The following is a 72,089-nucleotide window of genomic DNA, read 5'->3' as shown; positions in this document are numbered from 1 at the left end:
GAGAACATGGCGAAGATGAAGAAGATTAGGCTTCTTAAGAAAGAGATGAGCCCTGGTCGAATTTAACAGGGAAGAAGTCGGCTGAGATCATCTGGCAGACAAAGCAATAGAAAGCAGCCCACCGGGGTGATCCTTTGGCACAGAGGCTGCACACTCTTAATCCTGGTACAACAATTGCTACATTGTCGTAATGTTAGTCAAGGTGCTTTGACAGCACCAATGCTAGTACTACACAAAATGCAAGCATGTTTGTCTTCAGTCTACCCACTGGCCATGGCGCAAGTCAGTGGCCACAGGGCCTTCTCCTTCTCTTTCTCCCTACTCCATTGCATTTTCTTTACCCATTTATGGCTCAGTGGACACCAAGTCCATCTTAACAACTTGTATGATGGGGCTTTGCTGGTGGGACTGACCATTGTCAACTTGATGGCCGTGGGAAAATAATGAAGACAGAGATCAGCGACCCTGGGAATCCCACCTTAAACAGATTCTTTACGCTTGATAGCCATGACAACAGCTGATGTGGTGGAAGATGTTCTTGAGCAGAAAAAAACACATTATTTTGAAATACTCCACTCCTTGAGCGCAAACAATGGCAGCACTTGTTGAAGTAAAGGTTGTTTGGGCAATTCTCAACACAACTGCCTTCATCATTGGCATCGGACCTGTCCATAAACTGTCTGGCTAGGGTAAGCCTTGGGAGCACAGAGAGAAAGGCACAATAGGGCATCGGAGAAATTAAACTGAGACAGACAGGGCTACTTATAGCAGACACAGTAGACAAAAAAACTGGAAAAGACAGGTACAAGAGTCAAGAACTCTAGGCTGACTTTGACAGATGAGGCCTTGATGAGGTCCTCTAATTGGTGATAGGCCAAAAATTTCTTAGCACTACACACTGATCACTGGATAGAAAAAATGAGAGTGGGAATTGAGCTGTGTCGTGACAGGTCCTGTTGGCAGTCACGTGGTGTTTTCCCTTTGACAGGCACAAGTCACTTGTTGGTTGGTTACCGCAATTCAAGCACCAGGGCTGCATGCCACTTGCAGTAATTCACAGTTTACGTCTTTCAGTTTAAGCTAAGAACAGATACAATTTCACTCAAGTTTACATTATCGATTCATATCAATTATTAACAACATCAGGACTTCAACTGCGCCTTCAACTGGTGACTTGCGATATGTGTTTACAAATTCTTCACATAGTGGCATAGGTATTATAATAAGGAACACTGCAGTAAATACAGGGAGGGAGGGCCAGGTTTTTTTCAAATAGCGGGCCTTCAAAAGTGTTTGCAAAATAAAGTCAATCTCCACTTCTCATGAGCCTCCCCCATATGTCATAATCCACACCTTGCAATCATTAACGATTTTAATTCAAAACGTGACCTTCTTTGCATCAAAATTAATCAATCGAAGATATTTACAAATGATTTGTAGATCGTAGAACAAATGTTCCTGAGTGCTGGTTTCAAGGTCACAGGCCCTATAAATTTGAGAAGAATATTTTGAAAGTAATATTTTTCATCATTTTTAATGACCTTTGACCTGCTCTACAGGTCTGCAGCTAAGCTATGGCTCTATCTTATCCAGCATAAAACTCCGAGAAGGCTAGTGTTTGATGAAGACTGACTTGAATTGCACACCAAATTTTGGGGTTGCTCCTGACCCTTTGACCCTAATATATTAATGTACCTAATTAATTGTGAGCATATCTAATTCTCAGCTTGCCGATAGAGCTAGAAGTGTTATTTTCTGTGGAGAGAGGTAGAAGTAAATTTTGAAGGGTCACTTTTTACACACAATGTCATTTTGAAAAAACGGTCCTTCCAGCATATTATTTCTATTCAGTACCCTGCTGCAGTAACCTTGGTCCTCATAGCATAGATTTCGTAAACACGGATGTTGTGGGTCACCACCTTATACGTATAGAAGGCATCATTGGAGCTCTAATGATGATTTATCAGTGAACATGAATCGATATAGAAAAAGTAGAGTGGAAATGCACTTGTTTCTTGCTTACACTGCAGAACATGTACCATGGCTTGTGGCATTCGGCAAGCAGAGATGTGGTGCTTGAATTAGGCCTACCTCTTGCCGGTGGCTGGCTTGTTAGAATTTCTGGACCACAGGTCCGAAACCCTCTAGTAATTGTTCTGTTTATTATTATTATTATTATTATTATTATTATATTATTATTATTATTATTATTATTATTATTATTAATATTATTGTTAGGATTTCGAGACAATGGGTCCAAAACCCACTAGTAATAGTTCTGTTTTTTTTTTTCTTCTTCTTCTTCTTCTTCTTCTTTCTTCCGCCATATTGGATAGACGTACAGAAGAAGGGCTCCTACTTGTTTTGTTTTTCTACCTGTGAGAAGTGCCATCCTTCGTCAATTGTCATCAGTTTATGTTGTGAGTAGTGTTAAGTTCTTTTGGGTCTTGTCTCCGGTCCGGTTTCATCTTCGATTAGGTGGATTTCCTTCGATTTTATTTTTTGTCATTTGTTAACCCGTGGTCGGCAATATGGCCGCCGGGAGGACAAGCCATTTCGGAATCTGACACGCAAGCATGCTGTCAGGTGTACTAATATTGAAGGTGTCCCTGTTCAAAGCTATGTTGAAGAGATTGCAAAGAAAGTCGGAAGTGAAAATGTTATTGCTGCATCTAGAATGAATAAGTCCGTGGTTGTGTTCTTAGCAACACTCGGTAATGTTGAAAGTATTGTTGAGTCAAGTTTGCTTTGTTTGATAAATTAGTCGATGTGGAACACATGGTGAAACTGGCCTCAAAATTAATTCTGTCAAATGTTCCTCCGTTCATTCCTGATGAAGTTTTGGAGGAACATTTATGGAAACTTGGTAGAGTTGTTGGTCACCTAAGAGCAATCCCTCTTGGTTGTAAAAATGCTTCGCTGAAGCATGTGAAGTCGTTTAGACGACAAGTTCATGTTTTGTTACACAATGAGAACATCAGTGGTGTAATTCAAATCAAATATGATGATCGTTTTTATTCCGTTTACGTTTCTATTGATGAACTGCGTTGTTTTCATTGTGGACTAAAAGGTCATATCCGTAAACGTTGTCCAAACTATAGATCTTCAGAAAACAACGATAATGACACTGAAAATGTTCAAAAAGACAATAATGGTGTGGATGAAAACTCAGGTTTAATGGATGTTGTCGAAAGTGAAGCAAATGCAAATGAAGGTTTCAATCAGCATATCAATATTACAGAAATTAACACCTCAACTTCAAGTAACGCCTTAACGTCAACTCGCTTTGTCGAAAACAATGAGGCACAATCAGAGTCCGCTCACAAAGTCACATCTGTTGATGAAAATTCTGTTGATCAAAGACCTCTCACCAGTAAAAACAGTCAACCCACTGACGCTCAAAAGAAAGACAAAAATGTTAACGTCCATGCCGATGAAGACAGGGTACGAACCCCTGCTTCGCCTTCGTATTCTCCGCTCCCCTCTACTCCCGTTTTATCATTCGACCCCCCTTCTTCGTCATCATCTTCACTTATTGAGTCTCAATCACTTGAGTTTCCCGAGACTCCTTTTTCAGATATCAATGTAAATGAGTCTCAGGATTTGTTTATTTCTCAGTCACAGTCTCCAAGAAAAGCTTCTCAAAATCAGCTTATTTGGTCAGGAGTGAAAACATCAAACTCCTTTGATGTTCTCAGCGAAATGTCTGATCATGACAATGAGTCTGTTGCGTCTGAAATGTCTGACTTATCAGAATTTCAAGAAAAGCTACAAATCAAGCCGTCTAATTTGCTTGAGTTTTTAGAAGACATTAAAGGCTCTAAAAATATGATAGAAAAATGTAAAGATTACTGCTCAGATTTTAAGGTTCTCATAAAGTCATTTGCTAACTTACGCAGGTCAGATATTGTCACTAGTCAACAAAAAGTTCGTATCCATAAACTTGTGGCAAAGTTACAACAACATGTTAGACAATGTAAAGCTTGGCTATTACGAAACATGGGAAGTAAAATCGTTCTTGTTTTTGCTTGTCTAGTGATGGCAAGTTTCATTTCTTGGAACGTAAATGGTTGCCGTGATTCTTTGAAACGGTATAACATTTTGTCTTCGTTGAAGTCCAATCATTTTGCTGATTTTTATTTTTTACAAGAAACCCATTCTACAGTGGCTAATCAGGCGCAGTGGCAAGTAGTTTGGCGCGCGCCTATTTATTTCTCACATGGTACTAGTAATTCTGCTGGGGTTGCAGTGCTGTTTCCACGAAACAAAAATATTGATGTTGTTTCTGTAAAAAGTGTCGTCCAGGGTCGTCTACTTCATTTGCATATTAAAATGGATGACACTTCCTTTCATTTGCTTAATATTTATGCTCCTTCAAGTGGAGATGATCGTTGTATTTTCTTTGAAAGTCTTCGTAAATTTCTCCTTGATTTTGATCTTGATAATGAAATATGTCATAGGGGGCGACTTTAATTGTACTCTTGTTCCTGATTTAGATAGGTCGTCTCATATTGAACCACATTTAAAGTCTTCGCAAGTTTTTTCTTCTCTTGTTCATCGCTGTAAGCTTTCTGATGCCTGGCGTTATTTTCATAAGCAGGCTCAAAATTTTACGTGGCAGAGAGGAGAGCAAAAAAGTCGCATTGATACTTTCTTCATCAACAAGAGGTTGACTTCGAAAATTAAATCTGTGTCTATTGACTCTCCTACTGATTTATCTGATCACTCTCTTGTTTCTCTTGTTTTAACTATGAATTCGAGTGTCAACAAAAATCCAGTTTGGTGTCTCAATACCAGTCTTCTTAACGATGAAAATTACTGCACTTTAATTAAGGAATTCTGGGAGGGTTGGCGTAATGAGAAGGATAGGTTTTCTTCTCTTCAGTGTTGGTGGGATATAGGAAAACAAAAGATTAAAGAATTAAGTCAGCAGTACAGCGCTGAACGAGTTCATCACTTTAAACCTTCAAAACAAAAGCTTATTGAGGAAATTTGTACTTTAGAAACATTGATTCATACACAGCCTTCTCTGGAAACAAGATATCATCAGCAAAAGACCTGTTCGACAGTTTTAAGAAACTTGATACCAGAGGTGCAGTTATTCGTTCTCTTTTTCAACAGCTCAATAATTCTGATACTAATTCACAGTTTTTCTTTTCTCTTAAAAATACAAAGGCTGTCGTAAATCAATTACTCATCTCCAACGTGAAGATCATACAATAACTGAAAATCAGAGAGAAATTCGTCAACTTACTCGCCAGTTTTATCAAAACTGTTTACTGCTGAGCCTGTTTCGCCCGAAGCACAAATACTTTGCTTCATGATCTCCCTCAATTACCTGCTGAGAAAGTTACGCAACTTGATGAACCCATTAGTCTTGACGAGTACACCTTTGCACTCAAGAACATTGCGAATGGTAAAACACCTGGTGTTGATGGCATTCCTTGTGAATTTTATAAAAAATTCTGGTCTCTATTGGGGAACGATTTTCACCAGGTTTTTCAAAAGTCAATTTCGATGGCCTTCTTCCAACGTCCTGTCGTAGAGCTGTTATCACACTCCTTCCGAAACAAGGTGATAACTCCCTTCTTAAGAACTGGAGACCTATCAGTTTGCTTTGCTCTGATTATAAAATTTTCACTAAAGCTTTATCGCTTCGCTTAAAGCAGGTTTTGCAAGATATCATTCATGTAGATCAAAGTTATACTGTTCCAGGCAGACAGATTTTTGACAATATTCATTTAATTAGGGATTGCATTCATTTTCATAATGACATGAATCTTCCTCTTGGTATTCTTTCTTTAGATCAGGAAAAAGCTTTTGATCGTGTCAGTCATCATTATCTTTTTCAAACTCTGCATGCGTTCGGGTTTGGTGAAAATTTCATCAATTTTATTAAACTTCTGTATACTCAAACTGATAGTCTTGTTCGTGTTAACAGTTCCCTTACTGCTCCAGTTCAGTTTTCACGTGGTATAAGGCAAGGTTGCTCATTATCGGGGCAGCTGTATGCAATTGTTATTGAACCTCTTTTACACAGAATAAGACAAGACGACAGTATTCAAGGTGTTATGATTCCAAATTCAAGTGATCGTAAATGTAAACTTTCAGCTTATGCTGATGACGTTAATACTCTTGTAACTTGTGATACTGATTTTTTGAGGTTTAAATATTGGTTTTCTGTCTATGAGCATGCCAGTAATGCAAAAATTAACTATCGTAAGTCCCAAGGTCTTTGGGTCGGCTCATGGCGTGGGCGTGCTGATCATCCGCTTGAAATTCTTTGGAATAGTATAGGTCTCAAAGTCCTTGGTACTTATTTAGGTAACAGTAACGAGTATTTTTCAAAAACTGGAGTGAGTGTGTTACAAAGATTGACAATAAGTTATCTTGGTGGAATAGATATGCTCCTGCTATGTCATTCCAAGGCCGTGTTATCGTTATTAATCAACTTGCTGCAACTAAACTCTTTCACCGTTTAATTTGCCTCTGTCCTCCTGCTTTTATCATTGATGAAATTCAGCACAAATTTCTTGATTTCTTCTGGCAAGGAAAACATTGGTTGCCAAGTCGTACAATTTTTGCTCCATTGAAGTCAGGAGGGCAAAATCTCATCGATCTCTCTTCACGTGTGAAAGCTTTCAGATTAAATTATCTTCAAAGATACTTGTATTCAGGTCTGGATCATCCTTCATTTTTGTTTGCTGATTTTTATTTTCGGAATGTTGGTAATCTCAAGTACACCTCTCAACTTTTTACAGTGAATTATCAGTCTGTTCCAGATTATCTTCCTAATTTTTATCTTGAACTTTTGAGAGTCTGGAAGTCATGTATTTTCCTGAGAAAAGGTGGACCCCTTTCAATCAAAGATATCTTCCATGAAGCCTTTTTTTTCAACGATTGTGTTAGTTTTACAAACCCTCTTGATAGTACTCTTGTTAATCACTTTATCAGTGCTGGCATTACAAAAGTTGGAGATCTTTTTGACCCTTTCCAAAAATCTTGGCGCTCCCCAAGCCATTTTAAAAACATTGTTTCTATTCATTCGGATAGAATTTTAACAAATACTGTCAAGACGTTGGTCGACTCTATTCCCTGTGATTGGAAAAACAAAATCCAAAGTTATTTTGAAGAGGAAGTTGATTTGGATGACGTTCATTCTTGTCATCGTCCTTCGTACTCTTTCGAACTTATTTGTAAAGGCACTGATGACCATATTATTTTGAATTGTCCCTTGTATAAATTTGAAAAGGGTAGCATTTATAAATTCTTGATTATGTCAAATTTTCATAGGAATAATAAACGTCAAGATACAGTTTGGAGAGATCTGCTTTCACTTACGGAAAATATCAAACCTTTATTCACTTCTTGTTATCTCAGTCCAATTCCCAAAAAAGAAGGAGATCTTCAATGGCGTCTTCTCCACGGTGCGTACGCAACTGGCTCGTTTATGTTCCATTCTGGGTATAGCTCATCCTCTGATTGTATTTTCTGTAGTGCCAGAGATGACCTTTTACACATATTTTTAGAATGCCCTCGTCTTTCTCCCTTGTTCATTCTCCTTCGTAAACTCTGTCACCTTTTTCTTGGTCAGGAATGCAAGATTTTATTCTGGTGGTTTGTTTTAGGCCCACCCTTTGATAAATCATACATGGACAAGAATACCTTTGCGCTTTTAAATTTTCTTTTTACGACAGCTTAAATTGCAATTCATGTAACAAGACGAAATGCAATTAATGGTCATGATCCCTCAATCAGTAATATGCTTGTTTCTGTTTTTAAAAGGCGAGTTTGTGCTCGCATTTTAGAAGAATATAATTACTTCACGCTCAATTCAACATAAGTGCTTTCAAAAACATTTGGTGTATTAATGACGTCATTGCTTCTGTAGACATTGATGGAACTTTTACTATTGATTCAATTTTGTTGTAAAGAAAATGCTTTCACCTCTAAGCACACTTTCCCTTTTGCCAATTCCTATCTCGTCCTGGGCACCGTACTCCTCACGGAATGGAAGGGGGTGGTCAGTTGGGAGGATTCTTCGTAAGCATGTACATGCCAACGAAAAGTTTTCTCAATATACCCCTTCTCATTGGCGGTTAGGTGGCTTTTTTCTGCAAGATGTAAGGTGTTCCTGTCCTATTTCCTCTCAAATTCTGTCACTTTTTCTTGTTTCGGATGTTTGTTTCGCTTTCTCCTATTCAGTGGAGATTTTTCATGCACCTCGCATCTTGCCTTTTGTCATTAACAAAATTGTGCTTTTTTTCAGATTTAATTGGTTTCCTTCCCATGTTGCAAGTGATATAGCTACCTGTTTGCCTTTTCACCAGTTCTCTCCGTCTCGCTCCAGCATCAGTATCATAGCCATTTTGCAGTTTTTGCTGATTTTTTACAGTCCAATTTTGTTTAGTATTTTCAGTAATTGACCATCATTTGCTATAAAGCATTTGTCAGATTTCATTTTTGCTTTTTGTCTCAAAATTTGAATTGTTTTGATTTGTACTTGTCTGTACAGGAGACTATTTTTAGTAATAAACGTTTATTTGAAAAATCAAAAATCTTCTTCTTCTTCTTCTTCTTCTTCTTCTTCTTCTACTGCCTAGGGACTTCAAATGTGGCACAAAGGTAAAACTTCGCGCAAGCATTTTTTGATCACACGACCATAACAATGGGTCTCGTGATCTGGCGGTCATTTTGAAATTAAAGTTGAAAATCGACTTCATTTGCAATAAATTAATCAATCAAAATTCTGTCCTAATTTTTGTAGACTATAGGGCTTGGTTCTTTCATGCCAAATCTCAAGGTCATAGCCCTACCGATTTTGATTAGAAGATTTTTTAAAGTATTATTTTTCGGATTTTTCAATGACCTTTGACTTCCCCTATATCTATGCAGCTAAGCTATGGCAATGGCTTATTCTGACCTATGTTGAAGTCCGAGAAAGCCAGCGTCTATTGGACAATGACCAGTAGGGGTCCAAATTCCACTTCACAATTTTGGAGATTTCACTTGACCTTCGACGTTGGCATCTTCCTGCAACTCATGTATTATGCACATATCTAATTCTTGGCTTGTCAATAAAGCTGGAGGTTGTTTTTTAAGTACAAGGAATAACTATGGAAGCAAAGTTTTTTGCCAAATGCCACATGACTTCCTGTACCTTATGTTGACACATCCTGTACTTCATAAATAATGCACATATCTAATTCTGGGCAGGCCAATAGAGTTAAAGGTCTGCTTTTTGTATATAAGGATAACATGGGATACAAATTTTGACAAATATTACGTGATCTCTATGACCTTTGACCCCAATGATACATATATGTGCACAACCCAGTAGGCACAAGACCACTAATTAATTTTCCATAGGCCACCACAGTAGCGTTGAGCTCGATTTTCCTATTTTAAAACATTCAGCGGCACGAATCCTCTTAACAGGTGTTAGGTCAATGTCAGCTTGACTACTGATTAATTTTTCGTGTGGGCAAGTCCACGGAAATTTTGAGATAGCGATGAAAATAGTGCCCTCAGTGGTGTTTTTGACAAAATTCAGGCTTATTGTTATGATTTCTATTAGCCCTAGAACTCCTCATATTACCACCAAATGCTTCAGCCATTTTTCACAACAGTCTGCATTTTGATTCAGGCAGAAAAATATCTTTACAAAAATTCTTGACGTTAAAGTTCAAACTAAACAAGCATCCATACAGATCAAGGTCTGCACTATTTTTCTTCCAAACTATCTTCGTGGGTAACCAACCCGGAAGTGAATTAGTGGGCTTGTGCCAGTAACCACAAGTGCTACACCTTTTATATTAGGTATTATGGGACATCTTATGTTGAAACATCCTGTACCTCATAGAAAAGATCTTGAGAGCACAAGAAAAGATCTTGTTATCACAAGAAAAGATCTCGTGTGCACAAGATCTTTTCTTGTGTGCACAAGAAAAGATCTTGTGATGACAAGATAGTTTCTTTATCACAAGAAAAGAACTCGTGCGCCCAAGAAAAGATCTTGTGTTCACAAGAAAGGTCTCATGTGCACATTAAAAGATCTTGTGATCACAAGAAAATATCTTGTGAGCATAAGAAAAGACCTTGAGAGCACAAGAAAAGATAGTTTGCACACAAGAAAAGATCTTACGGCCGCAAGAAAAGATCTTGCGATCACAATACAAAGATCTGGTGAGCACAAGAAAATATCTCATGCGCACACAAAAGATCTTGTGATCACAAAAAAGATCTCATGAGCACAAGAAAGATTTCGTGCGCACAAGAAAATATCTTGTTAGCACGAGATGCTTTCTTGTGAGGACAAAAAAGATCTTAAGAGCACAAAAAAAGATCTTGAGAGCACAAGAAAAGATCTTGTGATCACAAGAAAAGATCTCGTGAGCACAAGAAAGATCTCGTGCGCACAAGAAAAGATCTTGTGAGCAAGAGAAAAGATCTTGAGATCACAAGATACTTTCTTGCGATCACAAGAAAAATATCGCGCACACAAGAAAATATCTTGTGCGCCCAAGGAAAATCTTATGATCACAAGAAAAGATGTCGAGCGCACACAGAAAGATCTTGTTATCACGAGATAGTTTCTCGTAAGCACAAGAAAAGATTTCGGGAGCACAAGAAATGATCTTGTGATCATAAATCAACATCTTGTGCGCACAAGAAAAGATCTTGCAATCACAAGAAAAGATCTCGTGCGCACAAGATATTTTCTTGATGGCACAAGAGAAGATCTTGCGATCACAAGAAAGGTCTTACGAGCACCAGAAAGATCCTGAGAGCACAAGAAAGAGATGTCATGCGCAGAAGAAAAGATCTTGTGATCACGAGATACTTTCTCGTGAGCACAAGAAAAGACCTTGTGCACACAAGAAAAGTTCTTGTGATCACAAGATAGTTTCTTGTTATCACAAGAAAAGATCCTGTGCGCACAAGAAAGATCTTGTGATCACAAGAAAAGATCTTGTTATCACGAGATCTTTTCACGTTTGCAGGAGATAATTTCGTGTGATCTCAGGATAGTATATCATTCGCTAATTATCTTTTCTTGTGTGGACAAGTGGAAATATTATTCTATAATTCTATAATTTTACTATAGTTGAGATCTCAAGGATTATAGGCCTAGACTTAATTATGATAGAATAATTGACTTTTTTCTTCATGTAAATTGAAAATCGAGAAATAACAATAATTTAGATTAAATTTGTTGGAGAGACAATTTCGACCAAAACGTATCATCCCCACAGCAGTATCAACCTATTCTAATATTTTACAGAATTTTGAAAATTTGATATTTAACAAATAGCAATGACACTAGGTCAGAATTCATAAGACAATAGTTTTAAACACTGACACAAAACAATACATGTTGACATTTATTAACTTGAATATTGAATTATTCATTTCCTGAAAGTTACAAATAAATGTTGAATTTCATCACTCTTTCAATGTTCACTATATGATAAGATCAGTTAACATTTTGAAAAAGTAAACATACAATGTAAAGTTTACATTGATCAAAGTCAAAGTAATATAAAAATACTTGTAGCACATTATATTGCTGAATAGAATACTGTTAACTAATAACAGTAAATGAATTGACCATTCTTGGATATTTCAATGTTGGAAGACTTTCAACACTGTGATTTACGTGACCTTATGTCATCTTTTCAGTTGGATCTGCTTATTAACAAACAACCAGAGTAACTGGTCAATCAGCATGACTGTTAGATCATATTTATGTAAGTAATGCTGAGTATGTTCGTTGCGTCAATATACCTATTTTAGGAATAAGCGATGATAATCCTACCATCATAGTCAGGAAAAGAAACATGACAGCCCTGCGCCCACACAGAACTTGACGGGGCTCAGAGTGTCGTTTGGGCCTGAAACGACGTTTTTGGCCCCGTCTATTAGTTATGCATAGTTTACTTTACTACTTTAATCGGAGGCGCACTCGACACCTTTTGATCGTCACAGCAAACGATCGGCTGTTCCAGTTATACGGTAACCACCCGACTAAGACTTATCAAGTGCAGCGCCACTGCCAGTCGCGACGCGTCGACGGCCACTTTCACCTAATTACATATTCATGACATCATCAGCAGATTTGTATAACTATCCAAAATGTTTTTGTGTCGAGTTTGTGTACGGTTCGTTTCAAAAATGTGTTCCTACATTCTTATCCGATTGTTTGCGTTAATAAAAAATGTTTGTTTCGCCTCGGATATTTGTAGGGAAGTTTGGATTAGTGTGTACGGTAATGTTTTGTTTGTGTGGTGGAAAGCTTATGGCGAGACGCAACCGGACCTATGGTGTTACAAAGTTGATAGAGTGGCCCTTTGACACTTGCGTTTCGAAACCCGAGTGTGGTTTCTCATCGGTCGCAATGTAGATTCTTTCCTCAGTTTGTGTTGTGAATATTTATTTTTATGTGTTTGTGAATATTTATTTTAATGTGTTTTAGTGATCTTGCTCATCGAATAGCGAGGCAAGAATATCAATGTTTGGGTCTCGTTGTGAGTCCATTTGGTGGTCTGGTCTGTTTGTTTTTTGTTTCTTTACTTCTGTGAATTTTGTTTTGACTAGTTGGGGGACATTTGTTTTTTCAATTTCTTGTATGAAGTTTGTTGTATCTTTTAAATACGTTGGTTGTTGCTGGACCAATGGTTTTATGAAGTAATCCAAGAATTCTGAGATTCTGTTAGTGGGACTAGAGCAGCCGCTAATTATTGGTCTCCCTGCAACCATTGAGTTTTCGGGCGGCGGTTTGTGAATTTTAGGTACCGTAGTAAGTACCACTGCGGGGTACGGATTTTTATGTTTTTGGATAGAGATACTTATAAGTATCATGGTCGATGTGTTTTTTCTCGTACATTTTGTTTAATAGTTCGTGTACTTTGTTTACTGTTTGTTCTGTGTCGTCATTGTCTAGTTGTGTATAATACTGGGTGTTGCGTAATTGTCTTTCGCATTCATGTACGTAATCTTTTGTGTTTACAATGACGATGCCTCGACCCTTGTCGAAGGGTTTTATTGTAATTAGCCTATTGTTTGCAAGCTTGTTTATCGCGATTCTTTGAGCACGCGACATGTTCTGTTTCCTTGTTTGAAAGGGTATCTCTAGAAGTGCGAGTTTTGTCGCTTCTAGATAGCTTTCGAGTTTTGTGTTTTCTGTTGTTCGAGGAGTCCAGTTTGACTTTTTTTTGCCGACCAGCCATCAAACCCAACTAGATACGTGCATGTCCCTTCGTTTTGAATCACTTCCTTCACAATGCCTTTGGACCACCAGTTACCATCGTCAAGAGCTTCTACCTTACAGCCAAGCGCGAAACCTTCCATGGTGTCTCAACCGATGCTATGCAGTTGTAATACTGATCACTTGTGTATAGCTGAGACTATACTACTGTTAAAAAGAAGTTTAACACCTCACCAGCACGAGGGGTCATAAAAAATTATCAGAAGAGCCCTTTAGACCAACCAGGTACAAGTTTCCCGAAAGGTGTCAAGTACATAGGACTAACCAAACATTTAAGGAAAAAACAGCAGGAACAATGAAATTGGTTGATAAGCCATAATCCCAAATTGGTCAATTTTTGTGTGGGCGCGGGGCTGGAATGAATGTAGCCCGAAAAGATACTTTAATCGAAAATAAATATCGATGCTACAAATTTTTTATGAAACAAATTTTATCAGGGAGCTTGATGAGCTCCAATTGCCAGTTTCGGAAGTGTTCGATAAACCAAATGATTATTTAGAAAGTTGGTATTTAAATGTATATCAGTCCGGGTAATGACCATATTGAGGATATATGATAAACCAATCAGCGAACCTGCCGTCGCAACGTCATGAATAATTAACCACGCGAACCTGCGATCGTACATTGCAACGAGTTCGGAATTTTCGGCTTGATTTCACCCTTTATTTTTAGCACTGGGTAGTTTTTAGATGTAGACGTTACGCACAATATTCAGTACGGTCGAAATGGTAAGCGACACAAGTGGTTACTACATCGAAAATGACTTCTTTGGATGATATTCTTGGCCAGGTACCGCTCCTAGAAATCAGGATTTGACCCTTGTAAATATACAGTAACGTATTTGTCGCAAATTGTCGCCTATCTTTGGTCAAATTTCAGTTTAATATTGCCATCTGCAGTATGGAGAATGTTTCTAGCTTTGCAAAGATGGGTCAACTGTTTTCGTCGGTCATGGGAGCACGATGGAGCACGATTTTTTTCGATCACCGTGCATTTGCCTGTACGATTGACCCTTCGCTCAGAAAAAAAACGCGCGCTGGATCAATCGCCGAGAAGTAGACCAAAAGCTGGAAAAGAGAACGAAAAACGTCCATAATTCTTTGTCGAACATGGTAAAAGGTAAATAAACTCAGAAAGCTAGGCGATGTTGCCGTGAGTGCGTCGGGTTCGAATCCCGTTTGGGTTATAGTAAAAATTATATTTCAGAATATATTCCTGAAGAAATCTGACAATTTTTAACACCGTAGAACGACGCGAATCGAATCGGGCTGAGACACTTCCGGGTAGCCAACATTCTCACTCGATCGGTGGATCTTTCTGGTCAGATCGCGATCTGAGCATAACATTTCAAAGGAAACCAATGTAACCTTTGACCCTTGTTACATATGCAGTACGTGATTAGTTCTTGTCTTAACCTCATAACATATACGGTACGCCATTGGCTCTTCCCAACTATCCTCTATATGGACATTACCCGGACTGGTATATTTGTGTGTTGCATAAATATGCTCCGTGGCAAGAAATACGTGTCAAGAAACCAATGAAACGAGAATGGTTTTCTAATGATAATTCTGAATGCCAATTAAACTAGAGATAGATTTAAGGCATTGAAAAATCATAATGAATATATAAAATCTGGAGACAGAATATTAATCAAATGGTTAAAGAGACAAAGTCGGCGATTTTTCATGAATTTGGTTTGATACGAGACACTATCGATATTGTTTGACATGTTGAAAGATACTGAATGAATGGGTGAGCATTCATATATTCCATCCCGGTTTTAGACACGATAAATAAAATCATCACGAGAAAGAAAAAATTCTGAGGGCCAACATCTCGGCTGTTCACCGCTTTGAGAAGTGTGAGCATCTGCGTGTGAAAAAACACACACACTGACACGTCCCGCTTATAATTATATGGCTCCAGGTCAAGAACACAGTGTTTGGGATTCACCTAAGCTTACTATCGATGCCGTTTGCTGAAGTTACATTTTGACGGTCATCTTTGCATGCAGACCTTGACGACCAATCTTGTTCTTCGATACACTGTTCTTTGCTGCAAAAGAGCACATTTTTCGAAATGGCATTTCAAATGCCTACAAGCTGCAACAATCACGGAGCCGTTTGCCGACGACAGTACTTAATCACAGTGGTGGCAGATCGTCTACAGTCTCTCTCACTGTGACCTATTGCCTAAATAGCGGATTGTTTTTGTCTCGTTTGTACCTCCATGTAGACTTACTTGCCCATGGACTGTGGGTATAGAAATATCAAAAGGGAGTAAAATGAAGGAAGAAACTTCAGCAGACTGTCACGTTAGTATTGAGGTGATCGCCAGATTGAAGCAATATACTTTGGCGACTGACGCATACATTGTGGAACTGCTACAAGCTGTGTATGCCCGGTCCTCTGGTCATGACTGCCTGAATATGCCGTACGATACTGTTTCGATCCGATGAGACACGCTCTACTGAGACTAAGAACTTCATCCCCAGAAATCTGATTCACTCCAGGGTATAGGTTTTAACCCAGGCTTCGTCTATACAAAATGTTCTGCTGTAGTTACTAAGGTATTTACAGTAATTAGTGATAAAGGCCGATTTCCTGTAAGCGGCTATTTGTTTTGGTTTAGCGGTTGGGCAAACCACTATCAGTCAGCGCAGCAAACGCTGCAAAAACTGCCATGCGATGCGAGTGACCGGAAGACAAGAGCGAATGCTACTATTTTAAGTCGCGGTCATTGCCATCATGTACTCACTTGTAGTTCCTAATACCGTTCAACTGTAACAAATAGTTACACGAGGCACAGAGAAATCCGCCATTCGATAACATTCGCACAAATTGTGTTTGTCAAGAGGTAACTAGCGATCGACAGTGCCACGATGTCACCGATGTTCAGTCGCATCTCCGGGTGCGATGATTCAACGTTCATATGACGTTTGCAAAAAAAAATCGGAATGGCAGAAAGATGCCCTAAATAAAAGTCTTCGAAGATGCAGGTTTATGATCAGGATTTGTTAACCATAAAATGCAGAGAAAATGTATTACTCTGCAGTATCAAGGTAGCAATCTTACATGGTACGTTTTAGTTTTATCGTAGAACAATTTGGTCTGTGGTATACTTCTGTTTCACAGTCCGTGTCATTCGATAGTTTAACGAGCAAATTCTCTTTTAAGTTCCACTGTTTCACTAGTTCGTTTTGTCGTGTGGTCCTTGTTATCCTTTGTATTGAAGGTTGTATGAAGGTTACAGGCCGCTCACGCACTCTTCCAAACGATGATCTGAAGTAGTTTGCGCATTAATTCATTATGTGATGGGGTTCAACTATGGCGGTTAATTCAAATCGCCTGGACGCCCAGGCAAACATTGAACATTGCTGTAAAGAGTAAGAAAGCGCTTTAATATCCATGAAGCCATATATGGTCACTAGTTGGGTCGAATATTGTTTTGACTATGGAATTTTGCTCTCGAAAAATGTGTAGAAAATGGCCGACTTTGTTCCTTTAAAAGGCTACAATTGGTCGCTCATAGAGGAAAACAATACAAATACTAAAGAGCTATGAAAGTACATGTCTGATCTGGTGCCTAAAATGTCAAACACTTGCCCCGCTTTATTGAAAGTAGAGGGATCAAATTTACAGATCCAATTGAAATAGCAAATCCTTTCAATAATTTTTTCACAGAGATAGTGAACAAGTTTACTACAGAGTTTACAGATTCAGAAACAGATTTTAAAAAACTTAGAATCATGTTCATGACATTTTGGGTCCAGGTGTGCGTTTTAAAATCCCTCCACTTAGCGAGGAATTTGTGTTAAAAGAATTATCAACTTTTAATACACCTAAAGCTACTTTATTAGATACCGAATTCCTTAGATTCTAAAACCCCGTCCGTTTATAACAACCTCCAGGATTATTTTATCAATTCGTAATTGGCCGTTAGTTCGTATATAACACCCCCAGGGGTACACCAAAATTCTGACTGGAACAATAGAGCCATTGTAATGTAATGAGACAAGGATATCAGCAACACCTACGCTGCTTATCAAAGTCACAAACAAGTGCTGAAGTGAAGGGTCAAACCTCAAAATAAGCATAAAATTGTTGGCGTTTGGAACGTGTCAATCGGGAACGGTTCTATCGTTCCTGGCGATAAAATTCCACTTGGTCATTAAAAGAGTTGGATTTTTGAGCGTCTCGATCTAGTAAAATGCCGTCTTTTCGTCACTGTCATTTTGCTACCGTCAATATAAGCAGATTTTTGAACATCTTGATCAAGAACGAATCGAATATTTCGATGCCATTTGGCTACCATAACACGAACATTACGATAGTTGGGTTTTTGAACGTGTTGATCAAGTACAATTCGCTCATTTCATCACGACCAAACAACCACTCACACAAACACAAACAAGTTTGAGTATCGGAAGATGACGATGACGAGGGGAAAGATGACGATATAGACTTTGACGGGTTTGATTTCGATGAAGAGGCAGGTGTATCGATAAACAGACACCCATAGTTTCTTCCGCGCATGAACTGAATTACTTTCGTTAGTGTTTTATCAATTTTGTACATAGTTTTTCTCATGTAATAAAGGTATTTATTGTTTGAACTGCATTTCTTGTTTGTGTGTGTCCTTTTGAGTAGGCGATAGTGTAACAGATTTCAAGATTATACATGCTTTCGAAGTCTTGCGAGGGAAAAATACCCAACTTCAACAATCTGAATTCCACATCAAGAGACATTTCGTTCATCGATACAAGTAATAAAAAAAACTTCAAAGATTTATTGCCAAAAATTCAATTCATCAAATTGTAAGCAGATTGGCGTAGCAATCTTTCGTCTTGGCCAGCCGATGCTTCAACACTTTATCAGTTCGAGCCTGCCTGTTCGTAAGATCACATTTCGTTTTGAGATACAGTTAGACTTTTTGAAACTACCGTAGGAGCAAAATAATAAAACTCACAACGTGTAATTGATCGTTTATTTTAAGGAGTACGGTAATTGAAAATCATAAATAGAAAACATCGGACGGACACCATCACACTGTATGCACTTAGAATTTTACCATGACTTCATGCACTGACACCTTTGACCTATTGCGTGAATTGACCAATCACAGCCAGCGGAACTTTAGGGATTTCCCTTTACTCATTGTCTGACCTTTGCGGCCATGCTATGGGGAGCTAGCTAAAGTTGGGGAGCGTACTTGTATCAACGAAGTATCGTGGTGATTATCTATACGCAAAATACGAAGATTTATTGCTATCGTATTGTTTAGGAAAATTTCAAAACTTGTCGATCTCCATTAAGTTACACTGTACAGATTCGACTGCCAGTATCGACGCAGCATGGCAATGGGTCAATATCACAAAGTATGAGTTGTCTGCAGCGCTTGCTCGCGTGAATAAAAAACTATTGGCATAAAACGTATAATACCATTGCATTAATTAGCATAAATTAACTTAGTCGTTCGATTTCGCGGTGACATCCGTTTATACGATCCACACATGTTTTCCGCCTCTGAACAGGGGGTTTTGGAATCGGAGGAATACGGTAAGTCCTAAGATTCTTAAATTATCATCGAACACTATAGATTGATCTTTATGCTACATTTGTAATTTAAGATTAAAAACAGGTGTGTTTCCAGATGTGTCGAAAGGAGCAAAGGTTACCCCTTTGCACAAGATCGTGGAAACTACAGACCTGTTTCAGTACTCCCGATCCTTTCAAAGATATTTGATAAACATGTTCATAGTCATTTATACGGGTTCTTAAACCTATGGTTAGTGACTCACAGTCAGGTTTCCGAAAAGGTTTCACATGTGAGACAGTTTTATGTACAACGGTTCAAAACTGGTCTAAGGCTATGGACAATGGTGATCTTAATGGTGCAATTTTTATTGATTTACGCAAATCTTTTGACCTGGTAAACCATGATGTGTTTACTAAAAAGCTTGAAATCTAAACTGGTTTCATTCATATCTCTCAAACAGGAAACAAGTTGTGTGTTTTCAAGATCAAATTTCTGATGCTCTACCGATATCTACTGGGGTTCCTCAAGGTAGCATACTTGGGCCCCATTTTTTCATATTGTTTATTAATGATTTACCTTTAGCTGTCAACAACACCATTGAAATGTATGCCGATGATTCTACAATCATGACAAAAGAAAAGAACCTGGCAGAAATTGAAAAAGCACTCAATGATGATCTTGAATCAGTAAGACATTGGTGTATGCAAAATAAAATGCTATATGTTATATGTTACCATACTCCAACGTGAACATGATAGATGGGTGTATACTGTTAAGATATTTGTAATATCGGAGCAATTTGTCTTCGCCTAGTGCCCATATCCTTGAAGATCATCAATAAATCTTTTGAGCAGATCGGGTTGGTCAGTATAATTTTCGGTTTTTCTTCAGAACAAGCTCATAAAAATGTTGGCATACATTGGGGGCGAAAGACGTACCCATAGCTGTTCCACGGATTTGAATATAATGTTCTCCACAGAACCATGTTTACATAAGACTATATCGGCTAACTCAATGATGTCATCAATATTGGTAGCATTGAAATTGGTACATGTTTCGAATGCATGTTTAAGTGATGCCAGGCCTTCATCAATCGGGACATTGGGATATAAACTAATTACATCCAAACAGAACAGAAGGGAGTCCGGCGGTAACGTAATTTATTTATAATATCTATATAAGTAATATATATATATATATATATATATATATATATATATATATATATATATATATATATATATATATATATATATATATATATATATATATATATATATATATATATATATATATATATATATATATATATATATATATATATATATATATATACAAAATGTATACAATGTGCCCTCCCGGTTATCACCATAATGGCTTTATGGCAACCTCTGAACTTGGGCACAGAGAGTATATATATATATATATATATATATATATATATATATATATATATATATATATATATATATATATATATATATATATATATATATATATATATATATATATATATATATATATATATATATATATATATATATATATATATATATATATATATATATATATATAATATATATATATATATATATATATAATATATATATATATATATTATATATATATATATATATATATATGGTTTTTCACCCCTGAGTGCCTTGTTTCCTCAGTTTGCAGGCCTCAATACCTGGAAATGCTCCTCCACACATCCAATTCAATATTCGAGGTGCAAAGTTCTATGGAAATGAGAACAAGTGTTGCGAAGTTAAATTAACACTACAATCCAAAGCTTAAAAGTTATTTTTAGAAGTGTTGGATTATACTGTATAAAGCATTCTGTAAAATTTGTACATTCAGGTTCTTTTATGTATTGTCAAAATAAATCAAGAATGGCGCAGATGATTGCTTGTCATATGCCTGTGTAAAGTTGGCGTATTTGTACCGGTGAATGCACGGTCAGCGCGGTGACCGATACGATGGATTACGGAGAGTCCCATTGCGAAAGTAACCAAGTCTCACCATTGTTGGTTAACAGCTGATGATCACGTATTTGCCTCAAGTAGCGAAGTACATCCTCCTACATAAGTACCTGGATACTACGATTAAATTATATAGCTCTGCATTGCTGTGTGTTAACATACATACAGCCCTGCCAGCAGAACCACGCTTGGTCATATTGCACTCGAATTGACTAAATTGATATTTTAATCCTACTGATTTCGGTATATGTGTTGTATCAGTTTTGTGAACATACGGTTACAAGAGACGTACAAATGTATAGTATATTATCAGAAAACGACAGCACAAGGAGCACTAGACAAAGTTCTTGAATTTTTTTGAACGGAAAAGAACGAAAGAGAGTTGCACCCACAGGTTATTCACGGCATGGAAATTTCGCATGATATCATTCGTCATCTGACGTAACCTGACGATTCACCGTAGCAAAGTGCTTAGTCACACAAGTACATATTTGTGTTCTTGTCTTAGGGGTTTTTACATATATGGAACACGAGAGCTGAATTGCATTGCAAACGCTTTTGATTCAAGTACTGTTAAGAGATGTTTAATTAAACAATATGGCATTAGCCATAAGCGCCCAGGAGATATCATACGAATACAGGTCACACTGTGAGATCAATTTTGTTCTCATGGAATGCAGCTCTGGTAAGCTACTATGTGTTTTACATTCGGACAGTGCATGCACTGACAAAACATTTGTCACGTAATTTGGTGCATGTATGGTCAATCTTTTTTAAAACGATGTTGGTGTCTTTTTTCACTACGCGTGAGTGTGTGTTTACAGTTTCTTTACAACACTCATTGGAATAGAAACGGATGTGCTAAACTGGAGTAGGTGTTTATACTTTATGTATAAAAATTTAAGTGTGTGCATAATTTATATTTAACTTTCAAATTATTGTGTAACTTCCACGGAGTAACAGATTTGATACTCATTGTCATTCTAAAGTCCACTCTACAATTTAATGTTTTTAGTTCTGGGAGATCAATAGAACGTTAGCGGATACTTATTTTAAACTCACTTTTCTCAATAAATTTCACTTTTGGAACCCACATATATTTCTGTTAGCCCTATATCTCAACATTATGAAAAATATCTTTATTTTCCAAAACACTGTATCTGTGTCCATTTCTCTCAAAAAATATGCGTTTTTGAGTTTTTTTTACAAAAAAAAGGTGTGCAAGGACTATGCCGACTTGAGATATTTCAACAGAAATCAACAATTGAGTACTCTGGGGAAAATCGGTTTCCCAGATTTTTTCTATTCCCTTTACTTTTAGCACAATAAGGTGTGTGAGTAACAGCTCTGGGTTTTTGAATAAATCATTTCAGCAAAAATTTCTCTTGTTCCACAAATTTTACCAAAAAACTGAGACACTGTTTTACAGATATGTATTGCTACTGTGACCTGGTAAAAAATCAGACCTATCTGTGCACCCTACTTCAACCTAATTTACTTTGAAGTTACGCTTGTCAGGCCAAATCGGAAGAGAGATAATCAAAGAATTGTGTTAACACCCCAATACGTACAAAAATCGATCGTGGATATGACTTTCCGGGCGATTTTATTCATTTTCACGAACTTGCATCAAGCAGGAGACTAGATGTTTTGTATTTTACTTCAAATACCCTTTCGAAAATCATTAATGGCGAGAAGATCGGGAAAAGCACACACAAACTGTTGAGCTGTAGGAGTAATGAGGGCGGTTGATTTACATAAGAAACACTGCCACGGCTAATCTGTTTTTTCTAAAATTAGAGAGTAAGCTTGTTAGCGTAACTGTAAATGGTTGTCAAGCTCTATCAATCCGTTTCTCTTTGGTTTAGAAGTATCTTTTACGCCATCGGAGGCGAATTGCGATAATTTACGTTTGCGAGAGTCTCAGTGGACCACGTTGATTTCGACATCACGGCGTCACGGAAGCCATGGCTATGGCGGTGACTATTCAAGTTCGTCATTCGGCCCGACCGCCTGTTTAACTTCACCTGGAAGATGAAAATTCATGCATACGCATCGCTTGACATGTCTACCAGTTTTCATTCACAAATGTTTCCACTTATCGCCGACCTTCGGAATGAGCATACTGTGGTAGACAGACTCTGTCGCTAACTTTCACGTTGGAGAATTTACTTCGATGGAGACGGGTAAGGTAACAGTGGCAGTTGCCGTGATCGTAAATAACTTTCAAATGCAGTTTTTTTATCACAATTTACACAAGAGGGTAAGAAATTGCTTATTTTATTTTCATTAATCTTTGACATTTGGTCTTCAGTTTGCTTCATACTGCAGCAGTCTTCCATAGAATGTGCCGGTACTCACTGGGACTTGACTCAAATAAGCTTATGGTAGCCTACCCGATCGCATAACGATCAAATAAAGTCAACAGCTACGTACTGTTGCCGCGATTGTAAATGTGTAAGAAGTGGAAGAAGTAGGTTTGATATCACAATCCTAACATCAGAATTCGACTTTACGGATGTAATTCTCAAATCTTAAACATAAGTTTGGTTTTGTACGGTTACGCTGTAACTACTATTTTGCCAATGCCGATGTCGATTGCGCGCCAGGCACAATTTCAAATATGGAGCCGATTTCTGTCTCACAATAATAAACACACCCGTCGCTATAAATCGAGTACCCCGAAATGAAGAGGTTGACCCAGTACGAACAGCTATCACATATACAAAATGTTACATGTAGATTAAATTAAAGTTATGTTCAACCATGGGGAAATTTATTTCGAATAAATTATCATAGAATTCGGCTGTGACCCTGATGGCAAAATATTCCTAACAGGTAGCTTGTCGAAGCAATATTAATGCTTGTACGTTTGCAAACATCGCCCATTATTCAAAAAATCATAGAATTCTCAACAAAATGGCGGCAACAAAATATTGCCAAATAAATGCGGAAATGACGACAAAACCTACTGAATTTCAGGTTATTCTAGAATTTGGAACATTTTCAACAGAAAGATGGAACACAGAATGATCTGGAATGAAAATCAGGTTTTCTTCTCGCTTGATTAATGAGACTTAATGAGACTTAAATTGCCAAAACGCGTGTTTGTTGGTTGTTTGACGGCTCAAACTATTTTATCGATTATTGCCAGAAAAAAAGAGATGTGACCCGACGACATGGACGAATCAGAGATGAACTGATACTCTTACCACATGATGCTTGCGGTAATGCACATAAATACAAACTTTTGAAATAGAATCGATGAATGGAATAATAAAACCCCGAGTACAGAGCTTTTGTTGATGAATGAGGGATTGAAAATATGCGTGTTAACAAGCTGTACAATGAAAGAGACAAATTCTGTCAGAGAAAAGAGGAAAAGAAAAACAGTTAGAGGAAATTCCTGAAAATCACACGAAGAGAAAAAAGCCAAAAAAGAACTAGCTGAGTCAAAAAAGAAAAGCTAAAATTAATAATCGAATAGAAGTGCTATATGATATGATCAGTGGGGCACGTGAAAGACTGGCTACAACAAGGTCACTTCGTGATGTAATTTCCGGTCTAGAATTGTCACTCAGGCTAAAGCTGACAGAGTTATTTAAACGGAATGGTATAACAATCGCTGTATTACTTACTGCCCTAGGAATGACAATACAAACAATTGACCTGGCTGTGACAAAAGGGGGTCGGTTGGCTGGAACTGGTGGCTCTGGAATAATAGACCAGACATTGGCTCAGGCCCGCCAATAAGTATACACAACAGTGAAGGAAATAGTTAAGCAGTTTGGCAAACTGTTATAAGCGCTGGCCGCAAAAAGTGCTGCCGCAATACCTTGTTTAATAGGATCCCTTGTCAGTTTTCTATAAAAACAGCAGGATCAGTTGTTGGATTGGAGAGCAGCTATGGTTTAACACTGGTCTTAATAAATAAAATTATGTATTGATAGAGAGTCTAACGAATTCTGAAGACGATAATAAATAAAATGATGTATTGATAGATGGCCTACGGAGTCAGCATGTTTGGCAAAATAATATTGCCAAGTTCCTTTCGAAAAATGAAGACCTCTTTTATTTCTCTGTCGAATTGCAATGGTGTAAACTCTGATTGGTAAATCGGAACATCCTTCGAGCACATCTAGGTGTAAGACTCAAAGATGATATCTATATCATAACATATTAGCTTTCATCAAGGAATGTCAAAAGACTATTTTCTTTATGCGTCTAGAATTCATAGCCGTATTCCAGACGTTGAGGATGACCAGGAGGCTATTGGGTCCTTTGACTTATTCACGACACAGGTAATCGATTTATATTTAAGACATATCGAAATATTTATGTAAAGATGTGATTTTTTCTTTTCACTGTGATTTGTTTCTTCTGACTTACTATAAAGCCTACATAGATACTGATAGCTTCATCTACAGAGTGCCTCTCCCCTCCCCAAACATAACTTTCAATGGCATAGATATAGAGCAGAATGGTAAGGAATCGATATATGATACCAGTGGGATGGTCGGCTCTGTGGTAGACACCGATTTTCCTAAGATTAACAAAGAAGTGATAGGCAAATTTAAAGATGAATGGAGTACCTATTCTTGATTTTGTTGGCATTTGTTCAAAAGTGTATGGTTTTCAGACTCCAACTTTGGTCACGAAAAAAATAAGGGGATAAAGATGTTTGTGTTAATAAACATCTAAATTTTCAAGACTATAAAGATCTGTTTGAAACTGGTGAGGAGCCGGAGGAGGCGCATTTTATGTCGTTTGTACGTATCACATGTGTGATTTACTCATTTTTTATTTAATAGAGAAAAAGTAACTTCCATATGTTGTCAGACAATTTCTACACGTATGATTGAGTGAATGTAATTTGTGCACTCAGTACACTTACACAATACTAAAATGATTGTTCGGAGGATAAGCGATGTTATATTGCTGGAGATATAGACTCTATGAATCTTCGTACCTTTGGATGGAAACGATGAATTCAAAAACTTATTGTTGGTCTTGTGTGGTGGCCAGCGAACAGAACACCAGCTTAGAAAGTTTGAGCGGCTAAGTTCCAATGATTGGCGGGCTATGACGTATATTTCACATGTCTGGTGACGTAGAAGAAGAAGCTGGAAGACGGCATGGGGCCAGACGCCACTTGTGTCAGTCGAATTTCAAACTTTCTGTTCCGACGTTGTGAACGTCGGAACTGACTCAACCATCACACCGTCTAGTACGGGTGAGACTCAAGAACATTTAGAGAACATTCATATGTGGTAAGAGAGACAATTTCTGACAGAACAATCCGTCGAGCCCCTACCACATGTGGGAGAGTGACGTAGCTACGAGTGAAAATACGGACCAGAAGCTTCAGCGAGTGGAAACTCACCAGCCTGTATATGGAACTTCTATGCACCTTGAACGCTACGCCGCGCTACCGGACCGGACGGCAGGAACAGTAACGATCAGGTTACTAGATATACACGCTTGTAGGATAACACGGATTCTGTCCTCGTCCTTCGAACCGTGTATACTTTGCCTACAAATCAGAACTTTCGGCAGAATAGAAATCATGCTTTAATAATCTCACACACACGAGTGTAAGTCGATTTTGCATGAGTGATTCTTCGCCGCTTGGAGGGACGTTTATAGTTTGGATCATGGGTGAAAGTGGTTCGAAAAGTGGGCGATTGTTATTTCCCTACAAGAAGGCTTGGAATAGCAAGAGTGTTGTACAAGTTAACTGACACTGAGATACTGTTGTATTGTTCAAATATCAGTTTTGAGCCAAGCCTAGCTGTTAGGCCTACGCTACTTTTATTTTCTGTACACTTGTAATTTACTACAGTGTTTTCTACTTTGAGGTAGCGACATTTTGTTGTAATAGTGACCAAAATAGAGTTGTCACTATTAGACTACTGAGTTTTGTGAGTGTACACCATATGAACAGAGAACCGGTGTATTTCTATGTATTGTGAGTACAGCCAGTTTCAAGACATTAGGGCTTACTAGCACATAGCTACCATATTTTCAGGTTTATTCAAGCAATTTGTGACATCACTGAAACAATTTCTTTGGTGTAGTACTGTCATTCGGTGCTATAATTGTTAGCGAGTTGTCAATCATTGTACAATACAGGGGTATCTGTAAATACCCACTGTTGTTGTTGATTTATTCTTTAGTAATAAATATTGTTGTTGGCGGAACTGTTATGCCAATGAATATAATTGTGAGATCGCTTTCTATTGTACATTTAGAAGTAAATACCACCTATCTGAGTGAACTATCGCGACCAGGTTAAGAGGTCTCAGTGGAGCGAAAGTGAGGAACATTTTGATTGTCAGTTCAGGCACGGACTTTCTTGCCGTATGACATATATTTTCTTGTAGTCACACCTAGCACAACTCAAACAAATTTTTGTCAACTCTCAGGTGTGACACATAAATGGCGCCCAACGTGGGGCTCGACTTGAAAGAGGTTGTGCCCAGTATCCAGATCAGGTGGTAAACAGTTGATAAAATAATTATTTAACCAGCTCTGTCTGATCTTAAGAATAGTTAGCATTATCAAGTGTATAGTATTACATAAGTTTCAAAGTGATTTACTGTAAGTTGCGTGCTCTGTATGTCGCTGTGCGAGTGGCTTATGTTCGCGACTGTCATTTGCACAACGACTAGAATGGCATCTGATCAAACAACCCCTCATTCGTTGGGCATGACTGGCCGGGGAGTGAGGCGCTTGCAAGGAGTGTCATCTGTCCCTTCAGCAGATACAGCAGTCGGTAGGAGAGCTGGCGAGCCACAAGACTTTACCCAAACAAATATAGAGAGAGATTTCACTCAGGCTAGAGCAAGAGAAACAAAGATGGAGAGTCGAAGAGAGTGAACGGTTAAACCAGGCAAAGGAGCAATGGTTGTCAGATGAAAGACAAGCAAGAGAGGCTTGGAAGATAGCCATGCGGGCAGAAGAGAATGAGAAAATTAAAATGTTCAATTTCAGAAAGAAGTAGAAGAGAGGTATAGACAACGGGAAATTGAACGGCATGATTGGGAACATAGAGAACAGTGCAGGTGTGTGAAGGGAAACTGGGATGCCTATGATGGAGTCTGTGGTGCGGTAGGAGGAACTAGTGTGGCACAGAGTACGCCTGCGCGACCAGACTGATCCAGATCGCCCAATTTCACACCTGCTACAGGAGAGACTCTGCGCCCCAGATCAACGAGGCCAAGTATAGGAGAGTACAACATACCCACTTCTTTGCGTCAAGACTTGTTTGAAGATGAGATCGCTCGTCTAGACAGTGCATTAGAGAAGAAAAGACGACCATGGGCCTGTATGGTAAGAAGTGGCAAACTGCTGACACTACACCTACGACTTACAGAGACAGCAATGGTAATTATACAGCCGTGTACTTGGGCGACAAACACAAGTTAAGTACATTTTCTGGTGATGTAAACCGCAAGTCTGGTGTAGATTTGCAGACATGAGAAGGGGAGGTCATGACGTACATACATGGAAATAAAGAGTCTGCCATGTCAATATTACGAAGTATTAGAGCGTCATTGAAAGGCTGTGCAGTCCGACTAGTTGATGGAATGTGACCGACAGTCACATTTGACCAAATGTTGAGAAAATTACACAAACGCTATGGTAACGTTCAATCAGCAGAAACCCTGCTAGTGAATTTTTATAGTAAGGGTCTACAAAGAGACAATGAGAGTATAGCCGACTTGCTAATGGCTTGGGGGAGGAATTGAATAAGGTACAGCGAAAGGGTGGTATACCTAAATCAGCAATTGATGAACAGCTGAGAAACACATTCTGGAGAGGTTTACTAGACGAAGATGTTAGAGATAGTATTCGTCATTGCATTAGCCAAGTTAACGATTTTGACGAATTGGCTGTGGAAGAGGCTGCGAGCGGAGACAGCCCTGTCCTTCAACATTGCATTCCAAACCAGCTGCTGCCCACCAAATGGTTGCTGATGAAGAGGAGCAAATGGCAGAAAACTCAAAGAAGACACTGCTTTCTGAAAAGGACATCAAAGACGGTACGGCTAGGGAAATTGCCCGACAACTTGAGCCATCTCTGAATTCGGTTATGCGACGCTTGGACATGTTAGAGGCAGAAGTAAGTTCCACTTGTGGTTGTGGCCGACAAGGTTCAAGCTCTGCTAGCAATGCCAACCAACCCGGACTTAAGCAATGAACAGATAGACAGTTTGCGGCTAGCCCCAGCGCACCTTGACGTTGTTTCGGATGTGGCAATGTTGGCCACCTGGTGCGAGAATGTCCAAACCCCAAGCAACAGAGCTCAACATGCTACCGCTGTGGATAGGAAGGACACTTCTCCAGGGACTGTCCACAAAATACAAAAAAACAACTCGAAACAAACATCATCGGCATCTAGCAAGTCAAATAACAAGGCCCGTAAGTCTGACAGGAGTCAAACCAAAAATGTTTGGCCAGAAAGTGACCCACCTGCTAGGTATCAGTGCAGGCAATTACAACGTAGAAAACAGTATCATGCATCAAACGAAGATGACAGAACGACACAGTCGGATGTAGACACAACTGACCAAACCCTGCGGATGATGCATACAGATATACGCTGCAGAGTGGTTGGACCAGCATATGAAGAGACGATTGCAGTAGATGGCCATGACACTCGCTGCCTAATGGACACAGGTTTGCAAGTTACTACTTTGAGTAAGTGGTTTTATGATAAACACTTTTCGGACCGCCCGCTGGAAGCATCAGCTGATGATTTGCATATACTTTGAGCCGGTGACCAGGCAGTTCCAGTATTGGGGATTCTTGAAGTACAAGTAAGGCTGCCATCGGCGATATATGGCGTACAACAGACGATGGATGCCCTGGTGATAGTTGCTCCCGACACCGAGTATGGAGACCGGATACCCATAATACTTTGCACGAATGTGTTAGAACCATGTATGCGAGCTGCGGCAGTCATCAGGAAATCAAATCACAATATAGTTGACAAGATGTCCATCCTAGGAAGGAGAGCCTATGACAGAATTTGGTCCAGGTACTGTTTCACTGGCAAGGATGGCCATGTGGGGTCAGCACATGCTCTTCTGAAGAGACCAGTTATGATTCGCCATAAAGTTACGATGCCTTGGCAAGTGGATCAGTCTACAGTTCCTGTCAGGTTATACAACGGTAACAATAACAACATAACAGTCAGACCTGGCAGTGTTATCACTGAAATCAATGCAGTAACAACTATAGAAAGTGTCCCTATGAGTAAACTAGATGCAACCGATAACAGTATACAGGCTGATACTAACAGTGACTCATTTGATGACATTAAAGGCACTACTATAAAGGGTGTCAATTTGACCTAGAACCAACATTGTTGTCCAAGGAACGTCTTTGAGTGGCGCGTGATTTGTTTTGTCAGAACTTGGGTACATTTTCTACTGGCGATACAGACCTAGGGAAGTGTGACCTAGTGAAACATCAAATTAGACTCACAGATGACATACCAACGCAAGAAAGGCATCGTCGACTACCACCAGCAAAGTACGCAGAGCTTCATCGATTGATACAAGATATGATGGATTGTGGCATCATAAGGGAGTCCAACTCGCCGTACGCAGCGCCGATTGTCTTAGTTTGAAGAGAGACGGGACAACCTGGCTATGTATTGATTATAGACGCTTGAACAGCAAGACAATCTGGGACGCCTAGGCACTTCCAAGGATGATGGAAAGTATGGAATGCTTGAAGGGAGCCAATTGGTTTTCCACAGTTGACCTCAAGTCGTCCTACTGGCAACTATTGATGCACGAAGATGATATCGAGAAAACAGCCTCAGATTGGGCATTACGAATGTCTCCGTTTACCCATGGGGCTGTGTAACAGCACTAGCAGCTTTCAACGTGCAATGGAGAAGTGCCTCGGAGACTTGGTTTATCGCACGTGTATAGTCTACCTTGACGATATTGTGATATTTGCTTCAACATTTGAGGAGCACTGCCAGCGTCTTGATGAGGTACTCAAATGGTTGAAGAAGCACGGGTTGAAAGTGAAGGCTTTTAAGTGCCAGTTTTTTCGGCGAGAGGTCAGCTTCTTGGGACACATTGTGTCGCATGAGGGCGTGAAGACCAACCCAGCAAAGACTGAAGCAATTAGGACCTGGCCTGTACCCCACAGTGCTAAAGAAGTCAAAGTTTTCCTGGGTGTGTGCGGCTATTACCGCAGATTCGTAGAAGGCTTCTCCAAAACCGCGAAGCCCCTGAATGACTTGACCCAGGACTCTGCAGTAGAGCACAAGACTAAGGGTGGGAGGATGGTACGACAGAAGCCACCAGAATTTGTGTGGACAGAAAAGTGTCAAGTGGAATTCGACACCTTAGTTGCGCATCTCACAAACCCACCCATCCTCGCACATCCTGATTACTCACTCCCTTTCGAGCTGCACACTGACGCAAGCCTACTCGGGCTTGGAGCAGCACTATACCAGGTACACTAAGGAAATGTAAAGAGAGTAGTTGCATATGCCAGTCGTGGGTTCTCGAAAAGTGAGAGGAAATACCCAGCCCACAAGCTGGAGTTTTTAGCGCTAAAGTGGGCTGTGATGGATAAGTTCTCTGACATGCTGCTAGGCCGCCATTTCCTGGTATTGACTGACAACAATCCCCGAGCGTACGTTACCACCAGTGCGAAGCTAGATGCTTCCGGACATCGTTGGATATGGCAAGGTTGGCAGATTATGACTTTTGGATTGAATATCGGTGTGGAGTACTCAACAGAGGTGATCTCTAGAAAACCAGAGTCGGGATACTCAACAGATGCAGAAGGACATCCTCACTGGCTTGATTGGGTCCCTCCAACCCCTCAAGAAACAACAGTAATGAGCAGCAAGATGGTCGTGGCAATTCTTGAAAGTTAACTTGTCTCCATTGTACCAGCCATGGAAATTATCGGCAAAATTCCAAGATGTAATGTCCAGACATTGACTGACATGGTGCCAGAAGGTACTACGACATTACCCACCATTAGTCCTGCTGAGTGGAAGGATCTACAACTGGCAGATCCGACGATTGGTGCGATATACAACTATTTCCAAAGAGGTGAACCGCCTGACCGTCAGCAACGTTCCACAGACCCACCAAGTATCTGCAGCATTGCAAAAATGGAAGAAATATAGGTTGCGTAATGGTGTGCTGGACAGGCAAAGAACAGAAAAAGCGGCAGGACAGTATACCAGCTATACTTACCACCCGGCCATTAAGAGACTGCCACGGATGCATTACACAACGAGATGAGTCATCTAGGAGCGTAGTATAGAACTGATGAGGTCACGATTTACTGGCCAGGTATGACAGATGACATCATCGAGAGGTGCACACGTCAGAAGATTGCAGCTGGATATCGTATAGTTGCTCCCTTGGTGCCGTTATTGACAACAATGCCCTTAGAGTTACTGTGCATCGACTTCCTCTCCCTTGAACGGTCAAAGGAGGATACCAGGATATCTTGGTCATGACAGACCATTTTACTAAATATGCCATAGCAGTGCCGACTAGAAATCAACTGCGAAGGTCTTGATGACACATTCTTGCAGGAAGTCAGCATCCCAACCAGAATCCACTCCGATCAAAGAGGAGTTTTGAGAGTCGGTTGATTGTTCACCTTTGCACTTTGTATGGCGTGAAGAGTCGCATTCATCCCCATACCGCCCTCAAGGTGCGGGAATCGTCGAACTCTTAAACCAGACTTTACTAGGCATGTTAGGTACATTGCAGCCAGAACAGAAGCAGAATTGGGCTCAACAAGTCAAAATGCTGACTTATGCATACAACTGCACAACGCATGAGGTCACAGGTTATCCCCCTTTTATCTGATGCATGGACAACACCCGAAATTGCCGATAGACTTATACCTTGGGTTGGAGCCTACTGATGAAGCAGAAGGGACATATGACCAGTACGTGGAGAAGTTGCGAAAAGACTTGCAAATGGCTTACATGATAGCAGGCAGCAGAATAGCTAGTAAGGTGCAGAAGAATAAGTACCTGTATGACAAGAAGGCAAAAGAAGCTGAATTGGAACAAGGTGATCGTGTGTTGGTGCGCAATGTTTCTATCCGAGGAAAACAGAAGCTTGCTGACAAGTGGCAACACAGTCCTTATCTAGTCGTGAAAAGGGTGAACCCTAACATCCAAGTCTATGTACTCAAGCCAGAGTTTGGAGGGAAGCATAAGACAGTCCATTATAATTTACTGATGCCCTGCTACGCACTACCAGCAATTCCTCCAGACCACCCTATGCACATACCAAGGAGACAACCCTTTCGACCAAATACCCGCATACAAACTCCAACGAGACATACAAATAGAGCAGCTGCAGCACAGAGCGACGCAGAAAGTGAAAGTTCTTCCAGTGATGAAGATTGGGCTCAAAGAATAAGAGTACAATGAACTAGTCCAACAAGACCCTCAGAAGTACAGATGCCAGAAGCCAATCCACCTGAGCAAGAGTCACATTCTGATGGTGACACAGGTGGCACCAGTCCGACTCACAATCTACAACAAAACGAGTCAGCACAGATGGTGAAGCATCGTTAGACAACAACCTAAACAGCCAGGTGATGCTACCCACTCCACCAAGTGATAATGTGGAAATGGCAGGTACAGACGTTCAACCAGATGATGCAGCTAAGATGTAATTTGGTACTGACCATGACGACAAAAGCGCTGGGTGTACAGATATGTCAGACACCCAAATCAGCAATTCAAATGTGAATGCGACTGCCCAGAGTGATGCAGTGAGTTCCGTGCATTGTGAAGAGGATGTGGTGAATGTTACTAGTCAGGCATCAGAATCAAGTCAATGTGGCAAAGATGTGACTGATTCCCCTAGTGTCAAGGTTGGAACAGAAGTAGCAGATGACACAGCTACAGAACGGCGGTATCCAGCTAGAAATCGACAGAAACCACAGTATTATGGCTACAGTAATGCGAGATATGTTGTCGACCACGGGTTGAATGCAGAAGCACCAGCGTTTATGCCGAACAGCGAATTAGTAGCAGCCGAACCATTTCAGATGCTGGCTACCCTGTGGTCCAAGGGATGAGAATGAAAATAGAATTATCAAGAGTGACAGATAGAGAAGTGTACAGTTATCAACTTTCTGCGAGAAAGCTGGCTGCAAGGAGAAATTCTAAGAGAAAACCGAGTTATGTTGGAGTTTGCAAGAGGGATGAGATTCGTCGCATGCCGACTTCACAGCCAAAGCCACCTATTTTGGGAAACAGTCCATATCTATCAGACTGGCGATATATACCATTACTGACAGTCATCCATGGACGACTATAGAGTTATATTACCAAACAATTTTAAGTTATGTGTACAGCGCTTCACTTGCCAATTAATTTACAGGTTGTGTGTGCCATATAGCTACTATGTAACGAATTCTCACCCTGCTGCATTGTTCCCGTGCACGTTATCGTTTAGCGTAATTGCAAGATTTCGAGTTGACATTTATCCTTCTCATATGGCTTAGCAAGCTGGGGGACAGTGTAACATGTGGCGGAGAGGTAGTTGGCCTTGGCACAAGTCAGTGACAGAGTGCCAGAGATGTGTTGGTACAGGTTGGATGCGGAGACGCGTTGAACATTGGTCAAACAAATTATACGCAGCACAAATATATAGACGGCGGCAACCTGACAAGTCGCTAGCCTGCGTGTTTGCCAAAGTCTATGCTTTGCTTTGTTCTTTTGTGTTAACAGAATTTCTTACAGTATCCTTTTTAGGTGTAGTCAGCACTGACTGTTTGCAGCAGAGGAGCCAGTCATTCATTACCCTATATGGCTTCAATCTCTTTTGCTTGCAGGGTTACCAGTGGAGTGTTGTAGAGTCACCCCAACAGTGCCAAACTGGATTGTCCTTGGACGACCCTTGGTCATATCTGTGCAAATTCGTATTATGTAACTGTTCTACTGCATGTATTTACACCTCACCCCTGAAAGAGCTTACCTGGTATACCTTAGGTACTAGGGTGGTTACTTGTAGGTAGGACTTCCAGATAATCAAGGAAGAGCAAACGCATCCTTATTAGACTGCGATGTAATAGGTCTGTATTAAGATGAAGTTTAGCAATTGTAGTCAAAGCCACTGTAAAGAGTTGTGTGGTACAATTATTTCCATGTACGGGCAGTTCCAGGGAGGGTTGTTGGCATGTCTCCCCTTACACTCCCAGTCGGCCAATTATCGACCGATGGTGGAAATGGAGGATAAGGGATGACATACTTTCGGGAGGGAGGGTATCACATGTGTGATTTCACTCATTTTTTTTTAATAGAGAAAAAGTAACTTCCATATGTTGTCAGACAATTTCTAAGCGCCAATGATTGGCGGGCTATGACGTATATGTCACATATCTGGTGACGTAGCAGAAGAAGCTGGAAGACGGCATGGGGCCAGACGCGACTTGTGTACAGTCGAATTTCAAACTTTCTGTTCCGACATTGTGAACGTCGGAACTGACTCAACCATCATACCGTCTAGTGCAGGTGAGACTCAAGAACATTTAGAGAACATTCATATGTGGTAAGAGAGATAATTTCTGACAGAACAATCCGTCGAGCCCTAACCACGTTGGGCGAGTGACGTACTACTAGTGAAAGACGGACCGGAAGCTTAAGCGTGAGTGGGAACTCACCAGCCTGTATATGAAACTTATATGCACCTTCAATGCTACGCCACGCTACAAGACCGGGCGTCAGGAACAGTATCGATCAGGTCTAGTAGATATACACACTTTTAGGATAACAAGGATTCTGTTCTCGTCCTTCGAACCGTGTAAACTTTGCCTACAAATCAGAACTTTCAGCAGAATCAAAATCGTGCATTAATAATCTCACACACACAAGTGTAGTCGATTTTGTATAAGTAATTCTTTGCCACTTGGAGGGACGTTTATAGTTTGGATTGTGGGTGAAATTGGTTCGAAAAGTGGGCGATTGTTATTTCCCTATAACAAGGCTTAGAATAGCATGAGTGTTTGTACAAGTTGTCTGACACTGAGATACTATTGTATTGTTCAAATATCATTTTCAAGCCAAGCCTAGCTTTTAGGCTTACAGGCTACTTTTATTTTCTGTACACTTGTAAATTTACTACTACAGTGTTTTCTACTTTGAGGTAGCGACATTTTGTTGTCATAGTGACCAAATAGAGTTGTCACTATTAGACTACTTAGTTTTGTGAGTGTACACCATATGAACAGAGAACTGGTGTATTTCTATGTGTTATGAGTAAGCCAGTTCAAAGACATTAAGGCGTACTAGCACATAGCTACCATATTTTCAGTGTAATTCAAGCTTACTAGCATATAGCTACCATATTTTCAGGGTGTTTCAAGCAATTTGTGACATCACTGAAACAATTTCTTTGGTGTAGTACTGTCAGTCGTTGTTATAATTGTTAGCGAGTTGTCAATCATTGTACAATACAGGGATATCTGTGAATACCCGCTGTTGTTGTTGATTTATTCTTTAGTAATAAATATTGTTGTCGGCGGAACTGTTATGCCAATGAATATAATTGTGAGATCGCTTTCTATTGTACATTTAGAAGTAAATACCACCTATCTAAGCGAACTATCGCAACCAGGTTAAGAGGTTTCAGTGGAGCGAAAGTGAGGAACATTTTAATTGTCAGTTCAGGCACGGACTTTCATGCCGTATGACAATATATTTTCTTATAGTCACGCCTAGCACAACTCAAACAAGTTTTTGTCAACTCTCAGGTGTGACATACAGAAAGCTGTGAAAAAAGAGTAAAAAGCATAGCAAAATCATGATGGCGGCCAATGATATCAAACGTGTACAGTTATATGATCCAGACACTGGCGAATGGCTGGCAGAAACTTGGCCGATTGAATGGGCCAGCTATCGCACAGGCCTCTAAAATAGTATAGACTTTAATCTACTATTCTCAACAGAGACCATTGCATCACTGATAACATAAACCTGAGCAAATATTTTATCATCGTGAGCGTCGGCGCTAGCACCCTTCATTGATATATCTGTTTTTAAGATTTCAAGTGTTACACCATCTTTTGTGTTAATTACTTTTAGACCATTTCCGCGAAAATCAATATTTTTAAGCTACGCAAATCAATTAATAGAAAGAATATATTCTTCAAATAATCGTCTTCCTCCAAATCAATGTCACACTAAAAACGCAGATTGATAAATAGACAGAATTTATTCTTCAAATAATTGACTTCAGCCATATCAATTTCACACCAATCTTTATCTTCAGCAAAATATCGCCGTGTTTCTGCCCAAAATTGTCTTGGCATCATCTTCTTAGCATGTATTTCATTTGCAATACCATCAATTGGTACAGTCACAGATTCAATAGATGGATTATAGAAAAGTTTGCTATTCATTCTGACATATTCTGATCTTTATTGAAGAGTACTAATATACCTCTCATGCTACGATGTGGTACATTAACATTTTCATTTATAATGGTGTCCGATTCATTAAATGGGATTGTTCTAAAATGTTGTACATGTTCGTAGAGAAAACTTTTACCATTGTTGTAATACCCGGCTGTATCTCTCGTGAGGACGTCATCCTTAAGCGTTTCATACTCCATCTGAATGTTTGCCAATTTATAACCGGCTCCCCTGGCTGTGACAATCAATTGGAAGCGGGCGCATGTGTAATTTCCCATTCTATATGACTACCTAGCGCCGTCGGATAGGTAACCCCACGGCCTGTGATGAAGGGATGGGTCAGTCGAATAGCATATTTTGAATAGTATACATGAACAAGTAAATTGTCATCAGCAACATTAATATCTGCATCATTTGCCCAACTTCTTTATTTTCTCAGATTCTCGTCCTTATTCCATAAAGCAACATGTTTGTTATACTCTCCTTTTTATGTTTGTAGAGATCACGATAACATTCAATAAAGTGGTAGTTATTCAAATCGAGAAGTATCTGCCCATCAAATTCGAGGACCATGTGCTTGATTAAATTTTTTGCAACATTTTTAACTACTCGATTATTTTCGTGGCCCGTTACTGCGAGATCAAAAACCAGATCGCAAGTATCCGGAACTAAAACTACTCCGCTTTCCAACTTTGGACAACGTCTGTAAAGCGTCTCTTCTGACTGTGCCGACTTGGATTATGAGTAACCACATGATAGATCCTTTCTGCCTTAGTTCCCTGCAGTATTCGGCTGCTGAAAGTCGGGAACAATGATCTAACATACCGCATTTTGTTTTCGTGTATTGTACATAGTAAGTCAGAAGAAAAAAAATCACATGTTCACATAAATATTTCCATCTGCCCAAATTCACATCTTCACTTAAATCTTTCAATCTGACTGAAATATAAATGGATTACCTGTGTCACGAAGAAGTCAAAGGACCCAATATCCTTGGATTGATGAGTCTCCTGATCATCCTGGAATACAGCCATGAATTCTAGACGCTTCAAAAAGTTACTCTTTTGACATTACTTAATGAAAGCTAATGATAATGAAGTTATGATATAGATTATCATCTTTGAGTCTCACACCTGGATTTGTTTGATGGATATGTCAATCTACCCGATGGAGTTAACACCATTCCAATTCGACAGAGAAACAAAAGAGATTTATTTTCAGAAAGAAACTTTGCAGTATGCTTTTCACCAACATGCTTCCATATATCAATACATAATTTTATTTATTATGACTAATGTTAGACCTGTCAAAAATATCCATAGCTGTTCTCCAATGAGCCGGCAACTGATTTTGCTGTTTTCAATAGAGAACTGACGAGGGGGCCAATTAAACCTGGTATTGCTGCAGCACTTTTAGCGGCCAGGGTTTTTAACCATTTGCCAAAGTGTTTTACAATTTCCTTCACTTTTGTGTATATATTGGCAGGCTTGAGCTATTGTTTGACCCTTAGCCACCAGTTTCAGCCAATCACCACCCTTTAGTCACAGCCAGGGCAATTGTTGATATTGTCATTTCAAGGGCAGTAAGTAATAAACTGATTGTTATACCATTCCGTTTAAATAATTTTTGTCGACTTCAACCTGAGTGACGATTCTGGATCTGAAATTACATCACGAAGACACCTGGTCATCGCCAGTCTTTCAATTGCCTCCTGATCTTATCATGCTCATATTCATTTGATTGATAATTTGAGTTCTCTTGTTATGAGTTCAGCTAGTAGTTTTTCAGCTTTTTCTTTTTCTGGGTATGCGTTCAGGAATTTTCTTTAACTGTTTTTCAAATTCTCTTTTCTCTAGCCTTATTTTGTCTAATTCATTGTTAATCTTGCTAATACATATATTCTCAATACTTAATACATCATTAATAGCTCTATATATGGGGCTTAGATTGTTCCATTTATCGATTTTATTTTTAAAAGTGTGTATTTTATGAGCATTGCCACTAACATCATGTCGTAAGAGTGTCAGTTCCTCTTTGGTACGTCCTATGTCGACGGTTGTCAGCTTTTAGACCAGTATTCTATTGTTTAACACATATTCTAAACGCAATGTAGAACTTGCAAAGTCAGGCTCTGTGCTAGAGCGATAGCTGTTGGCCCCTTCACTGAATACATTTTTAACAATTCAGATCTGCCTGGGTATCTATTATTGTCATGGGCATATAAAGTTTCTCTCCATATTTCATTTGCAGCGGGATATCTTTGAAATACAGTTTCCAATACTTATTCTAGTTTAATTAATCATATATTCTCTTACGAACGGATCAGTGATATATGATATTTTAAGAATTTATCAAACAATTGCACTTTCACTTCTCCCATCTGACCAGAAATCTTATCACCCACCTGTGGGCTGTCGCGTGAGCTGACCTGGAAAGAGTCAGCTTCTGCAGGGGTATTATTGCTATTGAAGGATGTTTCATCATCATCATCATCATCATCATCATCATCATCATCATCATCACCTAAAGGAATAATCATCGAGTTCAATATCTTTTCCTCCATATTGTGTCTCTACATTACTTCAATGTTTTTTTCATTCCTTACATATACTGTAAAAATGCAAATCTCAGTTAGGGAAAGTGTTGAACACCTTGGCCGACTATATCAAAAGAACTAGCGCTGCATATCGCCGTGTTATAAATCTGGTGGGCCAAATTGATATTGTTCTTAATGAAACTAAGGGAATTCTTGTAAATTGTGCTGTCATAGCAACCATTCCAGCAGTTCCGGTACTGTTGCCTTAACTCCTATACCAGGTGTTGTTATTGATGTAATACAAGGGAAAACGGGTGCAGCAAAGAAACGGGAGAAGTATAAACATTATTATGTTCAATATAAGCAATTGCTTACTCAAATACAAGAAAAAGCCACAACAACAGAAAACGCCTTAGACCTTATTAAGGACATATTTCATCAGGCACTAGAAATTCAAAAACAGGAAGGATTTAGTCCCCCTCTCGAGCATTACATGAGGCTTTATGATTAAATGGTTATGAAAATTGAGCTCGGAGGAAATACTTCGTAGGTTTCTAAAAATTACAGCTTTTGCATGAGCCATGTGACTTTGTAGGGTCTTCTAAAGGGACTCTGTAGGGAACCCATGTATACGGTATCCAGGGGACCAAGACAGTTGACTCCATATGGACTCCGTAGGAACACCCAGGGGTCTTACCAGTAGGTATTTTTTGAGGCCGACTCTGTAGGGGTAGGTATTTTTGAGGGCAGCAGGGAAGGGAGGATGTAGTCATCTTCCGAATCTATCCCAGATGCCAAATAATTCTTACTACTCATTTAAAACTAGTGAAGCTAAACAGTTACCAGTTGATACTTTGTGTAATGATCAATGCTGATAAAGTTTCACTGTCTGATCATCAAGTGTGAGCACTCAATGTTCTGTTCCAGCTAACTAGTGTCCCTTATTCAATCAGTCAGTCAAACGTTATTGATGTAGATAGGACAGCCTCTTACACTCTTCAGCGGAAACTTAGAAATGAAGTAGTTCTCAACATGCTGCATGCACACAGTTGTATCTTACTTGGTTCACAACCTACAACACTTCTTGCTTCGTTATTTTGGAATACATCGAGTCTGTATAACATGGGGAAATTTTGTATGGCCACTTCCACAGATAGCAGCTTCCTAACAAAATACAAAGAGCGCTTGCACGTTTTATACTTTGACAAACACTTGAAACGCTTTCTCATTATTTTAGCCTTCAACAGTCATAGGTCTAGTGTGGGAAAAAGTAAACTAGTGGCATACATATAGTCCAGTTCACTCATCTGAATGTAAATTATTCTGTGTTTGAATAAAGAATCAGAAAGCTAATGGAGTATTGTGCCCTTGGATTTCAAATGTGGGGGCCTTTTTAAAAGTTATTGGGGCATTTTTTTATTAATTAACATTCATAAGCTTAACTAATTTTCATGTTTCTTATTGTTATTATGCATAATAGCCATATAGGCCCATTCTGGTTTTCTGAGACCTCCCAAAGACAAACAGTTTACAAACAAAATGAATTTCAATCATTAAGACAAGTTAGTTTACTTGACAAATTTTTCACAAAGTTTTAGCAAAAATTAAAATCTCAGGGTGATCGATACTGTCATTTACACTAGCTCATTAAGTAAAGTATCCATAGCAGATCATGTCATCCACATATTTTCTGAACAACTAAGGTAGCCAATCCAGCTGTTTTATAAGATTTACAGTGACCCGAGGAGCCTTTTGACATTCTTTTCACATGCAAATAAGGTCAAAAGTAGATGACCTTTGCCAATGATGCGTATTTGCCGTAGCAATGTTGGCAAGTAAGATTTGCTGTTTTCCCTGCTTTGACTGGTACTTTTTGAACTGTAGCTTACTCATAAGTGAAGTTGGAAATTGTCATCATATCTAAGAGGCTATTTTGGCCTGACAGAATGAAAACAGGATTGTATACTGCATGCACTGCCATGCATGACGGACTGAGTTTATTGACGGACCATGGACCTTGAAACGGACGTACTGTACTGCATCAGTAAACCATCGTTTAAAAAGAAGAATTTAATTCCGAACAAATTGTCTTTGTGTCATTGATAGCCTTGATTTTTTCTGGTTAATAAATAGACAGATTTATGAAAGATGTCACTCTCGTTGGTCCGTGACAGTGATTTAATTTCTGTGGAAACTCAGTTGGTCCAGCCGCAGGGTCATACAGCGTTATCAGTCATAACAAGAGTGGAAAAAATTAATAAATTTATGATTACGAATACTGCAAATAAAAATTACGTATTCCTTTCATTGTTGTATACTTACAAAAGAACCCAGATGTACTCGAATCCTGAATGACGATTAGTTTTCTTGCCAAATTCACGCAGTTGTTCTACAGACCCTGTTATGATAATGAATATTCTTGCTTTAAGAAAATGTTTCTGTCATTATTTTACAGTTACAAAAGTACTCTGCAGCACTCGAATCCTGAATGATGATCAGTATTTGTGCCAAACTCACGCAGTTGTAGCACAGACCACTAGAAATATGGTCAATATAGTGCAGCAGCAGTAGCATTGCATGGTAACTAGATGCGCGCTGTCACTGTACTGCCTCGGCAGACTCTCTGGACAGCAAATAATAAGAAGGGGGCAAACTCTGACCATGCATCCAAGCAGTGCACTGGCTTTTAAACAACCACGATTTCTTCCTTGCTGCTTGTTGATTTCCAAAATTTTTACTGCACTGGGGCAAGTCGATAGGTCAGGCATCGAACTGGCCTGGTTTTAGACCCTTGGCCGTGCGACATGTAAAGCCTGGGCCATCAAGAAATGATGCATCGTTGAGAGTTCAGGCCATTTTCAAAGCATTCCCTTACCACTCTACCGGCAACGTATCTGATTTGCATAGATTCAAATTTGGCGCATTTCACTTTCATGACGTTTGCGGTGGTGGATTGATTTTTAGCATTTACAAAGTACGCTGGCATCATTGACAAAACGGCCAAATAACCCCTTAAGTGGCTGCACATACTGTACAATTCAAGGGTTTATTTGCGTCAAGAACATATTAGAAACTTGAAATAAAATTTTAATTGTTATCTGTGTTTTGTCAGAGATGTGTTTTGTGGACTCGCCACACTGCTACTTTCGGCGTCCAGATGCTATCAAACGTAGCACATCTCTTGAGATACTCTCTATCTGCCTATCAGCTCCTCTGCACACGGCACACAGCCTCATTCATCCTTTGTTCTTGCCACATTTCATTCATTCAGTTTTCATTGTTCGCTGTGTGTAGACTGCCGTCAATTCTCACTTCTGCAGCTCATTCACACCTTCAAGTCGATAACCAGCGGTAAATTTCTGTGCGTACATGAATGAACATACATGCCATTGCCAGGCAAAAAGACGACACTTATGAAGGCTCCATCAACCAGACTCTTTTACTCTGCCTAATCTCTGGCACATTCCCGCTCGTCTGTACTAACTAGAACGTACTACCGTACGTTGGACAAGCTGCAGGCTGACTACTGACCAAAGACGTGGAGTAAGACTTTGGCACGTCTTCGAGTTCAACCATAAGGCATCAGACTCTTTACTCTGCCTAATCTCTGGCAAAATCCAGCTCGTCTGTACGTTGGACAAGTTGCAGGCTGACTACGAGTATTAAACTGACTTTGCTTGGCCATATACCGCCCATGGCGATGGTTTCCTGGCCTATGTTTAGCCCGGCTTTTCTGTCACATCCGACCGCTCAATCCGACCCATCGTACCCATCCAGCCCCGCAAGAATTTCATAAGCATTATTCAGATGCATGCGAATCAACAGGACACAACAGCCAGACGCTGTCAAGAAGCGAACGTAACGACGGTCATAGTATACCACATTGACTCTAGACTCGGTCGACCTGCCTGTTTTGGTGGCAGGCCCAGAAACCTCATCAAACCTGATGTCAACAGTTCCTATCGCGTACATAGTATCACGCGACACCAACGTCCAGCAAGAATTGACAAAAGGATCAGTTGACTGACTGACTGTATAAGTGTCCGAATTCAGAATAGTAATAAGTCATGCGCAGTAGTGACCTAAGGACCAAAGATGGCGGCGCCCATGGTGTCTAGCTGCCACAGCGTCACTTAACTTTATGTCGAGCAAAGATCAGAGGGGACCAAAGTAACATCTGCATGAGTTCACGCATACTAACGAGTCCTTCCGACCAGCAGTTCACAACGATCTACACACGGCTTCACTTCCTGTTTGATTGGAAAACGAAACAAGGTAGAGTTACAAGATTGCGTGGTGAACAGTTCAATTCGTATCAACATGACATTGCAGACAAAATTGGACTCGTGTTACTCCTGTTTACGCGGTCGATCAACAATGACTAGCAAATTATCTCCACGCTGTGTTAAAAGCTCAGCGCTGTGTTGAATTTGTCTCCGCACTGTGTAAAACTCTACGCGCTGTGTTAAATTTATCTCCACGCTGTGTAAATTTTTTCAAACTTTTCTCAAGGACTCTTTCCACCATTTTCTTTCAAAATCAAGAATAACAATCAGGGGTCGCCGTGCAAATTTTGGTACTAGAGAAATAAATGACCAAAGATTTACCGATATTTGACATCAAAAATGGCAACCATCACTGTGCTAACTCTATGAAGAACAATAAAGTTTAAGGTTTTTGAAAAAATAAGTCGGTGACAATTTTTCTTATACCAAGAGCGTTAACATGAGACCCCACAAACTATGGGTTTCATTAAAACCCAATAATAGGTATGAGTGGGGGTTAAGGCATTCTGCTTGAAAAGGGTGAAACTTTTAATTTCGGGGGGGGGGGGGAGGCTGGAGGATTTTCGGGGAAAACCCTTTGTTGCTGGTCATTTTGAGAGAAAAAATGTGTCTACCTAGCGTATATGGGAAAAAAGTACTTCAAGGCTGTACAAAATATAATTGTTTCCACTGGCAGGTACCCTGAGACAGTAGACTGTCTTCAGCAGTCTCTGGAGGTGCCACCTACAGTGGTTAATTACGGCTCAGTTTCAATATATTAGTTGATAATTAAGCTGCTAATTACATCTGCTCCATAAGATATGTGGCATGAATAAGCAGAAACTTGAGTATGCATGTTTGTGTACTAGTGTTCTCTTTGCTTGCAAGTTGTTTACAAATGTATATGTATTATAACTGCTAACTTTCGTAAACCAAAAGATTACGAGCATTGTACTTCAGGAAGAGGTAAGGGGAACTTTTTTCCATTTAAAAACTTATTAAAAGGGACAGTCTTAAATCCCTGGTTGTTGCATTGGTGGTTGTTGACACTGACTGATAATGTGAATGTCGTGCATTCTCCTTTCAAATTTGTGCACAGTTAGTCAATTTGCTCAGAGATAAAGTTGATAAAAAACCTGTACCTTTAACAAGTTCATATAAAACAGCAAATTTCTTTGAATGCTTGGAAACAAAAGTGCCAACAGCAAGCAATCAGAAAGGATTTTTCTGCATAAATATTCAACAAGGGCTGAGCTATTCTCAAATCAACACAGCTAATTTTGTGACATTGACCTGCATGTTGAAACATCTACACATGAACATCTCAGTGTGTGAAACTCACGCAAAATCTCCACTGGCCAAGCGTGCCAGCAACTTTAAAAAATCACTGGCCCTGAACCGCTCTCAGGGGGGCCTAGAACATTTTATATAAAACATAAAAGGACACCACTTCAACATCATAACATCAAAATTTTTTGGGCCTTTTCATTTATTTAAAGGAAAGCAAATGATGATGACTATCAACACCAAAAGTTTGGGCTACTGATCTCAGTGCCAAAAACATATGAAATCAGTGAAAGGTTAAACAAAAACACATAAACGTTTGTATATTTTAAAACAGCTTTCCTAACAAGTATTTCTAACATTGAGAAAAAGAGCACATGCGTGGGCTTGAAGTTGAAATATGTCCATACACAAAAAAGCTAGGCGTCAAGAACTCCGATCCGATTGAGTGAATGTATTTTGTGCACTCAGTACACTTACACAATACTAAAATGATTGTTCGGAGGATACGCGATGTTATATTGCTGGAGATATAGACTCTATAAATCTTTGTACCTTTGGATGGAGACGATGAATTCAAAAACTTATTGTTGGTCTTGTGTGGTGGCCAGCGAACAGAACACTAGCCTAGAAAGTTTGAGCGCTAAGCGCCAATGATTGGCGGGCTATGACGTATACTATGTCACATGTCTGGTGACGTAGAAGAAGAAGCTGGAAGACGGCATGGGGCCGGACGTGACTTGTGTCTAGTCGAATTTCAAACTTTCCGTTCCGACGTTGTGAACGTCGGAACTGACTCAATCATCACACTGTCTAGTACAGGTGAGACTCAAGAACATTTAGAGAACATTCATATGTGGTAAGAGAGACAATTTCTGACAGAACGATCCATCGAGCCCCAACCACGTGTGGGCGAGTGACGTAGCTACGAGTGAAAAGACGGACAAGAAGCTTCGGCGCGAGTGGGAACTCACAAGCTGTATATGGAACTTATATGCACCTTCAACGCTATGCCGCGCTACCGGACCGGACGTCAGGAACAGTATCGATCAGGTCTAGTAAATATACACGCTTGTAGGATAACAAGGAGTCTGTCCTCGTCCTTCGAACCGTGTAAACTTTGCCTACAAATCCGAACTTTCGGCAGAATCGAAATCGTGCTTTAATAATCTCACACACATGAGTGTAAGTCGATTTTGTATGAGTGATTCTTCGCTGCTTGGAGGAACGTTTATAGTTTGGATCGTGGGTGAAATCGGTTCGAAAAATAGGCGATTGCTATTTCCCTACAAGAAGGCTTAGAATAGCATGAGTGTTTGTACAAGTTGACTGACACTGAGATACTGTTGTATTGTTCAAATATCAGTTTTGAGCCAAGCCTAGCTTTTAGGCCTACAGGCTACTTTTATTTTCTGTACACTTGTAAATTTACTACAGTGTTTTCTACCTTGAGGTAGCGATATTTTGTTGTCATAGTGACCAAAATAGGGTTGTCACTATTAGACTACTTAGTTTTGTGAGTGTACACCATATGAACAGAGAACTGGTGTATTTCTATGTATTGTGAGTACAGCCAGTTTAAAGGCGCCCTTCTCTATCCCAGGTTCTCGCATTAGCAAATGTGTCAATAGCCCATTAACAGTTTGTCATTCTTTTGTTTTCCATTGAATATTTCATCAAGTAACTAATATTTATATTAGATAAATCCCATAATTGAGTGGGGGCTTTAAAGACATAAGGGATTACTAGAGCATAGCTACCATATTTTCAGGGTGTTTCAAGCAATTTGTGACATCACTGAAACAATTTCTTTGGTGTAGTACTGTCATTCGGTGCTATAATTGTTAGCGAGTTGTCAATCATTGTACAATACAGGGGTATCTGTAAATACCCGCTGTTGTTGTTGATTTATTCTTTAGTAATAAATATTGTTGTTGGCGGAACTGTTATGCTAACGGATACAATTGTGAGATCGCTTTCTATTGTACATTTAGAAGTAAATACCACCTATCTGAGCGAACTATCGCAACCAGGTTAAGAGGTCTCAGTGGAGTGAAAGTGAGGAACATTTTAATTGTCAGTTCAGGCACGGACTTTCATGCCGTATGACAATATATTTTCTTATAGTCACACCTAGCACAACTCAAACAAATTTTTGTCAACTCTCAGTGTGACATATAAATGGCACCAGACGTTGGGCTCGACTTGAAAAAGGTTGTGCCCAGTATCCAGATAAGGTGGTAAACAGTTGATAAAATAATTATTTAACCAGCTCTGTCTGATCTTAAGAATAGTTACATTTCATAGCATTATCAAGTGTATAAATTTACATAAGTTTCAAAGTGATTTACTGTAAGTTGCATGCTCTGTATGTCACTGTGCGAGTGGCTTGTGTTCGCGACTGTCATTTGCACAACAACTAGAATGACATCTGATCAAACAACCCCTCGTTCGTTGGGCTTGGCTGGTCGGGGAGTGAGGCGCTTGCCAGGAGTGTCATCTGTCCCTTCAGCAGATACAGCAGTCGGTAGGAGAGCTGGCGATCCTCAAGACTTTACCTTAACAAATATAGAGAGAGAGAGAGAGATTTCACTCAGGCTAGAGCAAGAGAAACAAAGATGGAGAGTCAAAGAGAGTGAACGGTTAAACCAGGCAAAGGAGCAATGGTTGTCAAATGAAAGACAAGCAAGAGAGGCTTGGAAGGTAGCCATGCGGGCAGAAGAAATGAGAAAAATGTCCAATTTCAGGAAGAAGTAGAAGAGAGGTATAGACAACAGGAAATTGAACGGCATGATTGGGAACATAGAGAACAGACAGGTGAGTGAAGGAAAACTTGGATGCTGATGATGGAGTCTGTGGTGCGGTAGGAGGAACTAGTGGGGCATAGAGTACGCCTGCGCGACCAGACCGATCCAGATCGCCCAATTTCACACCTGCTACAGGAGAGATTCTGCGCTCCAGATCAATGAGGCCAAGTACAGGAGAGTACAACATACCCACCTCTTTGTGTCTAGACTTATTTGAAGATGAGATCGCTCATGTAGACAGTGCATTAGAGAAAGAAAAGACGACCATGGGCCTGTATGGGGTAAGAAGTGGCAAACTGCTGACGCTACATCTACAACTTACAGAGACAGTGATGGTAATTATACAGCCTTGTACTTGGGAGACAAACACAAGTTAAGTACATTTTCTGGTGATGTAAACCGCAAGTCTGATGTAGACTTCCAGACATGGGAAGGGGAAGTCATGACGTACATACATGAAAATAAAGAGTCTGCCATGTCGATATTACGAACTATCAGAGCATCGTTGAAAGGCAGGGCAGTCAGACTAGTTGATGGAATGGCATCGACAGTCACATTTGACCAAATGTTGAGAAAATCACACATACGCTACAGTAACATTCAGTCAGCAGAAACATTACTGGTGAACTTTTATAGTAAGGGTCTTCAAAGAGACAATGAGAGTATAGCCGACTTCACTAACCGCTTGGAGGAGGAATTGAATAAGGTACAGCGAAAGGGTGGTATAGCCAAGTCAGCGATGGACGAAAGGCTGAGAAACACATTCTGGAGACGTTTGCAAGACGAAGGCATTAGAGACAGTATTCGCCATCGCCTAAGCCAAGTTAATGATTTTGACAAGATGGTAGGGCTTGCACGAGAGGCTTAGGAAGAAGTCCGCGAGCGAAGACAGCCCCGTCCTTTGACATCGCGTTCCAGATCAGCTGCTGCCCACAAAATGATTGCCAATGAAGACGAGGAGATGGAAGACAACTCAAAGAGGACACTGCTTTCTGAAGAGGACGTCATAGACGGTACAGCGAGAGAGTTTTGCCCGACAACTTGAGCCATCTCTGATTCGGTTATGCGACCCTTGGACATGTTAGAGGCAAAAGTAAGTTCCACTTGTGGGTGTGGCTGACATGGTTCAAGCTCCGCTAGCAATGCCAACCAACCCAGACTTAAGCAACGAACAGATAGACAGTATGCGGCTAGCCCCAGCGCACCTTGACGTTGTTTCGGATGTGGCAATGTTGGCCACCTGGTGAGAGACTGTCCAAACCCCAAGCAACAGAGCTCAACATGCTACTGCTGTAGATAGGAAGGACACTTCTCCAGGGAATGTCCACAAATACAAAAACAACTCGAAACAAACATCATTGGCATCTAGCAAGTCAAATAACAAGGCCCGTAAGTCTGACAGGAGTCAAACCAAAAATATTGGCCAGAACGTGACCCACCTGCTAGGTATCAGCGCAGGCAAGTACAACGTAGGAAATGGTATCATGCATCAAACGAAGATGACAGAACGACACAGTTGGATGTAGACACAACTGACCAAACCCTGCGGATGATGCATACAGATATACGCTGCAGAGTGGTTGGACCAGCATATGATGAGACGATTGCAGTAGATGGCCTTGACGCTCGCTGCCTAATGGACACAGGTTCGCAAGATACTACTTTGAGTAAGTGGTTTTATGATAAACACTTTTTGGACCCCCCCCCCTTCCTGGAAGCATCGTCTGATGATTTGCATATACTTTGAGCCGGTGACCAGGCAGTTCCTGTATTGGGATTCTTGAAGTACAAGTAAGGCTGCCATCGGCAATATATGGCATAGAACAGATGATGGACGCCCTGGTGATAGTTGTCCCCGACACCGAGTATGGAGAACGGATACCCATAACACTTGGCTCGAATGTGTTAGAACCATGTATGCGAGCTGCGGCAGTCATCAGGAAATCAATTCACAATAAAGTTGACAAGACGTCCTTCCCAGAAAGGCAGCCTATGACAGAATTCGGTCCAGGTACTGTTTCACTGGCAAGGATGGCCATGTGGGGTCGGCATGTGCTCTTCTGAAGAGACCAGTTACGATTCGCCGGGAAAGTAGCGTCATAGTGACCGGCAAATTGTCAGGCGCAACTGTGAATGATGAGTAAATAGTCAGCATTGAACCAGCATTGTCACCCAGCTGTGCAGCAACGGCCAGTCCAGTTTTTACAGCGATGCCTTGCCAAGTGGATCAGTCTACAGTTCCTGTCAGGTTATACAACAGTATCAACAACAACATAACAGTCAGACCTGGCAGTGTTATCGCTGAAATCGATGCAGTAACAACTATAGAAAGTGTCCCTATGAGTAAACTGGATGCAACCGTAAACAGTATACAGGCTGATACTAACAGTGACTCATGTGATGACATTAAAGCACTACTATAAAGGGTGTCAAATTTGACCTAGAACCAACATTGTTGTCCAAGGAACGTCTTGGAGTGGCGCGTGATTTGTTTCGTCGGAACTTGGGTACATTTTCTACTGGCGATACAGACCTAGGGAAGTGTGACCTAGTGAAACATCGCATTAGACTCACAGATGACATACCAATGCAAGAAAGGCATCGTCAACTACCACCAGCAAAGTACGCAGAGCTTCATCGATTGATACAAGATATGATGGATTTTGGCATCATAAGGGAGTCCAACTCGCCGTACGCAGCGCAGATTGTCATAGTTGGGAAGAGAGATGGGACAACCCGGCTATGTATTGATTATAGACGCTTGAACAGCAAGACAATCCGGGATGCCTACGCACTTCCAAGGATCGAGGAAAGTATGGAATGCTTGAAGGGAGCCGATTGGTTTTCCACAGTTGACCTCAAGTCATCCTACTTGCAACTATTGATGTACGAATATGATATTGAGAAAACAGCCTTCGTGACTCTGGTTGGGCATTACGAATGTCTCCGTTTACCCATGGGGCTGTGTAACAGCGCTAGCAGCTTTCAATGTGCAATGGAAAAGTGCCTGGGAGACTTTGTTAATCGCACGTGTATAGTCTACCTTGACGATATTGTGATATTTGCTTCAACATTTGAGGAGCACTGCCAGCGTCTTGATGAGGTACTCAAATGGTTGAAGAAGCACGGGTTGAAAGTGAAGGCTTATAAGTGCCAGTTTTTTTGGCGAGAGGTCAGCTTCTTGGGACACATTGCGTCGCATGAGGCGTGAAGACCAACCTAGCAAAAACTGAAGCAATTAAGACCTTGCCTGAACCCCGCAGTGCTAAAGAAGTCAAAGTTTTCCTGGGAGTGTGTGGCTATAAGAGCAGATTCGTAGAAGGCTTCTCCAAAATCGCGAAGCCCTGAATGACTTGACCACAGACTCGACGTAAAGCACAGGACGAAGGGTGGGAGGATGGTATGACAGAAGCCACCAGTGTGTGGACAGAGAAGTGTCAGGTGGCATTTGACACCTTAGTTGGGCGTCTCACAAACCCACCCATCCTCGCATATACTGATTACTCACTCCCTTTCGAGCTGCACACTGACGCAAGCCTACTCGGGCTTGGAGCAGCACTATACCAGGTACACGAAGGAAATGGAAAGAGAGTAGTTGCATATGCCAGTCGTGGGCTCTCGAAAAGGGTGGTATAGCCAAGTCAGCGATGGACGAAAGGCTGAGAAACACATTCTGGAGACGTTTGCAAGACGAAGGCATTAGAGACAGTATTCGCCATCGCCTAAGCCAAGTTAATGATTTTGACAAGATGGTAGGGCTTGCACGAGAGGCTTAGGAAGAAGTCCGCGAGCGAAGACAGCCCCGTCCTTTGACATCGCGTTCCAGATCAGCTGCTGCCCACAAAATGATTGCCGATGAAGACGAGGAGATGGAAGACAACTCAAAGAGGACACTGCTTTCTGAAGAGGACGTCATAGACGGTACAGCGAGAGAGTTTGCCCGACAACTTGAGCCATCTCTGAATTCGGTTATGCGACCCTTGGACATGTTAGAGGCAAAAGTAAGTTCCACTTGTGGGTGTGGCTGACATGGTTCAAGCTCCGCTAGCAATGCCAACCAACCCAGACTTAAGCAACGAACAGATAGACAGTATGCGGCTAGCCCCAGCGCATCTTGACGTTGTTTCGGATGTGGCAATGTTGGCCACCTGGTGAGAGACTGTCCAAACCCCAAGCAACAGAGCTCAACATGCTACTGCTGTAGATAGGAAGGACACTTCTCCAGGGAATGTCCACAAAATACAAAAAACAACTCGAAACAAACATCATTGGCATCTAGCAAGTCAAATAACAAGGCCCGTAAGTCTGACAGGAGTCAAACCAAAAATATTTGGCCAGAACGTGACCCACCTGCTAGGTATCAGCGCAGGCAAGTACAACGTAGGAAATGGTATCATGCATCAAACGAAGATGACAGAACGACACAGTTGGATGTAGACACAACTGACCAAACCCTGCGGATGATGCATACAGATATACGCTGCAGAGTGGTTGGACCAGCATATGATGAGACGATTGCAGTAGATGGCCTTGACGCTTGCTGCCTAATGGACACAGGTTCGCAAGATACTACTTTGAGTAAGTGGTTTTATGATAAACACTTTTTGGACCCCCCCCTTCCTGGAAGCATCGTCTGATGATTTGCATATACTTTGAGCCGGTGACCAGGCAGTTCCTGTATTGGGGATTCTTGAAGTACAAGTAAGGCTGCCATCGGCAATATATGGCATAGAACAGATGATGGACGCCCTGGTGATAGTTGTCCCCGACACCGAGTATGGAGAACGGATACCCATAACACTTGGCTCGAATGTGTTAGAACCATGTATGCGAGCTGCGGCAGTCATCAGGAAATCAATTCACAATAAAGTTGACAAGACGTCCTTCCCAGAAAGGCAAGCCTATGACAGAATTCGGTCCAGGTACTGTTTCACTGGCAAGGATGGCCATGTGGGGTCGGCACGTGCTCTTCTGAAGAGACCAGTTACGATTCGCCGGGAAAGTAGCGTCATAGTGACCGGCAAATTGTCAGGCGCAACTGTGAATGATGAGTAAATAGTCAGCATTGAACCAGCATTGTCACCCAGCTGTGCAGCAATGGCCAGTCCAGTTTTTACAGCGATGCCTTGCCAAGTGGATCAGTCTACAGTTCCTGTCAGGTTATACAACAGTATCAACAACAACATAACAGTCAGACCTGGCAGTGTTATCGCTGAAATCGATGCAGTAACAACTATAGAAAGTGTCCCTATGAGTAAACTGGATGCAACCGTAACAGTATACAGGCTGATACTAACAGTGACTCATGTGATGACATTAAAGGCACTACTATAAAGGGTGTCAAATTGACCTAGAACCAACATTGTTGTCCAAGGAACGTCTTGGAGTGGCGCGTGATTTGTTTCGTCGGAACTTGGGTACATTTTCTACTGGCGATACAGACCTAGGGAAGTGTGACCTAGTGAAACATCGCATTAGACTCACAGATGACATACCAATGCAAGAAAGGCATCGTCAACTACCACCAGCAAAGTACGCAGAGCTTCATCAATTGATACAAGATATGATGGATTTTGGATCATAAGGGAGTCCAACTCGCCGTACGAAGCGCAGATTGTCATAGTTGGGAAGAGAGATGGGACAACCCGGCTATGTATTGATTATAGACGCTTGAACAGCAAGACAATCCGGGATGCCTACGCACTTCCAAGGATCGAGGAAAGTATGGAATGCTTGAAGGGAGCCGATTGGTTTTCCACAGTTGACCTCAAGTCATCCTACTTGCAACTATTGATGTACGAATATGATATTGAGAAAACAGCCTTCGTGACTCTGGTTGGGCATTACGAATGTCTCCGTTTACCCATGGGGCTGTGTAACAGCGCTAGCAGCTTTCAATGTGCAATGGAAAAGTGCCTGGGAGACTTTGTTAATCGCACAGTGTATAGTCTACCTTGACGATATTGTGATATTTGCTTCAACATTTGAGGAGCACTGCCAGCGTCTTGATGAGGTACTCAATGGTTGAAGAAGCACGGGTTGAAAGTGAAGGCTTATAAGTGCCAGTTTTTTTTGGCGAGAGGTCAGCTTCTTGGGACACATTGCGTCGCATTAGGGCGTGAAGACCAACCTAGCAAAAACTGAAGCAATTAAGACCTTGCCTGAACCCCGCAGTGCTAAAGAAGTCAAAGTTTCCTGGGAGTGTGTGGCTATAAGAGCAGATTCGTAGAAGGCTTCTCCAAATCGCGCAGCCCCTGAATGACTTGACCACAGGACTCGACGTAAAGCACAGGACGAAGGGTGGGAGGATGGTATGACAGAAGCCACCAGTGTGTGTGGACAGAGAAGTGTCAGGTGGCATTTGACACCTTAGTTGGGCGTCTCACAAACCCACCCATCCTCGCATATACTGATTACTCACTCCCTTTCGAGCTGCACACTGACGCAAGCCTACTCGGGCTTGGAGCAGCACTATACCAGGTACACGAAGGAAATGTAAAGAGAGTAGTTGCATATGCCAGTCGTGGGCTCTCGAAAAGTGAGAGGAAATACCCAGCCCACAAGCTGGAGTTTTTGAGCGCTAAAGTGGGCTGTGATGGATAAGTTCTCTGACATGCTGCTAGGCCGCCATTTCCTGGTATTGACTGACAACAATCCCCGAGCATACGTTACCACCAGTGCCAAGCTAGATGCTTCCGGACATCGTTGGATGGCAAGGTTGGCAGATTATGACTTTTGGATTGAATATCGGCGTGGAGTACTCAACAGAGGCGCTCTCTAGAAAAAACCACAGTTGGGATACTCAACAGATGCAGAAGGACATCCTCACTGGCTTGATTGGGTCCCTCCAACCCCTCAAGAAACAACAGTAATGAGCAGCCAGATGGTCGTGGCAATTCTTGAAAGTAAACTTGTCTCCATGGTACCAGCCATGGAAATTATCGGCAAAATTCCAAGATGTAATGTCCAGACATTGACTGACATGGTGCCAGAAGGTACTACGACATTACCCACCATTAGTCGTGCTAAGTGGAAGGATCTACAACTGGCAGATCCGACGATTGGTGCGACATACAACTATGTCCAAAGAGGTGAACCGCCTGACTGTCAGCAACGTGCGTCACAGACCCACCGCGTATCTGCAGCATTGCGAGAATGGAAGAAATATAGGTTGCGTAATGGTGTGCTGTACAGGCAAAGAACAGAAAAAAGCGGCAGGACAGTATACCAGCTATACTTACCACCCAGCCATAGAGAGACTGCCATGGGTGCATTACACGACGAGATGGGTCATCAAGGCCAGGAGCATAGTATAGAACTGATGAGGTCACGATTTTACTGGCCAGGTATGACAGATGACATCATCGACATAATCCGTCGATGTGAGAGGTGCACACGCCAGAAGATTGCAGCTGGAGGTCGTGTAGTTGCTCCCTTGGTGCTGATATTGACAACAATGCCCCTAGAGTTACTGTGCATTGACTTCCTCTCCCTTGAACGGTCAAAAGGAGGAAACCAGGATATCTTGGTCATGACAGACCATTTTACTAAGTATGCCATAGCAGTGCCAACTAGAAATCAACTGCGAAGGTCTTGATGAACACATTCTTGCAGGAAGTCGGCATCCCAACCAGAATCCACTCCGATCAAGGGAGGAATTTTGAGAGTCAGTTGATTGCTCACCTTTGCACTTTGTTTGGCGTGAAGAAGTTGCATTCATCCCCATACCGCCCTCAAGGTGCGGGAATCGTCGAACTCTTAACCAGACTTTGCTAGGCATGTTAGGTACATTGCAGCCAGAACAGAAGCAGAATTGGGCTCAACAAGACAAAATACTGACTCATGCATACAACTGCACAATGCATGAGGTCACAGGTTATTCCCCTGGTATTTGATGCATCGACAGCACCCGAAATTGCCAATAGACTTATACCTTGGTTGGAGCCTACTGATGAACAGAAGGGACATATGACCAGTACGTGGAGAAGTTGCGAAAAGACTTGCAAATGGCTTACAGGATACATGACGGGACGTTCCCATCTAAATAACAGTGCATTTTCAAGGCATATACACCCCGGCAAATGGGCTTTTGAACGGGTATGGAGCTTCTAATTAAAGTTATTTGCCATCTCGTAAGCTGTTTGCAAAATGTGATTAGAGATAGCAATTAAAGCCAGTGTGTGGGGAAGAGATTTTGCCTTACACACTTCACTCATACAGATAATCGTTCGCCTTGAACTTCTTTACCCTAATTTTCACAGAATAGGACCTATAAATATACTACAAGCCACATTTTAGTTCAAATTAATAAAACTAGGAACAAATTCCGATGTCCTGAAATGATAATACTGTCAAGGTTTACACGATACTGAGTTTGTGCCGCTTCACTGTACAATACATTGACGCGTATGCATACAAGCTACCCATGGAGAGATAATCATGCCGATTTCAAATTGGCATTCAACGGTTGGCCGCTGTCCTGCTTGCACGCTACTTCCACTCGTCGAACTGTGTGTCTGACTAACTTCTCGACATCGCATAAGTATGGCCACTTTCACACTTGAACGAGGGAATGACATTGAAGCAGTGGACTCTGTAGGTCGCTGTCAAGAGCTAAAGTCCTAGAACTTCACGAAGATGGTAATATAAAAGTTACCTTCCCGGGGTGGTCAAAACGGTTTGATTTGACCGTATTACCAGACATGGTCAGACCAAAGTCTCCTGTTATTGAGGGTAAGTACATTTTTATTCATACACGAGGGTTTTTAGAGGAATTTCTTCTTTAAAGTTTCGTTGGAATAGTATAGAAGTAAGCGAAATATACGAGATGCCGACTGTATTAGTTCCGTCTGAGTCACGTGTTAAATTAGCATACGGTACACGTCATGGTAGGCTACTCATGTTAGTTGTGAAGTTTAACACATTTGTCTGCTAATTGTCATCAAACTGCTCATAGAATGGTAATTTTACTTGTATCGTAAACTAAATCTTGCAATTTTCATGTCAGATGAACGAAATTATAAACGAAATGCCTTCGCTCAGCTATCAGAGCACATGCCATCTATATCTGCTGATCCAATCCCCGGAGCTAGAGGCGCGGCGTAACGCATTCAGGCACAGAGGTCGTCCATTGTGCATGCTGACTTGAGTCTGTGAGCCTGTAAATTAGTTTCATCTCTTTGTACAACGTGGTCTAGCGTTAAATTCTTTAAAAGTGTGAGGCAAGCCCGTATTCAACCATTTGCATGATCAGTAATATGGTAAGCCGTACGTGTTTGTTTTCACAGTGCTAATCTGGTCACGTGTCTGCTTGACTCTGCAAGTTTTTATGTGCCAATGCTGCGCGCTGTGCATGTGAACATCTTCATCGTATAATCTTATCGGCGGCCGGCGAAATTGACCGGTAACTCTAACAGTTTCGCCGGCTACTTTTAGGGACTCTTCAATTGCTAAAATAATTTTTACCTTCACAAATGCTACGGACCAGTATTACAAGCTGTGTTATCAAACTATTCAACGGCGACTGCAATTCAATTGCTTTGTAACACGTCTTGCGTGTATTGCCTGAATGAAAATTTGAATAGGCCAAACCCGGAGTAGAACCATTGCAATGGACGATTCTATTAGCCACTGCAATTGCCCACCCTTATGTGGTGACCTTGATATCTACCAATGAAAACGTGCGTACTACCCCTATCGGTCCTCATAAGCTGTATTCAAAATGGCGGAAACAATGGAAAGGTGCGAACGCGAGGTCAAACTTTGCTGTACGATCGTGGGTTTTAAAAGCGCACCAAGGAACAAGAGGACGATTATTACGTGGGTTTAAACTGTTTTCGAAGGCAATGGCCTGAGTTTTTCTCACGAAAAACTTCTCGATTTATTACAGTTTGAATGTTAGTGTATAAAGCTGGAGGTAAATGTCGAACATCACCCAGAGTCAAACTCAAAATACGAGCGGACCTTCGAACTGACTTCAAAAATGATAGTCAGGTTAAATGAATCATCCATGATGTGAGCTTCTAAACGTACGAATTTTTTATATCCCATACTCAAGGTTCTTTGTGAACTACGATAAATGTAATCATATTTAATCATTATTTTAAATGCATTAAAGAATATAGAGTAATTTTTATGACACACAAATTGTATTTAGAATGTTTGTGTATATAGCAATTTCTTCTTTTAATGAAAGGATGTTTACCTACAGGTACCAAGAGATGTAGAGTTATACGTTGAACTGATATCACATCAAATTGATTGGTAGTGATGTAGTCTATTGGAACAATCAGCCTATTGTGATTGACATTGTTGACCCTATCAGAAAGCAGATTCTGTCAACTGATGGAGAAATAATTCAGTCCTCAGACATTCGCTCTTTGCAAGGTATGTTTTCTAATATTTTGCTGTGCATATATCAGTCATAGGTCTCAGAATACTTAATAGCCACATCTTTGCCTTAGTGTCAAAACATTAATTTCGCTTCTATTTTATATCTTCATCTTCATGTAGCAGTTGAAATCATCAGAAAAAATTATTAGTCAGGGGACTTTGTACAGGAAACCTGTCTCAGTTTATTTGTTTTGTTTCGTTTATTTTGTGGAAGGTAAATATTTTCATGGATTCAAATTGAAATGGTCAATGAAAATAAATCAATTGTTATTGTGATTATACAAGTGTCCATGAAGCCTGTCACAGTTTCTTGTAGTTATTATTTTGTGAAAGGTAAATGCTGTGACAAGTAAAAGGTTCATAATTATTATTTTCATGGCAAGCAATACCTGTAAGTTATTAACATTTTTTTTTATACATTTGGTCCGTAGTTGAAGTGGCTGATCCTGAGAAGAGAGTGCAAAGAAGAAAGCGAAAACCTGTTTCACAGCCCAGTGTTGCAAGGGAGGATGTGAGACACAGTGGATTTCTTTATGATCACATGTCAGCACGAATTCGTAATAATCTTCCGCTGGAAGCAGTGATCAGTGAAAATGGTGTTGTTATACAGTGTGGAAAGGTGTACAGCGCATTGGGGGTCAGATTTTTATGTGAATCTATAATCACAAATGGAACTGATCCTATCTGCCGTGGCTATATTATATACAACTCTACCGTGTGCAAGGAATCCACGATCTCTATACCTGCTTCAAGGGTTATTATACCTGATACAAATGTGGCAGTACACAGTCTTGCTGCTGTAGCTGCAGAAGTTAAGAGGAGAGCAGCCATCCTAGTTATGGACGCATTGCAGAAGGAAGACGACAACACATATTCAAGTTATGTTAGAAGACACCATCTGGCGGTACAAATCCGATCTGAGGCACGGGCGTGTATGAAAAGCAAGTCAATGAAAAAGACAGTGAACCTAGGCCTGTGTTATCCCACCACTGACTTACCTGCTTTACATCTAGCAGCACCAAACTATGCAAATGTACTAGACTATGTATCAAACTCAATTCATAGATTAGACCAATTGCTATGTAGAGGTTGGGATGTGTATCCATTGGAACATTTCTTCTACTACATCATCAAATTGAAAATCGTCAAGACATCAGCAAACATGATTTCATTGCAGCTGAGGAGTGCTATATGTCGTCAACCGTTTTCTGACAACTACCGCAATACAGTGATGTGTGATCTCAGTAGAGAGTTGACCACACAGGAGGCAGAGTAATTCAAGTAAGTCACAATGTATGTGTAGATGCAGTTTATGACTGGGCAAAATCTGCTCTGTAGTGTTACATTGAAGCTTATTTAGGAGACGATTTTCAGGCATTGTCAAACTGTAATCGGCACAATAAACTGCTGATATGGTACTGTTGGAGTGTAATAATAATCACACAAAAACGGTATTACACATAAGTTTTATTCAAAAGGCATAAGTTTGCCTATAGGTTGTTGGTGACAAGATCTGGCTCATGCAGTTTATTGTGTCTGTTACAAAATGTTTACGTGTGAAAGTGGCCATACTTATGCACTGTATATTTTATGTTTAATTGTTACATGATAAGAATTGTTCCATTCCTTAATGAGTGTAAATCTGGTACAGGCAAGTTCAGCTGTGCTATTGACAGCTTCTTGGAAGTTTATTGTTTTGCAATGTATCGTAAAAGTCAGGTTATTCATTCTTTGCAAACAGGTCTACCCTATGTTGCCAATGAAATGTGTAGATTACGTGAAAAGATACTTACTCGGCAACAGCTGAGAGGGGCTAGAAAGCCAGTTTGGGATTGGCTTGTGGAAAATATCCCAGATGCATTCCGTCCCTTTGGAAGAAACGATGCAGAATGTTTTGCTGCATTTAATGCTTTAACTAGCAATGATTATACCAATGTATTTACTACATCTGTGTCACTAACCCTTAAGTGTACAATATGTAGGCACGAGTATTCATTTGAAAGGAATTTTGGCTGTTTGACCTTAACTTATCCTGTAGGTCAAAATTCAAATGGTAGTTTACCACTGATGGTTACAGAGACAATCAGAGAGTCATTAAATAGGTTACACAGGCGTGGATGTGAGAAATGTAGTAACAATATAGTTGTCAGTAGAGGATCGGTTGCACTACCACTTTTTTTACATTATTGAATTAGGTGTTTTAGATGGAAAGAATGTACAGAGTCCCCCAGTAGTAATTCCTGAATTGAGTACTTTTTTCAATATTCAATATCAACTCACAGGGGCTGTTCAATTAGTACCTGGTCACTTCTGGGCAATTATTAATGCAAGTAATAGGTACTTTGTCTTGGATGACATGAGTTGTGCCACACCATCCTATAGTACTTTTTCTGGCGCTGTATATAAAGATGACAGAATTGCATCCACAGAACACAGAACAAGTACAAATCATTCAGCACTGCAAGTCTTAGTATATCAGAGACAGTCTTTGAAAGAAACTGTAATAGATTTAACTGGTCAAGCTTTTCCATTATCAGATAGCAGTTTTTGTGTCAAAATGGCAAGTCATAGTAGCAATCACAGTGACAGACAATCCTCTAAACCAGCACTGTCAAATCATTTGCATGACACACAGCTTCCAACTGCTGGTGGTCACTATACTGCATCTACCCCAAATAATCCTAGGTCTCAGTTCTTCAGTTTATGGTCACATTTAGAACTTGATCCTCCGGAGACATCCAACTGTCAGATCAGTAATGGGGAATATGATTCATCAGTAATGCTGTCAGACGTCTATAGTACATTGTCAACGCATAATATTTCTAAAAAGCCAAATGGTCTTCCTCCATTGGATTGTTTATCAAATGACCATCAAAATTGCAATGTACAAATCCAACCATTAGGAACAGAAGCAAAAGAATCAGTATCCCGGCCATGTCAAAATAACTCTCATGAATATGTATCAACCAATTCCCAACTTTATCCAATGCAACACCTTGTCCCTGGCAAGTCATCACTTTCTCAGCCATGTCTCAGTAGTATTTCTGTGTCAGAAAACTTGTTCTTACCCAATAATAAAAACCTAACTGTCACCAGTGCACCATCAACTACTCACACCTTTTCAGGTAAAATGGCTCTGTCAGATAATGTGTCAGAGGCCAATGTGGAGAATCTCTCTGTTGACAGCAAGCCATCTCTGATAAAGCCCTGTTTGAGTAATGTGACAGAGTCAGACAACATTTCATGGCCCCAGCATGCATGTGTGAAAAACACTATTCCAAGTGAAACTGCAGTTCCTAGGACCAGCACACCTCATTCCCCTGTACAGAATAAGTTGTCAAATCTGAACCCAGCTAACCGCACTGCCCCTGCAAAGATGTCCCATACAAAGTCAAGCCATTGTGTCCAAAACAAAGTAATGGAAAATAGCAGGAAAAAAGGAAAAATTAAAATTGGTAGAAAGGATATTGATTACATATATGAAGAAAGACAGCTGTATTTAAATGCAAAAACTTGTTTAGAAGAGGCAGGGTTATCAAAATACTTAAAAAAGGCAGGCTACAAAAGCTTTAAAAATGTTGTGGAGCATGCATATCCCAATACTAACAATTTCATTGAAGGAATTAAACAAACATTTGTGACAATGAAGGCACTAGACTATTTTCTATTGAAGTTCAAAGGTAGGAATAAGGACAAGCGAGAAAAATTCAGGAACAACTTAAATTCTGTTCTAGAAAGGGAATTATTACCAAACATCATCAGTCGCAGTCACTTAACAACACCAAAGAGAAAAGATGTTCAAAATTATTCCTCACTGACTTGTGGCTCTCCTGTTAGCACCCCAAGTACCAGTACAAAGGCCACTTCAAAAGCACTTCAGGTTAAACGTAAATTGGAACTATCAAATGCGAAAAAAAGGGTCCAGAACTATCAAATAAAGAAAAAAACAAGGCATTGGAACTGTTAAATAAAAGAAACAACAAGGCAGTAGAACTCTGTAACAGAGGTAAAAAAGAAAGCAATAGAACCGTCTAAAAGAAGAAAAACAAAGCCTCAAATTGCCAGAGATTTGGCCAGTACCATAGCCAAATTTGCCGAGCAGCACTTCATGGCGAGACGGAGAAAAACCAAAATGCTTAACACACTATCAAAGCTTATAAAACTAAAGAGACAGCAAGACAACACATTCACTGGCTACTTTAATGAGAAAGATATAGTGACTATACTTAAAAACGCAAGATCATCTGGCAAATGTAAGACGTTGTTGGAAGTAGTGGTCAAAAGTCATTGCAGATCTTTCGTTAAATTATCAGAGGCAGATTGTGTCTTCCTGGAAGAGAACAAGTCAGGAAAAAGACTTATTCTGGAACTCAGAAAGTTGATATCCCCTGTTATTCCAAGCTATGACAGTATACGAAATACAAAAGTAAATGTAATATGGATTTCAATTCAGTTTTACTGCCAAGAAGGACATCGATGGGTTGGCGTATAGACCCAGAACGACTAGTAGAGGTGCTGATGTTAAGTATAGTTTCCTTACAAGTGAAACAATTTTACACTGGAAATTGTACGGAGATGGCAAGGAAATCGGGGGGTGCATGAGCACATTTGTCGCATTGAACTGCATGAACAATGAGCTAATGCTTCATGACATTAGTTATCAGAGTACCAATGATACTTGGCCAATCCATATATTTTATGAGAGTGATTCTAGGGATAACCTTGAGGAAAATATCCGTTCCTTAAATTCATTCACCTACAGCATTTGTAAACGTGGGCATTCGGTTTATCTTGGTGGTGATGAAATGTTTCTTGAGGCCATACTTTCCGATGAAGAGCTTGGTCCAACCACAGACTCTGGATGGAATATATGTCAAATATAGTAAAGAGTCAAGAAAATTCACATGTTCAAACACAGGGCTGAGAACAAAATTTGTCCAGCCTATTGCCAGACAGCATCCAAATTCCTTGTTACCAGGTATTTCAATTGATAATACTGTCAAGCAGCAGAAGAGACCAGTTACGATTCGCCGGGAAAGTAGCGTCATAGTGACCGGCAAATTGTCAGGCGCAACTGTGAATGATGAGTAAATAGTCAGCATTGAACCAGCATTGTCACCCAGCTGTGCAGCAATGGCCAGTCCAGTTTTTACAGCGATGCCTTGCCAAGTGGATCAGTCTACAGTTCCTGTCAGGTTATACAACAGTATCAACAACAACATAACAGTCAGACCTGGCAGTGTTATCGCTGAAATCGATGCAGTAACAACTATAGAAAGTGTCCCTATGAGTGAACTGGATGCAACCGTAAACAGTATACAGGCTGATACTAACAGTGACTCATGTGATGACATTAAAGGCACTACTATAAAGGGTGTCAAATTTGACCTAGAACCAACATTGTTGTCCAAGGAACGTCTTGGAGTGGCGCGTGATTTGTTTCGTCGGAACTTGGGTACATTTTCTACTGGCGATACAGACCTAGGGAAGTGTGACCTAGTGAAACATCGCATTAGACTCACAGATGACATACCAATGCAAGAAAGGCATCGTCAACTACCACCAGCAAAGTACGCAGAGCTTCATCGATTGATACAAGATATGATGGATTTTGGCATCATAAGGGAGTCCAACTCGCCGTACGCAGCGCAGATTGTCATAGTTGGGAAGAGAGATGGGACAACCCGGCTATGTATTGATTATAGACGCTTGAACAGCAAGACAATCCGGGATGCCTACGCACTTCCAAGGATCGAGGAAAGTATGGAATGCTTGAAGGGAGCCGATTGGTTTTCCACAGTTGACCTCAAGTCGTCCTACTGGCAACTATTGATGTACGAATATGATATTGAGAAAACAGCCTTCGTGACTCTGGTTGGGCATTACGAATGTCTGTGTTTTCCCATGGGGCTGTGTAACAGCGCTAGCAGCTTTCAATGTGCAATGGAGGAGTGCCTGGGAGACTTTGTTAATCGCAAGTGTATAGTCTACCTTGATGATATTGTGATATTTGCTTCAACATTTGAGGAGCACTGCCAGCATCTTGATGAGGTACTCAAATGGTTGAATAAGCACGGGTTGAAAGTGAAGGCTTATAAGTGCCAGTTTTTTTTGGCGAGAGGTCAGCTTCTTGGGACACATTGCGTCGCATTAGGGCGTGAAGACCAACCTAGCAAAAACTGAAGAATTAAGACCTTGCCTGAACCCCGCAGTGCTAAAGAAGTCAAAGTTTCCTGGGAGTGTGTGGCTATAAGAGCAGATTCGTAGAAGGCTTCTCCAAAATCGCGAAGCCCCTGAATGACTTGACCACAGGACTCGACGTAAAGCACAGGACGAAGGGTGGGAGGATGGTATGACAGAAGCCACCAGAATTTGTGTGGACAGAGAAGTGTCAGGTGGCATTTGACACCTTAGTTGGGCGTCTCACAAACCCACCCATCCTCGCATATACTGATTACTCACTCCCTTTCGAGCTGCACACTGACGCAAGCCTACTCGGGCTTGGAGCAGCACTATACCAGGTACACGAAGGAAATGTAAAGAGAGTAGTTGCATATGCCAGTCGTGGGCTCTCGAAAAGTGAGAGGAAATACCCAGCCCACAAGCTGGAGTTTTAGCGCTAAAGTGGGCTGTGATGGATAAGTTCTCTGACATGCTGCTAGGCCGCCATTTCCTGGTATTGACTGACAACAATCCCCGAGCATACGTTACCACCAGTGCCAAGCTAGATGCTTCCGGACATCGTTGGATGGCAAGGTTGGCAGATTATGACTTTTGGATTGAATATCGGCGTGGAGTACTCAACAGAGGCGCTCTCTAGAAAAAACCACAGTTGGGATACTCAACAGATGCAGAAGGACATCCTCACTGGCTTGATTGGGTCCCTCCAACCCCTCAAGAAACAACAGTAATGAGCAGCCAGATGGTCGTGGCAATTCTTGAAAGTAAACTTGTCTCCATGGTACCAGCCATGGAAATTATCGGCAAAATTCCAAGATGTAATGTCCAGACATTGACTGACATGGTGCCAGAAGGTACTACGACATTACCCACCATTAGTCGTGCTAAGTGGAAGGATCTACAACTGGCAGATCCGACGATTGGTGCGACATACAACTATGTCCAAAGAGGTGAACCGCCTGACTGTCAGCAACGTGCGTCACAGACCCACCGCGTATCTGCAGCATTGCGAGAATGGAAGAAATATAGGTTGCGTAATGGTGTGCTGTACAGGCAAAGAACAGAAAAAAGCGGCAGGACAGTATACCAGCTATACTTACCACCCAGCCATAGAGAGACTGCCATGGGTGCATTACACGACGAGATGGGTCATCAAGGCCAGGAGCATAGTATAGAACTGATGAGGTCACGATTTTACTGGCCAGGTATGACAGATGACATCATCGACATAATCCGTCGATGTGAGAGGTGCACACGCCAGAAGATTGCAGCTGGAGGTCGTGTAGTTGCTCCCTTGGTGCTGATATTGACAACAATGCCCCTAGAGTTACTGTGCATTGACTTCCTCTCCCTTGAACGGTCAAAAGGAGGAAACCAGGATATCTTGGTCATGACAGACCATTTTACTAAGTATGCCATAGCAGTGCCAACTAGAAATCAACTGCGAAGGTCTTGATGAACACATTCTTGCAGGAAGTCGGCATCCCAACCAGAATCCACTCCGATCAAGGGAGGAATTTTGAGAGTCAGTTGATTGCTCACCTTTGCACTTTGTTTGGCGTGAAGAAGTTGCATTCATCCCCATACCGCCCTCAAGGTGCGGGAATCGTTGAACTCTTAAACCAGACTTTGCTAGGCATGTTAGGTACATTGCAGCCAGAACAGAAGCAGAATTGGGCTCAACAAGACAAAATACTGACTCATGCATACAACTGCACAATGCATGAGGTCACAGGTTATTCCCCCTGGTATTTGATGCATCGACAGCACCCGAAATTGCCAATAGACTTATACCTTGGGTTGGAGCCTACTGATGAAACAGAAGGGACATATGACCAGTACGTGGAGAAGTTGCGAAAAGACTTGCAAATGGCTTACAGGATACATGACGGGACGTTCCCATCTAAATAACAGTGCATTTTCAAGGCATATACACCCCGGCAAATGGGCTTTTGAACGGGTATGGAGCTTCTAATTAAAGTTATTTGCCATCTCGTAAGCTGTTTGCAAAATGTGATTAGAGATAGCGATTAAAGCCAGTGTGCGGGGAAGAGATTTTGCCTTACACACTTCACTCATACAGATAATCGTTCGCCTTGAACTTCTTTACCCTAATTTTCACAGAATAGGACCTATAAATATACTACAAGCCACATTTTAGTTCAAATTAATAAAACTAGGAGCAAATTCCGATGTCCTGAAATGATAATACTGTCAAGGTTTACACGATACTGAGTTTGTGCCGCTTCACTGTACAATACATTGACGCGTATGCATACAAGCTACCCATGGAGAGATAATCACGCCGATTTCAAATTGGCATTCAACGGTTGGCCGCTGTCCTGCTTGCACGCTACTTCCACTCGTCGAACTGTGTGTCTGACTAACTTCTCGACATCGCATAAGTATGACCACTTTCACACTTGAACGAGGGAATGACATTGAAGCAGTGGACTCTGTAGGTCGCTGGTCAAGAGCTAAAGTCCTAGAACTTCACGAAGATGGTAATATAAAAGTTACCTTCCCGGGGTGGTCAAAACGGTTTGATTTGACCGTATCACCAGACATGGTCAGACCAAAGTCTCCTGTTATTGAGGGTAAGTACATTTTTATTCATACACGAGGGTTTTAAGATGAATTTCTTCTTTAAAGTTTCGTTGGAATAGTATAGAAGTAAGCGAAATATACGAGGTGCCGACTGTATTAGTTCCGTCTGAGTCACGTGTTAAATTAGCATACGGTACACGTCATGGTAGGCTACTCATGTTAGTTGTGAAGTTTAACACATTTGTCTGCTAATTGTCATCAAACTGCTCATAGAATGGTAATTTTACTTGTATCGTAAACTAAATCTTGCAATTTTCATGTCAGATGAACGAAATTATAAACGAAATGCCTTCGCTCAGCTATCAGAGCACATGCCATCTATATCTGCTGATCCAATCCCCGGAGCTAGAGGCGCGGCGTAACGCATTCAGGCACAGAGCTAGGTCGTCCATTGTGCATGCTGACTTGAGTCTGTGAGCCTGTAAATTAGTTTCATCTCTTTGTACAACGTGGTCTAGCGTTAAATTCTCTAAAAGTGTGAGACAAGCCCGTATTCAACCATTTGCATGATCAGTAATGTGGTAAGCCGTACGTGTTTGTTTTCACAGCGCTAATCTGGTCACGTGTCTGCTTGACTCTGCAAGTTTTTATGTGCCAACGCTGCGCGCTGTGCATGTGAACATCTTCGATCGTATAATCTTATCGGCGGCCGGCGAAATTGACCGGTAACTCTAACAGTTTCGCCGGCTACTTTTAGGGACTCTTCAATTGCTAAAATAATTTTTACCTTCAGAAATGCTACGGACCAGTATTACAAGCTGTGTTATCAAACTATTCAACGGCGACTGCAATTCAATTGCTTTGTAACACGTCTTGCGTGTATTGCCTGAATGAAAATTTGAATAGGCCAAACCCGGAGTAGAACCATTGCAATGGACGATTCTATTAGCCACTGCAATTGCCCACCCTTATGTGGTGACCTTGATATCTACCAATGAAAACGTGCGTACTACCCCTATCGGTCCTCATAAGCTGTATTCAAAATGGCGGAAACAATGGAAAGTGCGAACGCGAGGTCAAACTTTGCTGTACGATCGTGGGTTTTAAAAGCGCACCAAGGAACAAGAGGACGATAATTACGTGGGTTTAAACTGTTTTCGAAGGCAATGGCCTGAGTTTTTCTCACGAAAAACTTCTCGATTTATTACAGTTTGAATGTTAGTACATAAAGCTGGAGGTAAATGTCGAACATCACCCAGAGTCAAACTCAAAATACGAGCGGACCTTCGAACTGACTTCAAAAACGATAGTCAGGTTAAATGAATCAATCCATTATGTGAGCTTCTAAACGTACGAATTTTTCATATCCCATACTCAAGGTTCTTTGTGAACTAACGATAAATGTAATCATATTTAATCATTATTTTAAATGCGTTAAAGAATATAGAGTAATTTTTATGACATACAAATTATTTAGAATGTTTGTGTATATAGCAATTTCTTCTTTTAATGAAAGGATGTTTACCTACAGGTACAAAGAGATGTAGAGTTATACGTGGAACTGATATCACATCAAATTGATTGGTGTGATGTAGTCTATTGGAACAATCAGCCTATTGTGATTGACATTGTTGACCCTATCAGAAAGCAGATTCTGTCAACTGATGGAGAAATAATTCAGTCCTCAGACATTCGCTCTTTGCAAGGTATGTTTTCTAATATTTTGCTGTGCATATATCAGTCATAGGTCTCAGAATACTTAATAGCCACATCTTTGCCTTAGTGTCAAAACATTAATTTCGCTTCTATTTTATATCTTCACCTTCATGTAGCAGTTGAAATCATCAGAAAAAAATTATTAGTCAGGGGACTTTGTACAGGAAACCTGTCTCAGTTTATTTGTTTTGTTTCGTTTATTTTGTGGAAGATAAATATTTTCATGGATTCAAATTGAAATGGTCAATGAAAATAAATCAATTGTTATTGTGATTATACAAGTGTCCATGAAGCCTGTCACAGTTTCTTGTAGTTATTATTTTTTGAAAGGTAAATGCTGTGACAAGTAAAAGGTTCATAATTATTATTTTCATGGCAAGCAATACCTGTAAGTTATTAACATTTTTTTCATACATTTGGTCCGTAGTTGAAGTGGCTGATCCTGAGAAGAGAGTGCAAAGAAGAAAGCGAAAACGTGTTTCACAGCCCAGTGTTGCAAGGGAGGATGTGAGACACAGTGGATTTCTTTATGATCACATGTCAGCAAGAGTTCGTGATAATCTTCCGCTGGAAGCAGTGATCAGTGAAAATGGTGTTGTTATACAGTGTGGAAAGGTGTACAGCGCATTGGAGGTCACATTTTTATGTGAATCTATAACCACAAATGGAACTGATCCTATCTGCCGTGGCTATATTATATACAACTCTACCGTGTGCAAGGAATCCACGATCTCTATACCTGCTTCAAGGGTTATTATACCTGATACAAATGTGGCAGTACACAGTCTTGCTGCTGTAGCTGCAGAAGTTAAGAGGAGAGCAGCAATCCTAGTTATGGACGCATTGCAGAAGGAAGACGACAACACATATTCAAGTTATGTTAGAAGACACCATCTGGCGGTACAAATCCGATCTGAGGCACGGGCGTGTATGAAAAGCAAGTCAATGAAAAAGACAGTGAACCTAGGCCTGTGTTATCCCACCACTGACTTACCTGCTTTAAATCTAGCAGCACCAAACTATGCAAATGTACTAGACTATGTATCAAACTCAATTCATAGATTAGACCAATTGCTATGTAGAGGTTGGGATGTGTATCCATTGGAACATTTCTTCTACTACATCATCAAATTGAAAATCGTCAAGACATCAGCAAACATGATTTCATTGCAGCTGAGGAGTGCTATATGTCGTCAACCGTTTTCTGACAACTACCGCAATACAGTGATGTGTGATCTCAGTAGAGAGTTGACCACACAGGAGGCAGAGTAATTCAAGTAAGTCACAATGTATGTGTAGATGCAGTTTATGACTGGGCAAAATCTGCTCTGTAGTGTTACATTGAAGCTTATTTAGGAGACGATTTTCAGGCATTGTCAAACTGTAATCGGCACAATAAACTGCTGATATGGTACTGTTGGAGTGTAATAATAATCACACAAAACGGTATTACACATAAGTTTTATTCAAAAGGCATAAGTGTGCCTATAGGTTGTTGGTGACATGATCTGGCTCATGCAGTTTATTTTGTCGGTTACAAAATGTTTACGTGTGAAAGTGGCCATACTTATGCACTGTATATTTTATGTTTAATTGTTACATGATGAGAATTGTTCCATTCCTTAATGAGTGTAAATCTGGTACAGGCAAGTTCAGCTGTGCTATTGACAGCTTCTTGGAAGTTTATTGTTTTGCAATGTATCGTAAAAGTCAGGTTATTCATTCTTTGCAAACAGGTCTACCCTATGTTGCCAATGAAATGTGTAGATTACGTGAAAAGATACTTACTCGGCAACAGCTGAGAGGGGCTAGAAAGCCAGTTTGGGATTGGCTTGTGGAAAATATCCCAGATGCATTCCGTCCCTTTGGAAGAAACGATGCAGAATGTTTTGCTGCATTTAATGCTTTAACTAGCAATGATTATACCAATGTATTTACTACATCTGTGTCACTAACCCTTAAGTGTACAATATGTAGGCACGAGTATTCATTTGAAAGGAATTTTGGCTGTTTGACCTTAACTTATCCTGTAGGTCAAAATTCAAATGGCAGTTTACCACTGATGATTACAGAGACAATCAGAGAGTCATTAAATAGGTTACACAGGCGTGGATGTGAGAAATGTAGTAACAATATAGTTGTCAGTAGAGGATCGGTTGCACTACCACTTTTTTACATTATTGAATTAGGTGTTTTAGATGGAAAGAATGTACAGAGTCCCCCAGTAGTAATTCCTGAATTGAGTACTTTTTTCAATATTCAATATCAACTCACAGGGGCTGTTCAATTAGTACCTGGTCACTTCTGGGCAATTATTAATGCAAGTAATAGGTACTTTGTCTTGGATGACATGAGTTGTGCCACACCATCCTATAGTACTTTTTCTGGCGCTGTATATAAAGATGACAGAATTGCATCCACAGAACACAGAACAAGTACAAATCATTCAGCACTGCAAGTCTTAGTATATCAGAGACAGTCTTTGAAAGAAACTGTAATAGATTTAACTGGTCAAGCTTTTCCATGATCAGATAGCAGTTTTTTGTGTCAAAATGGCAAGTCATAGTAGCAATCACAGTGACAGACAATCCTCTAAACCACTGTCAAATCATTTGCATGACACACAGCTTCCAACTGCTGGTGGTCACTATACTGCATCTACCCCAAATAATCCTAGGTCTCAGTTCTTCAGTTTATGGTCACATTTAGAACTTGATCCTCCGGAGACATCCAACTGTCAGATCAGTAATGGGGAATATGATTCATCAGTAATGCTGTCAGACGTCTATAGTACATTGTCAACGCATAATATTTCTAAAAAGCCAAATGGTCTTCCTCCATTGGATTGTTTATCAAATGACCATCAAAATTGCAATGTACAAATCCAACCATTAGGAACAGAAGCAAAAGAATCAGTATCCCGGCCATGTCAAAATAACTCTCATGAATATGTATCAACCAATTCCCAACTTTATCCAATGCAACACCTTGTCCCTGGCAAGTCATCACTTTCTCAGCCATGTCTCAGTAGTATTTCTGTGTCAGAAAACTTGTTCTTACCCAATAATAAAAACCTAACTGTCACCAGTGCACCATCAACTACTCACACCTTTTCAGGTAAAATGGCTCTGTCAGA

The 72,089-nt window shown here is 40.6% G+C and overlaps 5 protein-coding genes across 5 annotated transcripts; all 5 read left to right on the top strand.

Annotated features, from left to right (window-relative positions):
- Positions 1 to 32,658: 32,658 nt before the first annotated feature.
- Positions 32,659 to 33,234, top strand: LOC139145577 (uncharacterized). The gene has a single exon (XM_070716816.1). The coding sequence runs from the start codon at positions 32,659 to 32,661 to the stop codon at positions 33,232 to 33,234; it is 576 nt and encodes a 191-aa protein (XP_070572917.1).
- Positions 33,235 to 54,989: 21,755 nt separating this feature from the next.
- LOC139145566 (uncharacterized) lies at positions 54,990 to 55,715 on the top strand. The gene has a single exon (XM_070716803.1). It carries the CDS (start codon positions 54,990 to 54,992, stop codon positions 55,713 to 55,715), a length of 726 nt encoding a protein of 241 aa, XP_070572904.1.
- Positions 55,716 to 57,839: 2,124 nt separating this feature from the next.
- LOC139145557 (uncharacterized) lies at positions 57,840 to 60,671 on the top strand. Its single transcript, XM_070716794.1, has 3 exons — positions 57,840 to 57,859; positions 58,386 to 58,504; positions 58,942 to 60,671. The coding sequence occupies exons 1-3, from the start codon at positions 57,840 to 57,842 to the stop codon at positions 59,784 to 59,786; spliced, it is 984 nt and encodes a 327-aa protein (XP_070572895.1). The 3' UTR covers positions 59,787 to 60,671.
- A 4,749-nt stretch (positions 60,672 to 65,420) lies between these two features.
- Positions 65,421 to 66,146, top strand: LOC139145551 (uncharacterized). Its single transcript, XM_070716785.1, has one exon. The coding sequence runs from the start codon at positions 65,421 to 65,423 to the stop codon at positions 66,144 to 66,146; it is 726 nt and encodes a 241-aa protein (XP_070572886.1).
- A 2,684-nt stretch (positions 66,147 to 68,830) lies between these two features.
- Positions 68,831 to 71,490, top strand: LOC139140560 (uncharacterized). Its single transcript, XM_070709903.1, has 2 exons — positions 68,831 to 68,943; positions 69,381 to 71,490. The coding sequence occupies exon 2, from the start codon at positions 69,491 to 69,493 to the stop codon at positions 70,223 to 70,225; it is 735 nt and encodes a 244-aa protein (XP_070566004.1). The 5' UTR covers positions 68,831 to 68,943; positions 69,381 to 69,490; the 3' UTR covers positions 70,226 to 71,490.
- The last annotated feature ends 599 nt before the right edge of the window (positions 71,491 to 72,089 follow it).

Source organism: Ptychodera flava, chromosome 1 (genome assembly GCF_041260155.1).
Source record: "Ptychodera flava strain L36383 chromosome 1, AS_Pfla_20210202, whole genome shotgun sequence".
Taxonomy (NCBI): domain Eukaryota; kingdom Metazoa; phylum Hemichordata; class Enteropneusta; family Ptychoderidae; genus Ptychodera; species Ptychodera flava.
The sequence above is the reverse complement of the archived record's forward strand: the minus strand, read 5'-3'. Positions and strand labels throughout refer to the sequence as shown.

Bases quoted from the DNA above. Each gene is read 5' to 3' on its own strand.
- LOC139145577 (XM_070716816.1), top strand. From the start codon at position 32,659: ATGCATGGACAACACCCGAAATTGCCGATAGACTTATACCTTGGGTTG.
- LOC139145551 (XM_070716785.1), top strand. From the start codon at position 65,421: ATGAGCAGCCAGATGGTCGTGGCAATTCTTGAAAGTAAACTTGTCTCC.
- LOC139140560 (XM_070709903.1), top strand. From the start codon at position 69,491: ATGTCAGCAAGAGTTCGTGATAATCTTCCGCTGGAAGCAGTGATCAGT.
- LOC139145557 (XM_070716794.1), top strand. From the start codon at position 57,840: ATGGCGGAAACAATGGAAAG. The intron at 57,860-58,385 runs GTGCGAACGCGA...ATTGATTGGTAG, and splicing joins ATGGCGGAAACAATGGAAAG to TGATGTAGTCTATTGGAACA. The intron at 58,505-58,941 runs GTATGTTTTCTA...TTTGGTCCGTAG, and splicing joins AGACATTCGCTCTTTGCAAG to TTGAAGTGGCTGATCCTGAG.
- LOC139145566 (XM_070716803.1), top strand. From the start codon at position 54,990: ATGAGCAGCCAGATGGTCGTGGCAATTCTTGAAAGTAAACTTGTCTCC.